Source organism: Zalophus californianus, chromosome 17, assembly GCF_009762305.2.
Source record: "Zalophus californianus isolate mZalCal1 chromosome 17, mZalCal1.pri.v2, whole genome shotgun sequence".
Classification (NCBI taxonomy): Eukaryota; Metazoa; Chordata; class Mammalia; order Carnivora; family Otariidae; genus Zalophus; species Zalophus californianus.
Window position 1 is genome coordinate 57,810,910 of NC_045611.1, and position 66,673 is coordinate 57,877,582.

The following is a 66,673-nucleotide window of genomic DNA, read 5'->3' on the forward strand; positions in this document are numbered from 1 at the left end:
ATGAATCATGGAACACTACATCAAAAACTAATGATGTAATGTATGTTGACTAACATAAATAAATAAATAAAAATTTAAAAATAAAATAAAAATTAGTCAAGCTTAATTACTTTCTTACTTTTTCTATGTATGAAATAAAGATTTTTTTCTTTAAATATAAAAAAAAAACAAAGCAAAAAACCTGATTCATGAGACCCTTCAGATATATATCGGTGGATCATATGTTTGGGGGGGTGATTGCCAACATGTCCCTCGGGAGGTTTAGAGATAAAGGAAATTTCTAAAGGAATTTTTATATGTTAAAGTAGACTTACAGGATCCTGGCTGTTGGGCTAAGGTTGCCTTTTATCCCCAGCAAAGTATTAACATGGAGGCAGCTGAGTCCTAGAGGAATGTCACTCTGCCCATTTCAAGGACTTGTCAGTGAGCTATAGGCAGTAAGGAAATTTATTTTTTTCTTCTCTCTTTGTTTCCCACATCAAATGCAGCTAAGGAGAGGGAGGAGCCTCTGAGGTCCAGGACAAGGGGTGTGGGTTGGAGGAAGCTGCCAAACTCGATGGAGTTCTGGGCAGTTTTTCTATTCCATGGGGAATGATAATGAATCACCAGATCTTGGGCCAGTGGCTTCACTTAATAAAATCTAGCGGCTTTTAGGATGTGTCACCTCCCCTCTCTGAGGTTTGCTTCTCTGTCTGTCAGATGGAGGAAGCAGCTCCTGCTTCCGAGTGTTGGTGTGAACATTAGGCAAGATGATATCTGTGAAGCACCGGACACAGAATAGGTGCACATTAGGTTGTATCTCCCTAGATAATGGCCATCTCAAAACCTTTGCTCATGTGTCCCCTTGATGAGGGAGCAGAAGGCAAGCGGAGGGCCAAGCACAAGCTGAAACCCTGCCCCCCAGCTGGGGTACATGTGACATTCCTCAGGCATTCCTGGTTGCCCTAAAACTAAGGGAAGGGAAAAAAAACCAGTGGTTCACTGATAGAGATCACAGTTCTGCAGGACAGGAGTCTCCATCAGTTTACAAATGTCTTAGTGATTTACAAGGAAGAAGCACTCTTATCACTAGCCTAACTTCCAGAGACCCATGGAGTCCATTTCCTGGAGCCTAACATCATCACCCTTCCCTCCTTAGTGTTGTGGGAAACAAAGGCAGAGGGGAATTTCCTTATAACCTGCAGCCTATTGATAAATACTTGAGATAGGCAGAGTACAACATTCCTCCAGGAAACTCCCAACTGTCTTAATGCCTTAGTAGAGGGAAAACAACCTTAGCTTGATAATAGCCAGGCCGCCAGTATCTGGTGAGTCTTCTTTAGCATATCGAAGTCCCTTTGGACACCCCCCTTTTTCCTTACCTCCTCCAACTCCCAAGTATATAATGAGTCACCCCTCACGCAGCTCTTACTGCCAACCAGTCCCGTCCCCGTGCTTTATTAAAGCCACTGTTTTGTTTGTTTGTTTGTTTGTTTTTTGCACCAAAGACATCTCAAGAATTCTTTCTTGGTGGTCTACTCCGCACCCCAACAACACTCCAAACCACATCACCCTCACAGGGAGGGCAGGCAGAAGGAGTCACTTTGTACAATGTTGGGGACACAATCAGTCTAGCCTCTGGGGAAAGGTCATATCTGTCAGAATTCAAATGCACATTCCCCTTCATGCAGCTCTTGGAAGCCAGGAGAGAAGCAATGGGTTTTGCTGGAGCATTGTTATCATAGCAGAAGACAAGAGACAGTCTTACTGTGTTACTAGGTAATAAAATGTTATATCCACAATGAAATGTTGTGAAAATATTGAAAGGAATGAGATGATGTATATGGGCCTCTCTGGAACAATCCTGGATATACAGGTAGATCGGTAGCTAGCTAGCTAGGTGGTAGTGGGAAGATTGATGACAGACACATACGTACATATATATATATATATAGATACAAGGATAGATACATAGACAGTTGGTAGAAATATAGATATCCAGATTACATAGATACAAGATACATTGTATACACATACATACATACATAGGCAAGTAGCAGAATAATATGCATGATGTGCTCCCATTTGATAAATTATTTGTAAAAACATTTGTATATTTGGGGCACCTGTGTGGCTCAGTCATTAAGTGTCTGCCTTTGGCTCGGGTCATGTTCCCAGGGTCCTGGGATAGAGTCCCAAGTCGGGCTCCTTGCTCGGTGGGAAGCTTGCTTCTCCCTCTCCCACTCCCCCTGCTTGTGTTCCCTCTCTCGCTGTGTATCTCTGTCAAATAAATAAAATCTTTTAAAAAAATAAATAAAAACATTTGTATATTCATTGAGTATCTCAAAGAATAATGTAGGAAGAGGAATGAGGAATCTGGGAATTGGTATAAAAGAGACTTGGTAATTTTCCTCCAAGTATCTATTCTATTTAAGATCTTATTTGTGGGCGCCTGGGTGGCTCAGTCTGTTAAGTGTCTGCCTTCAGCTCAGGTCATGATCTCAGGGTCCTGGGATCGAGCCCCACATTAGGCTCCCTGCTCACAGGGAACCTGCTTCTCCCTCTCCTCCCTGCTTGTGCTCTCTCTCTCTCTCAAATAAATAAATAAAATCTTTTAAAAAAAAGATCTTATTTGTGATCAAACATACCAATTCCTGACCCAAATTCCTTAGGCATAGCCCCCAGAAGCCATAATTACTTTGTCCATCGAAATACTCTTATTGCTTTGCTTGCTGGTGACCACATCAATTTCACAAACATTGCATGAAGTATAGACCACTGTAAGTATGGGTAACTGATTTCACTATTAAATAGCTCTGCTATTTACGAGCTGGGAGAGTCTGGGGGAAATAACCTCCCCTGAGCCTCTCCTTATCTGTAAAATGGGGATGATACCTCCTCATGAGATGGTTGGGAAGCTTCAGAAGATGATGCATGTGGATTAAGCTGGACTCCCAACACCCAAGACCCAGCAATGGGGCTCTGTCCATGGTGCTGAAGGATCTGGCTGAGGCGTGAGAATGGGGAGGGTTTGTGGATAGACTTTTTGTCTATCAGGGCAAAGAGCAGGCAAAATCAATGGGGCCAGAAGCAATCCCCTCCACACCTATAGCTTCTTTGGAAGGTAAGTGGAAAACAGATGAGTGCGTGTATGAAACACAGACATAAATACGCAGACACACAAACACAGAGACACTAGAGACACACACAGATACAGATACACAGACACACATGCATATACAATGACAGATGTGCGGAGATATGAAGACACACAAGGACACACACATGTACATATGCATGCACACCCATACACATACACACAACATGTACCTCTCTAGGGATGGCTTGGAGCCCACAAGCCCCCAAGATGCTCTATCAGTGGAAGGTTTCGTGATCAAACACGTTCAGAAAATGCTGCAAGTTATAACGTACCCTCCACCCCGACCACTGCAATTAAAGGCTCCTTGAAGGGGAACAAACAAAAATTTGTTTTATGATTTATTCAGTGAAAAAAATCTTGATTTCGCACCTACTATGTGCCCAACACTTGGTTTCAGCTCAGTCATGATCTTGGGGTCCTGGGATTGAGCCCCGCGGGCTCTCTGATCTGCAGGGAGTCTGCTTCTCCCTCTCTCTCTGCCCCTCCCCCACCTCTCTCTCTCTCTCTCTCTCTCTCAAATAGACAAATAAATCTTAAAAAAAAAGTTCAAATACAACATTTTCCTGAATTCCATGAACACAGGATCCTGTTTTCTCCAAACACCTTATGCACATTCCCTGGAACCTACCTTCCCCCGGGTACCCACTTTGGGAAAGGTGGTGTCCAGACCTTAGCTAAGCTACTCCAGGAAATGGCTGCCTCAGCATCCCTTCTGTGTGGCCAGGTGGCCTGTGGGAGCCTGAACCTGACACTCAGCCCTCCCTGCAGCACATGCCTTAGAGTCACAAGCAAAGGCAAGTTCCTGGTGACTCCCCCAACCACCCTTGTGAGCAAGTCTCCCCTGCCTCCCAGCACTTATATCCCTCATACACCCCTTGGTTAAGACCCCTGTGGGGCTCACCAAAACTCCACTCTTTTGGTTTGAATTGGCCAGCCCAGTCCTGGCCCGGGAACCCCAGAGCACTCCACCCACAGACCCCAAGAAAGGCAAGTGCTCCCGGTCCTGACTCTGTCTGCACTCTGCCTTGACCTGCCCATGTGGCCCCTTGAGGCATGCTCTGTACTTCCTCCGGGACCCATAAGTAATAAACTTCCCTGTTTCAGTTTCTCTTGTGGTCTATTGTTGAACCACAGCTCACCATCTGTGCTCAACTTAATAAATGTTCATTTAACAGTCCTGGCGTGGGGATACATGGAACACAACATTCCCAGATAATTGCATTCACAGCAGGAAATAAGCTGGATGGAGTCATCCTGTGACTGTCTGACTTCCACTCCTTGCAACCTCACCTCTCCAGACGACCGCCCATTCCCCTTTCCCCACCCCAGGGCTTTCTCCACATCAATCCTCGCCTGCATGTCACTCCCTAACCCCCACCCCTGCACACACACACTAGAGGGTAGCTCCAAGGGGGCAGACTGTGCCTGTTATGTTCAGCGATGCGTCCCCAGTGCTTGGCAGGGTCCCAGACAAGTAGTAAGTGCTCAATAAACACAAATAAGGAAGTAGATGTGGACACAGTAGGAGTGTGAAGTTTGGGGCTTTGGGTTCAGATCTCAGTTCTACCACTTTGCAAACCATGATCTGGTAGCAGTTCCATCACCAACAAGGGAGAACTTAATGCCAACCCCATGGGCCTTTGTGAGCACTGAGCTGTGAGGCACAGGAAGTCAGCCTTGCCCCCAAGTGGGTCCTAAATACATGGTAGCAAGCGTGATTCTTAGTACCACTACCACTCTGGGCTCATGTGATTGGAAAGGTCCCCCAAATTCACATGCCCCCGAATACTTCATCTTTGTCCTGGGTGAAAGGCTGCAGGGTAGGCGTACCACGAGGACTACATGGCAAGATGCATGAGAAGACAGGCCCCAGGCATCTGCCCAGTCAGCAACGGCCCCTCCACATCCGCATGCCCGTCGAAGCTCAAGGACAGCAGACCCCAACACAGAGCACATATTCCTTCCCAGTGGAGAAGGTCTGAGTTTATTCTGGAGCAGGCAGCTTCCCCGCTAGGGCAGCCATCCAAATCACCCGAAATGCTCAGTAAGCAGAGTCCTGGGCATCATGGCCACCACAGCCTTCCCCAGTTGCAGTTCAGAATGTTTATAGCCCAGAGTCAAAATCTCTGACCTCCAGAACTAACTGTACGAGCTCAAGAGGAAACCAAAACATATTGGGTCTGTACTCTGTAAAGACCTCCTTTGGAGTCCTGTGACCAGCATGAGAAAGGTCCCTACCCCTGGGTTTTGGGTGTACAAAGGACTATCACACACACACTAATGCACACACCCAACACCTCCAGCCAACTGTCTCCACGCGGCATGAAGACCCAGTGTTGCAGAACTTCCAAGAAAAGCCAGAAATCCATGCTTTTATGTGATATGTTCCAACTTAAAATTCTGGCTCGAGATCATGAAAAGGAGACAAACGTTACTGATATGGGACTCCAAAACCTTAATTCCCCCTTTAAAAAAATTTTTTTTGCCAGCTTTGAGGTAAAATTGACAAACTGTAAGATATTTGAAGTGTGCATCTTAATTTGATACACGTGTACACTGTCAAAGTTCCCACCCCCTAATTAACACACGCTTCACCTCTCACAGTTACCTTTGCTTTGTTTGGGGGGTTGTTTTGTTTTGTGTTTGGTGAGAACTTAATTCTCTCAAATCGATGCTAAAGAGAGGACAGGAAACTGAAGCCCCTAAACCCAAATCGGCCACTGGTATGTTTGGATTGGTTCACACTGGGCTTTAATTCTTTTTTAATTAGTTGCTAACATTAAAAAAAAAGGGGGGTTTCCCATTTTTAAAAATCCTAATTCTGATCTCTCCTGGAAAATCAGGTGAGGCAGTGCCGCGTCCACACTCTGCAGGGCTCGTGCTGGCTGGGGGATCATCTTCCCAGGGCCCTCACTCATTTCCGTCCCCTGCCTGGACCCCACAAGAACATAAGCTTGCAGCTTGCAGGTGAACTTTTCAGGAGACCAGGCACCACCGAGACCTGAAGCCAAGACATCAAGCACGCGGTAGAAGAGCCAGGAAAGGCAGAGCTGGCTGCAGGAAAGGAAGGGGGAATGCTCACTCCGTGGGAGGAAAAAGCTAAGGGCTGCAGGACTTCGATTTCATTCAGTGGTTCTCAACGAGGGGCGACTTTGCCCCACACCCAGGGGACATCTGGCAATGTCTGGAGACATGCTGGACTGACACAGGTGGAGGGTGCTACTGGCATTGATTGGGTGGGATGCCGCTCAACACCCTACCGGGGACGGCCAGGGACGGCACCCACCACAGAGTGACCCAGCCCCAAGTGTCAATAGTGCTGATGCTGAGAGGGCCTGATCTATTTTGTGCAGCGCATTAGTTCTCCATATGGGCATCCATGGTCTCTTGGGATGAAGAAACACTGAACCGGCGTCTTGGACGGCAGGACTGAGAATGGTGCCCGACGCACAGTAAGTGAACCCAGGGAATGATTATCCTGTGTCATTGTTAACATTGTGGGTAAATGTATTTAGTCTCACTCCAGTGAGTCAGTGACTCGTCTTCTTGGAAAGCATCGGGACAATAATGGTAATATTAATATTAATGGTACACAGTCCTGTTGGCTCACTGAGTTCTGCGTTAAGTGAAGTAAGCTGAGGCTCGGAGAGGCATGGACAGATGCCCCAGGTATCCCTTCAAGTGGGACAGGCAAGCTCTTTGCAGAGGAACCCGAGGGTCAGAGTTCACTTGCCCAGGGTCACAAGGCCTAGGGGTCAGCTCCTCCCGACCTCCTGGGGTAGGGAGCGGAAGAGGCAGGCCTGAGAGCGTCAGGCCCAGCTGCTTCCTTCCACCTGCCACCACTCATGTTCCCACAACTCCTCACCCTCCCGCCCCCACCTCCCAAGGAGTCCAAGGTCAGCGCTCCACAGAGAGGACCCAAGGGCGTGAGGCCATGTTTTCTCAGGGCTCTGCTTATGCGTGCCCTCTCTGGACAAACAAGAGCTTCACCCCCCCACCCCCAGCCCTTTACAGCAATCTGAGGTTTCAAACCAAATTGAACCACATTAACCAATTTCCAAGCAGGAAATGCCACTTGAGGCCATGCTTTTCTGACCTACAATAACAACCAGAGAGAGTCTAAAAGATCCTCCCGGGAGTCAGGCTCCCACTCCCCAGGTGGCCACCTGTTTCTTTGGTTTTGAGCCCCTCATCCTCCGGATGAGGACCTGAGGCCCGCGGGGGGGAGGGGGGAGTGGGGAACATGACCTGCCCAAGGACAGGGAAGCACCAGGTGCCAGATTCCGGGCTCACGCTGGAAATCTCGCTTCCTCCTTCAACTTCCTGACGCCAGCAAACTCCTCTTTCCCCAGAGGTAAAAGGGACATCAAGCTGAAAAAACCCCTTGGTGGGGCCCTTTCTCCCCCAGGACAGCCCACTGCAGCCTCCCACAAATCCAGGGACATGGGCACCCAGACTCTGGCTGTATGTCCCAGGAAACTGGAATCAGCATCGGGGCTGGGGTCGGGGCAGGCCTATTCTGACGAACAACCTACTAGCGGGCCTCTCCTCACAGGACCACTGCAATGACTCTATAGGACCGTGTCTGTCAGGCACAGAGCACAGTGCCTGGGACATAGAAGTGCCCCCAAACTGTCAATAAGCTGTCAATATCCTTGTCTTCATCCCACGAGCTCCTCAGCTGGCTCCTCCACTTGGACCCACCAAAGTCCCTCTTCCTCCTCCATGGTGTAGCTCCCCACTGGAAAATAGTAGCCTGACCAGGGACATTTCCAGCCTCCTCTGCACTGAGATGTGACCCTGTGACTGCACCCCCCCCGCTACACACACACACACACACACACACACACACACACACGAGATGTGAGCAGGGGAAAGACGGGTCACCTCCAGACACACACACACACACACGAGATGTGAGCAGGGGAAAGACGGGTCACCTCCAGACACACACACACACACACACACAACGAGATGTGAGCAGGGGAAAGACGGGACACACACACACACACACACACACACACAACGAGATGTGAGCAGGGGAAAGACGGGTCACCTCCAGACACACACACACACACGAGATGTGAGCAGGGGAAAGACGGGTCACCTCCAGACACACACACACACACACACACAACGAGATGTGAGCAGGGGAAAGACGGGACACACACACACACACACACACACACACGAGATGTGAGCAGGGGAAAGACGGGTCACCTCCAGACACACACACACACACACACACAACGAGATGTGAGCAGGGGAAAGACGGGACACACACACACACACACACACACACACACACACACGAGATGTGAGCAGGGGAAAGACGGGTCACCTCCAGGCCAAGTTTTCCAAGAAGCTAGATGCAGGAAGGGGCTTCAGGTGCTGGGGGAGGAAGCCACAGTCGGGAGCACGGGCACGTCGTGTGCTGTCACTGTCCCACAAGTGAGGAACGGCCTTGTGTTAACCCGCTGAGATGTGGGATTCCTTCTCTAAGCTGCAAGAAGCGCGCCCTGCTCTGAACCAGCCCTAGCTCCTCACAAGCTCAGGAATATTCCGAGTCCGGTGACCTGTCTGGAAAGCCCACGGCCCACTGCAGGCGGCTAGGCCGGGTCCCTCTTCAGGACAGCCCAGTCTACACCCGGGCCCGGGAGGGTACCAACTCAGCAGCAGCTCTCCACGGCCCAGCCCTCGCCCGGTGCCCCCCTGGGATGCGGGCTGGGGAGCCCTCAAGTCACGCTCTTGCCCTTCCCCCTCCCAACTCAAGAACCACGCAGAGCAGGGACAATCAGATAGTGCGATTTATTGCCCCCGCACCCCTCCTGCAGCCGCGTCCAGGCCAGGGAACAGACGGGACCCCATCTCTGCAGGGTCTGCCGGGAACAGGGGCTAGTCCTGCCCCAGCACTGCCCCACGACCCCAAACCCAGGATGGGGGGGACGAGGGCCAAGAACAACAGGACCCGCGGGGAAGTAGAGACAAAATAATGGAAGGGCGGAGTCAGGAGGCGGGTGTGATCCAAAGAAAACTCTAAGGGGAAAAGGACCCTCTCCCTTCGCTCCGTGTGGCCCCTGTGAAGCGGAAGGGCGGGGCCTCCCGGGCGGCGGGGCAAGAGAAAGAGGGACCAGGGACCGCTCTTTGGGCCGTGGGCCCCGTCCTCCCTCGGTCTCCAGTTCCCACGCACGCTCTCTCCCGGGGTCGCCGAGAGCCAGAAGGGCAGGCCAGGCTGCGGCAGGCTGCAGGGCGCAGGGCGCCGGGCGCCGGGCGGGGGCGGGAGGGCCCTAGCGCCCCGGGGCCGGCCGTGCGCACAGCGCGGACCACCGGGCGGGGCGGGGCGGGGCAGGGGAGGGAGACGAGGCCTCCGCCGCCCTTGCCGCCCCTCTGTCCGTCTCTCTCCGGTCTCCGGGTCCTGCGCCATCGTTCCCGCCAAGCCCGAGGGGCCCTGCCCCCCCCGGGCCTCCGCCCCTACCGGCCCTCCCCGCCGCGGCACTCGCTGCAGCGCCCGCCAGCCGCCTGGTCGTCGTCGTCCTCGCCGTCCTCCCCGCCCGCCCGGTAGTAGCTCTGTCCGCAGCGGCTGCAGACCGACGGCGCACCCACGGCGTGCACCTTCTTGTGTCTCCGCAGCGCGGCGCCCTGCACGAAGCCCTCGCCGCACTCCACGCAGATATGCGCCGGCTCCTCGCCCCCCGCCGCCCCGAGCCCGTCCCCGTGCTGGGCACGCTGGTGGGCCAGGAGCCCCGCCCCGTGCCCGAAGCCCTTCCCGCACTCCACGCACACGTACGGCTTGGGGGCCGGGGCGCGCCGCGAGCGGGGCCCCGGCGCCTTGGCCCCCGCGCCCGCCATGGCTGCGGCCGCCGCGGCCCCCTCGCCCGGCGCGCCCACCACGATGATGCCCTCGCCATCGCCCACCGGGATGGCGATCTCGCCGTCCGCCGCCGCCGCCTCCTCGGGCGCCTTGGCCCGGCGCACACTGGCCGCCAGCACCTTGGCCGCCACGCCGGGGCCCGACAGCTCGGGGTGCAGCCGCAGGTGGCGCGCCAGGCTCTTGGGCTGGCTGAAACCGCGGCCGCAGCGCGGGCACACGAAGGGCTTGAGGCCGCTGTGCGAGCGCCGGTGCTTGGCCAGACTCTTGCTCTGCGTGAAGCTGCGGCCGCAGTCGGGGCAGGCGTAGGGCTTCTCGCCCGTGTGGATGCGCTGGTGCTGCATGAGGTTGGAGCTCCAGCTGAAGCGCTTGCCGCACTCGGAGCAGGCGTAGGGCTTCTCGCCCGTGTGGATGCGCCGGTGCTGCACCAGGTGCGAGCTCTGCGAGAAGGTCTTGCCGCAGTCGGCGCAGGCGTTGGGCCGCTCGCCCGTGTGCGTGCGCTGGTGCCGCGTCAGCTTGGACCAGTGGCTGAAGCTCTTGCCGCACTCGTTACAGATGTAGGGCGCCGGTGGCCGCGGCCGGGGCGGGGGGCCGGCCGAGGGCGCTGACTGGGGCGGGGACAGCTTGGTCGGGGGCCAGCTGGGGACGTCGTCGTCATCCATGATGAGGATGTCCACTAGAAGGCAAGAGGGTGGGAGGGGAGGAGAGTCAGAGAAGCCCTGGCTCGACAGAGGGCCGGTCCAGGACGGAGGGCCGGGAGCTTCGACGGGGCTCTGCCACCTGCCACAGGGCACGCGCAAAGCCTCACCTGCGCGCCTTCTCAGGATGCCCTGTGGCCCGGGAGGGCAGCTAGGCCGGGTCGGCGCGAAGCCCTCTGCACGACCCTGGCCCTCCGCAGATGCCCGTCTCTCCACCTCCTTACCCGCCGTATTTTCCCCAGAGCTCACTCCCTGACATTGTACTGAACGTTCATGTGGTCATTCATTACCCACCCTCAAGACTTTTCTTTCCCAGCCGCTTCCCCCACACCTGGGACAATGCCTGGAACGTAGCAGGGACTCCAGAAATGTCTGGGAAATAAACAGCATCCAATAAACGAACATGGATGGAAGTCTAGGAAATGACACTTGAAGCCCAAAGCACCAGGCAGGGGCGGGGAGGGTCCAGGGAGAGGGGCTCACACCCTGGCCCAGGAACAAAGGCAAGCCCGGGAGTAACGGCATCACACCTGGCTTCCAGGAAGACTATCCCGGTGCAGGTGGAGAAGAGGGAGGAGGAACAGGACCGCTTAATGGGATCACGGGCCAGCATGGGACCCCGCCTGCCCCAGTACCTGGGAGTGCGACCCCCGCAAACCGGAGCCTCTGTGACAGACGTCCTTGACCCTATCCCTGCTGCCCCATGCAGACGACAGAGGAGCATGGAGCCCTGGTTTTGCCGGCTGTGAAGTGAGGACTCAAAGCCTGTCCAACGTCTGCACCACACCTGGCCCTGAGCCATCTCCCAGGGAAAGTGAGCTTTGGCCTCCCCCAGGCAACCTGCCCAGCTCAGAGACTGACCTGTGGGCACCTGCAACAAGGGCTCTTGCTCCCCAGTCCAGCGGAGCCTGGGCCTCAGCCGGGACTCCTCCACAGTGCCCACCAGCCAGCATGGCCCTCCACGGTGTGCCTGCAGCTTCCCTTCCAAGCATGCATTGGGAACACTGCTTCCCCACTCCCTCCCTCCCTCCCCAGGGCATAAGCCAGGCCCAAAGCACTCACACACTGACCCAGGGTAGCTCACAAACATGCAAAGAGGCGTTAGGATGCACCCAGGTGGGCGCCACGCACTCAACAAGCCTCAACGCGTCTACGTCCTGTAAGGGAGGCGTTACGGAACTCGGGTCTTTACAGCACAGAACCCCAGCACCAGAAGATGAATCATTGTACTGAACGGTACAACGTTCCAGGTTGCTCTTCCAGTACAACCTGGAAGAGCCTTGCTCCAGTCCCCCTGGCTTCTGCCCGCTTGCTGCATGAGGTTCAGGGGGTGCCTCGGAGAGCAGCCGGGCCTGAAGGCAAGACCCCGCTCTTGCTCCAGAGGCACATGGCGGCCTCGGCGCCTTTCTGTGGCACTCACGACCCCTTCACCGGGGAGCGCGGCCCGGAGCTGCTCCGCGGCACTGGCAGCTTGGAAGGCTTCCCACACACGCTCCCTGTCAACCACGGTCAGCTGCATGTGGCTGTGGCAGGGTCCATGCTCGCTTCGCCAGATTAACTGGTTCTCGATCATCCTCTAGTCTCCCCTTTCTGAACATCGCTACGAACTCCTGGATTTACATGTATTTGGTGGGTCTCCATCCACTGCCACCCCACCTGCCGCCACTCTGAGGAGGCGCCCCGACCCTGGCGGGCCCTGGCAACTTCCCTGCTCCCCAGCCTCATGAGACGCCAGGCACATCTACATGTCCTGCCCAGACGTGCAACTGCTGTTTCTCCAGGAGGCCCTGGTTTTCTTCTGGTGGAAAGTACTTCAAGACCCAAATCTGGAAACGGTCACTGTTTTTTTTTTTCCTTACAGTAAAATTCTGCTGAGTTCACACCGACACTTCTTCCCAGACAAATCTGGACCTACAGGTTTTTCTTGAGTCTTTTCTTTGGGACATCTGCATCTCTTCTTCAAAAGGGAGAAGAGAATTTGAATAGCCCGCCATTATTCGTTTGCTGACCCCATGTTGCGGTGTTGAGATAACCACGCTGATCCACCACTGCCGATTACAACTTCTGAAAGCACAAAGCATGGCCTTGTGCGCGCCACTCCTGTCCTCTACCCAACCTCCCGTGGCCCTGCTCGCTGCCCGTCTCTCTCCAGCCAGCGGCTGTCCAAGGCTCGCCTGCTAACAGATCCCCCGGAAAGGCCCAGAACGCTGTGGACTGAGCTCCTCCTCTGCCCTTCCAATCTGTAGGTCAGTTTTAAGGAGACCCTTGGCTCGCCTTTTCTTTCCCTGGGAACCATAAGTATGGCCCTACTGTCTTCTGGCCTAAAGCACTGCCCCCCTAGGTGCCCCAAAGATTTGCTTCTTCCGGTGACCTCTGAGGAGATATTCTCAGATTTGTGACTTGTTCTTTTAAGACCTAATTTTGACAATTCAGGAAGGTCTTCTTGGCTTGTTTATTCTCTTCCTTTCCTTTGGATTTCTGCAAGGACTTCCCCAGGCATGTGCTGGGATTCTGACTTCATTTTTTTTTTTATACTTCGTTTTAACCTTCATTTCTTTTTAATTTTAAACATCCCTCCTTTTTACCTCCAACTTTTCTCAGGGAATGTTCTTTTTATTCCCGCTTGGGTTTTCTCCTTCCGTTTTCATTTTGAAACAACTTTGCTCATATTTTCTGCTGAGTCCTGCATCCTCACTTCTGAGCTGTTCTGATTTCGTGCTTCTTCCACGGGCTGTCACCTCTCCGACCAGGCGGTGTTATCTCCAACTGGCCTCACGATCCAGGGAGATATTACCTGCCCATTTTCTCTTTTATTCTAACAGTTTTGGGGTGGGGGGGCACTAGTGTTATGCTGTTTGTTCCTGTTGCTTTTGTGCGGAAGGGTTCCCCAACTTTGGGGGCTCAAGGACCCCAATTTCCAGGAGGCAAGGTCCCCCGACTCCCAAGGGGCGAGGTTCTCCGAGCTCCCTCCTCTGATGTTCTCGTACCATAGCTGAGTGTGTGACACTGTCCCAGGCTCCTGGCTCCACAGCCTCCCTGTTTTTATCTGTACCTCCTCCTTCCTTCCTCCCTGTGGTCAAGGACAGGGGTTCCACTCAGCTTTGAGTTCCCTTCTGGAAGGTTTTGTTCTGAGTGGGTCCTGCCGTGGGCAGAACGCTCTCCCTGGTTGGCATCAGAGCCCACGCATGGGCCCCCAGGCCGCTCCAGCCCCAGACCTTCCTGTGGCCCCGAGCTCCCTGCTCCCGGTCTGGACAGAACACATCCAATCTCAGCTGCCGGTCTCAGTGGGACCACCCCCCAAGCTTTCCAGTGAACCCCTGAGGGCTATTTGGGGCTCCTACTTGCTTCCTTCCCTCCAGCACAATGCCAACACCACACAGGCTTGTGACCACTGGTCTGTCCCCATCCAACTGCATTCTGGGGTCACGGGGGCACCTTCACACCTAAGGAGTATTGTCATCAGTGTGGCCCAAGGGATCTGGGTTCTGCCACATGGTTTTTCTGTGGAGGTCTGGGGAGGCGTAAGGGCTGCCATCATTCTGGGCTGGACGCATTTTAGGTGAGCCCTCCGAAACGACTCAGAAGCGCACTTCAACATGAGAGCCAGAGCTCGGCTGAGGGAGGTCAGAACCCCGTCCCCCAGTGGGTGCCTTCCAGGACACCAGCTCACTTCTTTGCTGTTGGGAGAGCTCCCTCCTCAGAATCACAATGTCATCTTTATGTATTCCTTTTTTGGATTACTTTCCATTCTGAATACCCTGTAGCTAAAGCCCCAGGACAGGCCTGGATGGCTCTCCCACCCCACCACCGCCTGACTCCAGGCCTCTGACCAGCTGCAGCCTGGATGGCCAGGCTAAGGCCATCAGGAGCCCCAGGCAGCAGGTCAGAAGAGCTGCCCTCCCCCAAGGACAGCACAGCAGACCCCGGCTGTCCCCCCCACAGGCTGTCCCCCCACAGGCTGTTCCGCCTCCCCCACCCCACCCCCAGCTGCCTCAGCCTGGGTGGGCGGCCTGGCCTCTCTGCTCCAGCACTCTGGCCGGCAACCCAACCTCGCAGGATGACCCAGCGGCTGGAGGGGTCACAGGACTGACAGGAAGTGCTTCTAAAGCACCAGCCACTGTGAACAACGGCACCCACTCAGTCTGCACACCATTCCCAAAAATACCGAAATCCAGGGAGGAAAATGAGAAAATTCCTGAGGTTTCACAATAGCCCTGGGCAGGTCCATGTCATGGAAAGGAAATGCGACCCCTTGGCTCTTTTCAGTCTCGTGTGCACGGAGCTGCCGGAGAAGCACCGCCCAGGTGACTGGCTGTCTGCCCTCCGCCCCGGCGAGCTTCCACCTGGGTCACAGCCCGGCAGCAGGGGTCAGCTCAGCGAGGAGCAGGCCAGAGGTGATCCACACGGATACGGGGGGAGGAGAAGTGAACACAGCACCGGTGCTGCCAACAGGGAGGACTGAGACTTTCGCTTCCGTGGCACGCGGGCACACCTGGGGCTGGGCTGAGGGCGTGTGCAGGACGACTCAGGCCTTGACGATGGTCAGAAGACATGCCATGGGTCCCCCTCTGCCTCCTTGTCATGGAGTGGAGTCACCCGAGGCAGGAAGACACAGGGCGGGGAGGCTCCAACTTGTGGGGACAGAGAGAGCTGGAAAGTCCTTCAGACAGCATCCTGGCTGGAGCCCGCCATGCCCACCTCCTCGTCTGCACCTGAGGCCCCACCACCCAACCCGTGGTCTCCCAGGGGCCCTGAGGCAAAGCCTTCCCTAGGGAAGGAGCCTCGGGCCCACAATCGCCCATGGATCCTGAGGGGCTGGCTGCCTCCAGGCAAAGACAAGGTACCCCGGGTCTCGGGGCTCCTTCCCCCACAGCAGCCCCAGAAAGCTTTCCAAAGCACTCCTGAGCCCCCAAGGAACGCCTTTCTCCCTGGGGTGACATTGCTGGGGCTGCCCACGGTCAGTCTCCTCTTCCTCACCAGAAAAATCCCAAGCACAGGGCTGAGCTGGGATAAGGCAGCCATGGTGACCCTGAAGCCACCTCCTAGGTCACGCGTCCCTGATCAGGATGCACTCGGGGTTGCCACGAAGAGAGGCTCCAGGAGCCAGTTCTGCCTCTGCCCCACCCCCTGCCCTGTCCTGCATCTTCAGCAGGTGCCCCGGAGGACATGAGGGCCAGAGCTGAGGTACCACCTGAGGCGTGTGGCCAGGACAGCACACACAAAGCCGCCCAGAACAGGATGACGGCGGCTCGTGGAGAAATGGCTGAATTGACCCACCCTAGAAGTACCCTGTGTGCAGCCTGGCGTCCCAGATGGCTACACACTGTTCCAGTTAAAGCCACGACCGGGAGGGCTCTAACCAGTCCCACCTCGCTGCCGCATCCCTGCCTCAAGCCGTCTGTGGGGCCTCCAATCCACAGCCAGCCGCGGTCTTCTCCAGCCAGCGGCCCGCACCTCCCGCAGTGGGCAGCCCCTTCCTTGGCGAAGCCTCCCTGCCCCCGACAAGATGGGCCCTCTGGTGAGGTGGTCTCCACGGCAGTCCCCTCTGTAACCACCACCAGTCTGCGGGCCCCGTGGAGACAGGGACCTCGGCCTCAGGCACACTGTCCCCAGCCCCTCACCCGCAGGATGGGCACATGGGCAGAGCTTGCCTCCGTGCCGCGGATGGCGTGCAGACTCCAGGCAAGGTGAGCAGTGCAGGGCACAGGTATCACTGCCGGCAAGCCAGGACGGCACGTCCATCTCAAGAAGCTCATGCTGGGGGCTGTGGACAGGGATGGACGCAGGGACTAGGTGGAGGTCAGTGCAGGGTGGCAATCCAGGTGCCAGGCGGGCTCCGTGGCCACATCCAGAATGTACTTTGTGAGTGGACAGTCAATGGTCCAGAAATCAGATGGGGGGGGACCCCGGGGAGCCCCCAGGGTCAGCTGGGCCATGAGGCTGCGACTCAGGGCTCTAACAGCACTTTCCACCTGCCATCTTCAGACCCTGGGCCAGGGGGATGAGCCCACCCCGCCTGCCTTCTCCCAGCTTCCGCCCCGCTCTCGAGGGGGCCAGCACAGACACCAGCCCCTGTCCTGCAGGCCAGAGCTACCCTGCGCGTCAGGCTGGTGTCTCAGGGCAGGAGTCTGGCACGGTCACCCCACAGGAGGCCCCACACCCAGGAGGGCAGCACCCCCCGGGGCAGGCCCAGAACCATGGGATGCACGGCCACTTAGAAGCATTCAGGCACAAGGCCCGTGAGCTGGGGGGGGGGGGGGGGGGGGAGTCAAAAGGGCATGGCCCCCAGCAGGGGGTGGGGGTGGCTGGAGCAGGGACGTCCAACAGAGTCCAGCAGATCCCCTCGGGGGAGAACAGGCTCAGAACAGCAGGCTGGCCGAGGGGGACGTGAGAACCCACCCGTACACTGTACAGGTTTGATAAGGAGGACAAGTTAACGGAGGACTCGGAGGATTACACCTGACTTACTCCAAGGCAGAGGTACGTTTTGGAGAAAACGGGGGTTGTTAACTCAGACTGGGTGTTTTGTTGGGCGAGGTAAGTGTTTTGTAGCTGTCGTTTCGTTTTTGCTCTTAAAGAGCCCGCATCTGTCGGAGGACCTACGGGTGCAAAGACAGGACATCTGGGATGTTCTTTAAACTCTCCGGGGGGGAGAAAAGGGTGCAAACGGAGAAATAAGACTGGCAAGGGGTCTCTAACCCTGAAGCCGAGTGCAGGCAAAGTCATGACGTGACTGAGCTCGGATGTTCCCATAATACGCAGGCTTTTAAATTAATTCTAAAAGGGCTAGAAGACCAAGGACGTGCATCGGGGGGAGCGGGGGAAGCAGGCCCAGAGGGGCACAGTGGGGAAGGACGGGCATGGTCCTCCCCACGGAGGGCAGCCGGCTCAGAGTGAGCACGGAGCCCCCACGACTCAGTGTCCTCCTTGGTAACCAAGGCCGTCCTGGCCTGCCTGCACGGAGCTTCTCTTCACTCTCCTCTGGGTGATCTTACATTAATGCGTAGGGGGAGGCCAAGAGACTTTAAAAACCCTCCCCCCAACCATGGTGCAGGTCCCCGTGGCCCTCCTCGAGGATGACTGCGGGATGCCGGCCCCCGGGCCGAGACCCAGCGCCCCTTCTGTACGTGAAGTTTTACCGGCATGTGGCCACACCCACTCACTTCCATACTGGCTGGCCGCCTTCCCGCTGCAACGGCACAGGGTCTGCAAAGCCAAAAATATCTCCCCTCTGGCCTCTATAGTAAAAAACACATTTGCTGACTCCACGCCGGCGTAACACCCGGCACGAAAACACACCAACAGCAGCATGAAAGCCAAGTCCATGCTTTATTTCTCGGGTGCCCTACAGGAAAACCCCCGGGAAGGAGTGTCTCGGCAAGCAAACCCCGGGCCCCGTGTGCTCAAAGGTGAGTTTTATTCAACCCAAATAATGCTTTATTAAACACAACAGGGTGCCAATAGTGAAAAAGTGGAAGATTTCCCCTAAGAACCCAGATTCTCAGCTTTTCCCCCCACAACTGACACACATCACACCCTCCTCTGTGGTCCTGCCAGCCCGGCCCCGTGATGCCCACCCCGTCTACAGCTTCTCGCTTGAGGCACCTGCGGACCACCCAGGAACAGGGCAGGGGGCCAGGACGCTGGGGGAGTGAGGGGGCTGGGCTGTGAGGGTGCAGAGGATGGGCAGACGGAGAGAAGTGGCCCCAAAGGGCACCCATGACCCTCTGGAGGAAGGAGGCATCAGTCCTGAGCCACAGGAGCAGGGGAGAAAGAAGCCGGGGTCCAGGAGGGCTACGGGACCAGCTGAGACCTGCCCGAGGCCACCTCACCTGGGTTCTCGTGACTGGCCATCTGCTGGTCCTCGGAATCCAGCGGCCCCGGAGACCAGGCCTCTTCCCGCAGCTCCATGTCTGGGTCCCTGTGAGAAGGGGAGGAGATGGAAGGACAGAGTTTACAGGACGCCAGACTAGACGGAGGGCCCCAGGACGGCGGGCACCACGTCGGCTCCAACCCATGCTTGAGCTCCGAGCGCCCAGCTCGGCCCTGGCAGGCCAAAGGCGCACGCAGCAGGTCCCTGAGGGGCAACGGAGAAACGGCCTGCACCTCCGCCTGCACAGGACACCAGCCCAAGGCCACGCACCACCTGGGGAAGGAAGACTGCACCGGGGCTACAGCCACCCGGCCAGGCTCCTGTCCCAGCTCCACCACTCACCAGCCAGAGCCCAGGGGGACACTCCATCCCCCTGCCTCAGCCTCCCCCGCCGCCGCCGGCGCCCAGATTGCCACCAACACCGCAGACATGTCTGATGTGCCATGAGGTTGAAACAAGACGAAGCACAGAGGCAGCTCTAGCGCCAGAGCCCACCCCCGACGGAACAGTGAAGCCGACTGACACGGGAACACAAGCCCTCTAAGGGGTTCACGCATTCAGGTCTCCGAGCAGGACCCCACATTGGGGTCCGGGGGAAAGGAGCCGACCCTCCGGGGTTATCTGCACCCAGAGAGGCAGCCAGACAACCTCGGCTTCTGGGGAGGGAGGAGCAGGCGGAGCACTTTCTGCGGCCTCTGTCCCTACGGATTGCCCGATCTGGAGGTTTCAGGAAATGGAACGCTATGTCACTGGGTGTTTTGTGTGTCTTCTCTCACTCAGTGTAATGTTTTCAGGGCTCGTCCGCACTGTAACACGTGTCCGAATTTCCTTCCTTTTCACGGCTGTACAACACTTCACTGTATGGATGGACCACATTCTGTGTGTCAGTTCACCCGCCGACGCAGATGGGCGTCTAGGCTGTTTCCACCTTGGGGCTGAGGAGTAAAGCCGCTATGAACATCCTGAGTGCACGTACCGCGTGGACATGTTTTCATCTCTCCACTGCCCATGCCACCCCATGCAATGGGCCGTGCTGGGGAGAAATCTCTCACCTCACTGGCCTCAAGGGACAGGTTCCCACCCACTCACCAGCATCCTGGGAGCAATGCCATTTGGCAGGGCCTGGCTCTTGGGGCAGACAGCCCAGGCCTCCCCGTACTGCCCCTTCGGGCCTCCATGCTACCCTGAGGCGAGGAGCTGGGCAGGGATCTCCCCTGTGTTTGGAGTTGGCAGGCAGCATAGGGAGACCTAGGCAGGCACCCGGCCCCAGGTGGGTTCGTCAGTTCTGCGCTGCACCAGAGCCTGGCACTGGGGGGACCCTTGCTGTGGCGTCACTCCCTGGCAGGAAGCCTGCAGGTGGGCAGGACTCCTGGTAAGCAGCTACGCAGCATCCCACACACAATCGACTGAGACCTGGTCTCTGAAGCTGAGTGCACGCAGATCTGAGCAAACCTCCAGAGTCCTGCATCCCCCCTCCTGAGCACCTGCAGACGAGCACCTGCCAATGGCAAGCATGTGCCCGTGGCACAATATGCCAGCCCACTTCTCTTGAATCCCCCACTGACAGGCAGCTCACCACCACCCAGGCACCGAAGGGAACCCATTCCACTGCTGGAGGAGCGTGAACCTGCCCCTCAGTAACCTCCACTGACCTCTGAGAGGAACTCCGAGAACCTGCCTGTAATAAACACTCACAGACACCGTGAGCCATTCCCTCTGCCAACACATTTCCCAGGTGCAGGCCCTGTTCTACACAGTTAAGACGCCGTTAACGCATTCAGGTGCACCACAGCCCTCTGAGCGGACAACACTGTCACCCATCACACAGATGAAGAAACTGAGCCATTAAGTGGCCGAGATCTGAAGGCAGATGGCACGCAGAGAACTGCGAACACGGGTCATGCAAGCCGGGTCCTTGGGACCAGGAGACGTGGCAGTGACCAGGGCAAATGCTCACTCAAGCAGCAGTGTCCCGCGTGCCTCCCACAAGCCAAACCTGGATGCCGGGGTCCCATTATCCGGCCGCCGGCCCCAGCTCTGCACACCCTGCACTGACGTGCTGTGAACGACCACCATCCCCACGTCACAGCAAAGGACATGGGGTCACAGTGAGGTCAAGGAGCAGGGACAGGATGCCAAGTGTCGCTGCAGAGTCCTCGGTCCCAACTGCTCTGCCATCCTGACACCCAACCAACCGTCAACAAGGACCTAGAAGAGCACGGGGCACAACCAAACAAAGCCAGGCCTGTCTGGGGGACCAGGAGGCCACACTGGCGGACACTGAACAGGGGACGGACGGGAGGTGAGGGCCTGGCAGGAAGACTACAAGTGGCCCCTGGTTGGAGCCTGCAGCCAAGGCCCAGGCCTCCTCACGGCAGTCCCTGCCACTGACCACGACAGGGAGCTACCATGGGGTCGGGCCAGGTCGGCAGGACACACACAGGGGCGCCCTGTGCAGGTTTTCGCTCCCACGCATCATCACGGCCCCCACCGTGACAGAGGAGCACCTGCCCGGCCTGTCACAGGCTCCCCTCCACACAGGGCCCTTATCCGACCGGCTCTTGATGTTGGCCTGATGAAAAGACAAGGCGGGGGTGTCAGCAGCCCCGCAGGTGCTGCCGTATGCAAGACGGCACGATCCTTTCCTCCCCACCGGTCCCCATCACCCCCACCCCACAGGCACGGGGGTCTCCCCAAGGGCCAGGCGTTGCTCGACACTGGGGAATGTGGTGTGGTGAACAGGCCACAGCCCCAGCCGCGTGAGAGAGCCCTGCCAGTGATGAACAAGCATCTGAACGAAAAAGGCCATTTCAGACGATGAAGTTCAAGGAAGATATGCACGGAGGGGAGGGAAGGAGGGGAGGGGTGGGGAGGGCAGCTGCACCAGGAGGTCAGCGGAGGATCTCCCAGAGGGAAGAGCCACAGAAGCAGGTCTGCACGGGAAGCGTGGAGCGGGAGGGATGCAGGGACAGCAGGTGCAAAGGCCCTGCGGGCCCCGCGGAGAGGCTAGAGATGCAGGAGTGGGAGGGTACTCTCGCAGGGCTTCGAAGGCCAGGGGACTGAGGGGTTGTGTGAAATGTGGTGGTCCCTCTGAGGTGGGCGCCACTGCGACGTGTGTTTTACAGACGAGGACACTGGGGCTCACAGACGTAGGTGGGGCCGGTCCTGGAGCTCGCCTGCAGCAACAGCAAGGAGCAACTGGACGGCAGCAGCGATGGTGGGCAGCCAGGACGCGCTGGCACAGTGCCGGACCCGGGGCCACAGGGACTCCCTGGACCCGGGAGGGTGCGGAGCAGTCTTCCTCCTCGTCTACCCGAGGCATCACCCCCTCAGAGGCCTCCCAGCCCCCGATCTGCCCTACCCTGGGCCCCACTGGGTGCCCAGCGCCCACACCGGCGCCAGGCGCCCTCAGGGGCTGAGAACAGGCACATGACGCACCCATGAAGGGGTCGGAACAGAATGGAGGCTCGAGAGACAAATGCAATGCAACTCTGTCCCCCTCGGCCAGCCCACCCTCTGGGACCCCACAGGAAGCCCAGCAAGCCCCCAGCTGAGAGCTGGTGCCACACATAGTTCGGGTGGAGCCTGACAGTCCGGGCTACACCGGCACAATCCGGCCACACAGCTGCGGAGCCACAGACAGGCGCTGGGAGCCCCTGGCCAGGCAACCAACCCCCTTCTCCAGAAGTTAATCTGAGGGGAAACCCAAACCTCAGAAAATACTTCCCGCAGGGGAAAAAAAAGTTCATCACAGCCAGATTTAGAACAGGGAAAAAACTGGAAAGAACCCGTCAGCACCATGTGGGAGAAAGCCCAAGAAAATCCCACAGATGCCACAGCCCCAGAAACAACAGTGTGCCGCCCCCTGCTGATAGCAGGAAGAATGCGTTTAACTTTTTTCATCTTCGTTTTCTCAACTTTTCCATTTTTTAGAATGAGTAATTACTTCTGTAATAAGGGAAAGAGACGAAACGATTCTTTTTTGGACGTCCATAGGACCATGCGTTGCGATGGGAAAATCACTGGGTGCTGAGGGGGCAATGTGGGGACGCACAGCCCTCGGGTCATACCGGGTAACCGTGCGGCCGCAGAAACCCTCACGCACGGCTGCTGGGCGCGCAGAACGGCATGGCCACAGTGGCAAACAGTCGGCAGCTCTTCACATGATAAACAGACTAGCTTGTGACGCGGAGACTCCACTCCTAGGTATGCACCCAAGTGATATAAAACCCGCATCCACACGCAGACTCGCACGCGAATGTTCTGGCAGTGCCAGTCAGAGCGCAAACACCAGGGGGAGAAGCCAGTCACAAAGGGCAGCAGAGAGCGGATTCCATCTCTCGGAAATGTCCAGAAACGTCCAGAACAGAGACGGTTGCCGGGGGCTGGGGGTGGGGATGGAGAGGGACTGCTAATGGGTGCAGGGCTTTTTGGGGAGTGATGAGAATACTGTGGAACCAGATGGTGGTGATGGTTGCACAACGTTGTGAATATATTAAAAATCACTAAATTGTACATGTTCAAAGAACGGATTTCACGACATGCAAATTAGATCTCAACTAAAAAGTAAACACACTTTAAAAAATTGTATGGGGCCCTCTGATTACAAGGCCACAAACACTGAAAATGAGGCAAGAGGAGAGCCTCTCTCCACCCGCTAGATGAAACATTTCCCCATTTGTGGAGCACTTAATAGGGCCAATTACATCTTCCAGGAAAACAAGGGGCGCCTGGGTGGCTCAGTCGGTTAAGCGCCTGCCTTCGGCTCAGGTCGTGATCCCGGGGACCTGGGATGGAGGCCCGCACCAGGCTCCTTGCTCGGCAGGGAGCCCGCTTCTCCCTCTCCCGCTCCCCACCTCATGCACCCCACCCCCAAATAAATAAAACTTTGAAGAAAAGGAAAAGGAAGAAAAACGAGGTAAGAAAAAGGAAAGACACAGTGCTCACAGGGCTGGGGGCGGCGGGGCTGAGGCGGAGCGCCGGGGCAGCCTGGCCCTCTGCCCTCCTGTGTGTGTGTGGAAACTTGTTTGCTAAGTGGGTGTGCTGTGCTTCCCCTGAACATTAACGTGTAAGTCACTGAGCAGGGACTTCCCAGACCAGAGTCTCTACCTCAGGCCCACTTCCTGCAGCAAGAAGCCCTTGGCCTTCCCTCCGTCCCCTCCCTGTCCGCCCCCTCCATGTCACTGTCCTCCCTCCCCGGGAACCCAAGGGCTCTGCCCCCCCCCCCACTCCGGGCCAGGAGGCGGGGCACAGGGGCGCTCCTCCTCCGGCTGCAGGATGGAGGCATCAGCGCCTGCCCTGTGGCCACGAGATTCCCAGGTGCTCAGTGGGCAGCGAGGGGGCCTGTGGGTCCAGAGCAGGGCCGGGTCTCCATCAGGGACATCCACCCAGAACAGGCCGCCTTTCTTCCTAAAAGCAGAAGATGGAAGCCGCATGGCACAGGGCCCTCCCTGGACCAGGAGGAAGGAAGGTTCCTCCCTCCAGACCCCAGAGAAAGAAGCCCGTATACACAGACACACAGACCTCCTCTCTCCTTCAGGGCCCCCAGGGGCCGCGGTCTCTTCTCCACAACCACCGCCCCTCGCTCACCCCGGTGCAGCACATCTGTGAGTCTCCATCTCTCTTGCTCAGGCTCCCACGTTTGTGGAAATATAATCCGTGTGCTTTTCTCCCGTTAATCTGTTTTAGTCAGTCCAGCCGGAAACCCTAAGAAGGCAGAGGAAAGTCTCCCCTCCCCTCTCCAGGACACAGGCTGGAGCCGAGAGGGAGTCAGCCACCCGCCTGTAAGCTGCCCCCTGCTCGGAATCGGTTTTACCTGTGTGTTTAAACGGTCACACTTTAAAAGATGTCTAAGTAGCACACTAGATCTTCCATTTTGCTCCTTGGCCTGTAAGGCCCACAATATTTACCTTCTGGGCCATTACACAAAACATTTGCTGACCCTGACGTAAAGGAGTAAGGGCTGCCGAGATGTGGGGGACACATCCCAGGCCAAACAGACAGGGAAGGCCTGGAGGTGCCGTGCCTCCGATGGGAGGGACAGAGGGGCAGAGGGCAGGCCGGGTGGCTGTGGGGGCCACAGCAGGGATGCTCGTCAGAGGAGGCCCTGAGCTCAGGGGTCAGGGCTCCACAGTCGCCATCCTGAAATCCCAGTAAGGTGACCTTGCATCTGTGTTTTGCACACAAGTGTGATGGAACAAGGAAGCACGCAGCAGGGGCTCGGCCACTGCTCCCCACGAGGCCCAGCAAGTACCCCCAGGGCCAGGTGAGGATGAGGACAGCGCTGGAGCCGGGGACTAACCAGGGGTCCTAGTGAAGAGTTGGAAACGGTGTTCACCAAAGGACACCCAAGTCCCTTCCCCTCCCACTCACTCATTCATCACTTAAGAAGCTGCTGCGGCCTCCGGGCTGACCCTGTGGGCCTGTGGGCCCCAAACCCAGGACCTCAGAGTCGTGAGGGAAGGGCTAAAGCCCCCTCCCCTCCACAGAGGTGCGTGCAGGAACGCTGGGGTGTGGCCTCAGCCCCCGAGGGGCTCCCACCACGACCAGAAGGCCCCCCACTTGCTCCAGACGAAGACTGACTATGCAATTTGACCCCTTCAGAGGCCCTGCCTACCCCCAACTTCCCTCCCAGCTCCCCCAGTTTCTGCCCCCCTCTGTGACTTTGCCCAGCTCTGACCTCCACTCCCCAAGGGGAAGGGTAGGCCTCCCCCAGCCCACCCCAGCCAGGCCCTTGAGCAATCCAATTAGCACAGGGGCTGACAGGGCCCGGCTGCTATTAAGCTTGAGACAAATTATTGTTATTATTGTTGTTATTAGACCCCGCCCACCTCCTCTGGATGCCAGCCCACCAATTAGCCCCTCTCTTTCTTCTGCTGCCAATCTCACCACCTCCCCCCCACCCCCACCCCACCCCCCCCCCCCCCCGCGCCAGCAACCAGATGCTCCAGACGACTCCTGCAGTCAAGGGCCCTCCTGCACCTACGCCCCAGGCCCTGCCCTCCAGGACACCCCCCTGCTTTCCCGGTCTCTCGTCACCATCCGCTCCCCTCCTCCCTCAGAGCCAAGCTCCTGCCCTTACCTCCCCCCCAACCTCAAGGTCACCAAATCCAGTGGCTCTTTAACCCTTGCGCTGTCAGCGAGCAGAGTCCAGCACACACTCCCCTCCCAGCCTCCTCCTTCCTACCCTGTCCACCTTCACCCTGCCTCCCCATGCCCACCCCCACCCAACACCCCTTTAAAGTTTGCTCCCCACATCACAGACCGACTCATCTTTTTAAGTCACTCAATTCCAACAGCCCAACTAGAGATGGGCAAAGGATCAGAACAGATACAGAACAGAAGGAGAATACAAAGAGCTGATAAGCACATAACAAGATTCTCAACCTCACTTGCCATCAGAGAAACATACGTGAAAACCACAATGAGATCCCACGGTGTCAGGATGCACATAACAGAAAACACGAAACACTAAGGGCTGGCGAGGATGTGGAGAAACTGGGAAGCCCCGTGCGCTGCTGGTGGGGATATGAAATGGGGCGGCCACTGTGCAAGACGGACTGGCAGCTCCCCAGAAGGCAGAGCACAGAATGACCGTGGGATCCAGCAATGCCACTCACAGCCATAAACCCAAGACAAATAAAAACACACGCAAAAATTTGTACATGCATGTTCACAGAGGCATAAATCACGATTGCCAAAACTGGAGACAACCCAAATGCCCATCAGCAGATGAATGGATACACAAACTGTGGTCCGATCCTTCCACAGAACGTTATTCCGTCACACAGGGGATGAAGCATTGACGCACCACATCCCGGAGGCGCCCTGAACACATCACACCGCGTGAAGGAGCCACACAGAGACCGCGTCGTGCGTGAAGAACGGCAAACCCACAGAGACAGGATACAGATGAGTGACTCCCAGGGACTGGGGGCAGGGAAAGGGGAATGGGTGCAGTCTCTCTGGGATGACGACAATGTTCTGTGGGGATGGGTGCACCTACCTGTGAGCACATCAACCCCCACTCCACTGTGCACTCCGCAGCGGGGGTCATGTGCTAGGAGACTCACGCCTCCATGAAGCCGCTGGAGTTCGCATCCCTGCCCTGCCTAAACCACCCTGCTGCACGTGCCCACGGCGCGTCACCCCAAATCCAAACCCACCCCTGTAACTCACCCAGCCCCTCAATACCACTGCCCACCTCCCATCGGTGGCCTGTCCTCCACCTGCCTGGCACCTTCTCACCTCTCAAGGGTCCACCCACGACCCGCCCCACATCACATGGCCGGGCTTCCTTCCTCCCCGGCCTGCACCACCACCTGGAATCGTCCGCCCAGCGCACATGGCTCACTGAGAGGAAGCAGCCTGGCACTGGCATCCTTGACTGGATGGGGGCCGCTCAGACCTCAGACCCCTCTCCGGCCTGGGTGGTGATGCCCCACAGCCCCACCGGGGTTGCAGGTAGACCCCTCCGCTCTCCTCACCAGCTCCTACCCACTTCCCTTTTCTGGGGGCGGCTTCACCCCTCGCTCCAGGCCTGAACACCCATCTGTTCCCTGCTCTACCTCCCACCCAGACCACCTCCCACACCCACAGCTGGTCCTGCCAGGCTCTAATCTGTGCTTTCAACACTGAGGACAAGTCAGCAACACCATCAGAACCTTAAGCCCTTTTTGGGGGGAAAAGGGGCCCTCTGATAACTTTTCCCATTTCTTCCACAATGATAATCTGCTTGGATTTTTTCCATCTTATCGGGAGTCAGCTGGGTAGGTCATACTTCCCCAGAACGCAATCTGCGCCGCTTTCGGGTTTTCCAGCACGCTGAAAGAGCTGAGCAAAGCAGTCCCTTATGACCCTGCTCCTCTGCCCCCCCAACCCCACTTTCTTCCTCTTTTCCTTGTCTGGGCTGCCTTCGCGGTCCTCCCATGAAGAGGACAACCCCACTTCATGGCCTTCTTTCTCCCATCCACGTCCCAGCTGGCTACGCAGGCCTCACCCTTGCCGTCAGCCACCGCCCTCGCACCCTCGGGGGCACCAACCGCTCCTGCCTCCATTCCCGTGCAGCCTTCCCAGGGGTGCAGTGCACCCCACCCCGGAGCCCAGGCAGGTGGCCAACTCCAGACACCCTGGTCCCCACTCCCTGCTATCTCCAAAAGAAACCAGTTTCTAGAATCCCTAGAACCTCCCTGTACAGTGATAGCGGCAGGCGCGGCAGGGAGCGTGGAGGCCACCTGCCACCATCCAGGAACACCCAGCATCCCGATCTTCAGACACGTCCGTGAACACTCCTGATTGTTAAGTCTTGGCAAGTAACTGAAAATTGCTTAAACAAACAAACAAAAACATTCTCTAGTCAGGAAAAAAAAAAAAAGGAAGCATGCCTATAGGCCATGTTACATCTGTCACCCATCAATCAGGCCAGACCCCCATACCCTGGTGGATGTGTTTGCATCCTTCCACGTTGCCCATTCTCCCCATGGAGTTGCTGTCAGGGCCCAGTAAAAGTAGCACCTCCCCCAGGAAGTCTTCCCAGACTTCTCCCTTCCCTCAGCTCAACTGTCCTCTTTTCAAATAACAGATCCCATTCATCAGGCACAGACTACATCTCAGATCCTGTGCACAGGGTGCAGTGGGTTCATAATCCCCACAACCACTGTCAGAGAGGTGAGGACAAGCTCTCCGGGCAGGCGGCCAGAGTCCGACTCAGCCCCACCACCCAGCAGGCATGTGACCTTGGACAAGGTGCTCCGGCCTCTGTGCTCCTAACGCTCACAGGCCCAGCGTCAAGATCAAAGGAGACAATGCATGTGAAGTGCTCAGCCAGAAGCCAGGCACCCAGAACGTGCCTGGTGGCCCCTGACCAGAACTGTTAAAGTTGGGGTTCAGACAGTTCAGCGGCTGACTCAACATCACAGAGCCACCAAGTAGAGGAGCAGAGACTCCAGCCAGGTCGGCCAGCCTCCAAGGTCGTCGTTTCTTTCCTCCTCGTCCTCAGGATGCTGGCACTGGCTCAACTGCCATCATCACAGCCCCAGGTGGCCAGGCGGCGCAGCCCAGGGCCCAGGTCCACCCAGCCAAGCTCAGCCCGGCTGGCGGCTCAGTGGTCGGGAGGCCACAGCTGTCTGTGCTTCTACAACAAAGCCACTGAGACTATTAGTGTGAGTCACCCCTGAAATGAGAGGCTGGGACTCGCAGTGCCCTGGACCAGCCAATGACCCTTCGTGACAACACACCCCACCGCAGAGAGAGCAAGTCCCCAACCTGATAACCTTTGTCTCCCCCAGACCACAGCCTTGGCCAAAAGAAAGAAGTCAACAAAGCCTGCGGCTTTATGGGGAAGGGCCAAGCTCTGGAATCCCATGCAGACCAGTGCTCCCTGTGCAGCTCTGGGGCCTGGGGCTCCATCCCATGCCCCTGAACCAAGGGCAACCACTCCCATCCCAGCTCCTCTGAGAGCTCAGGTCAGGACCAGGCACAGGACCAGGCACCTGCCAAGTGCTCAGGAAGCAAGTGCCGTCAAATTTAGTCTGTCACCACCAAGAGGCCAGAGCCACAGCTGACTCCTGGAGGCCCCAGCACATGCAAGGCTTTGGGCAGCACGGAGGACAACAGAGCAAGGTTTGGAAGCTGAGATGTGTCTGAGCATGGCTGCCCGGAGAGCTATGTACCCAGCAGCGACTACCAATGGTCCGACCAGCCAGGCCATTGCTAGAGGCCAAGGGCCAGAATGGCGAGTCCAGAGTTCACCATCATCCTCCCGAGTCCCAGGGTCCTCTTGGCCAATCCCTCCCTGTCCTTCAAGACAAAGGACACACCACCTCCCCCAGGGACATGCTTCCCTCTGGGCACCTGTAATTCTCGGGGGCTGTTCCAGGAAATCGACTCCCTACTTCTGTATGTGTCTCACTGACAGGCCTCCAAGCAGCTGCAGGGCAGGAACTGCCACCCAGGGTCACCCAGCTCTGGGTCTGGCACAGGGAAGCCTCAAGAAACGTGTGCTGAGGGACCCTTCTTTCCCACCCCATGGCAGAGTGCTGTGACCATGGTGCCCATGGGCCCAGCACAGGGCCAGGCTTATCCAGGAAATGCTGGACTGTGCTCTCCGCCTTAGGCGAACAAGGAAAGAGGAAAGTGACAGGTCCATGGTCACCATGCTGGAAGAGACAGGAGCAAGGCCTGACCTAGGAATGCTTGGCTCCAGAGCCCTCCTCACATACCTTACACTCAGCTCCCTTGAGATGGGCTCTGGCTTTAAAAGGAATGCATTAAGAGCTTCCCTACCAAGTCGAAACCATTATCATTCCTTTTTATCCACATAGAAACTGAGATGTTACGCTCGTTTGTGCTGCAGAGTCACAAAGTACCAGGTATGGAGCTGGGATGTGAACTCAGGTCTGTCTGACCCCAGCACTCCTAACGCCGCAGTGCTGCTCATGGGCCAGGCATGGTGACAAGCCCTTGGAGTTCTCCCTACCTCAGCTCGCTGGGGTGGGGGTGCGGCTTAGATCTGGAAGGCTTCCAGGGGAAAAAAGCTAAGACAAGAGATAACAAGTGGGAATCTGATCTGAATGCTCTTGGGACTGAGGCAGAAGGCAGGCAGGTGAATGACAGCTGCGTTTAGCCAAAGAGGCTTACAGTCTTAGAAGATAAGCCCGGATCAACAGCAACTGTGCTTCCCCAGAGCAAGGCCAGCCCTGACTGCCACCTGGATCCTCAACGCTACCCAACGCAGGGCCTGGCACCAGGAAACCACACCAAGTGACCCCCTCCCCGAAACCGCTCTGGACTGGGCTCCCAGGGCCCTCCTGACCTCCCACAAGTCCTCTGGGGAAGGGGAGTACTCCGCGTCCAGGTCCCCGTCTCTGCCCGCCCGCTCCAGGACCTTGTGCATGCCCCTGTCCCTGGTGCCCGGCATGGGGCCGGGCACCAGGGCAGCCTGTGGGTCACTTTTCCGTCGTGCGACGCCGCCATCCTGTGCCTGCCTGACCCCTATCTCCACGAACTGGGGTGTCCCCCCTTGCGGCCGGGGCTGGGCATGGGGAATCAAGCAGCACCGCTGGGCGCCCGGCCACCGTCCTCCCCGGTCCCGCGGGCCACGCGGTGCCTGACCTTGGCCCAGCCACTTCCCCTGCGGCGCACGCGCTTCCTGCCCGCCGCCCGCGCCGGGGCGAATGAATGAGCCTCCCGCCGGGTCACAGCCCGTAATCCCCGGCGGGATCAAAGGCCGCACGAAGCCTGCCCGGGGCGGCAGCGGAACCCGGGCTTCTCTGAAGAGGGGAGGGAGCGGGGAGACGGGGGAAGCAGGCCGGGGACCCAGACGCGCCCCCCAGGCCGCCGTTTCCGGTCAGGCCGGCCCGGCCCGCGCGTCCCCTTCCCCCACCGGGGCCTCAACTTCCCCCGGGAATCGCCACCACTTCCGGCCACGACCTGCCGAAGAGGTTGCGGCTGCCCCACCCCCGAGCCCCCAGCCCGAGCCCCGGCGCTGCGCAGGCGCGCTTCCTCCCCGGCGCGGCCCCGGCGCGGCGCCGCGCACGCGCGCTCCCCGCGGCTCCGCCTGGCGCGCCCTCGCCCGCCCGCGTCACCGGCCGCGCGCCCACTCACGCCCCCCCAGCACGCGCACGCGCACTCGCCCGCCCAGTCGCGCTCGCCCGCCCGCCTCCCCGCCCGCCCCCCGCCCGCAGCCGGGCTCCCCGAGGCGCGCGCCCACCCCGACCCCGGGTTCACGCCCCCCCGCCTCCGCGCCCTCCCCTCACCTCCTCGGTCCCGGGGCCGCCGCGCCGCACTCCTCCTCTCTCCTCCCTCGCGGATGGTGGCAGCGGCGGCAGCGGCGACTCAGACCCTGGGGTCAGGGGGACGGGCGCCCAGGCCGGAAGTGACCTTCCTGGCCGCTTCCGCCCGCGCTGCTCCCCCTCCCCTTCCCACCCCCCCCGCCGGCCTCCACCCCGTCCTCGCCGCTCTAGGAAGGCGAGCCCGGCGACCCCCTAGCCGCCACCCCCCCAGCTCTATGGTGCGGAGCGGGCGCCCCTGGGAGCCACTTCCGGACGCGTCTAGGACACGGGTCCTCCGTCCCTGCTCTATGGCGCCGCGCGCCGAGGGGCTTCGGACCCCGCCCCCTTCCAGGACAGGAGGCGCGGGCCCGGCCCGTTAGGCGGAGACTTCCGGGTGTCTCGGGAGGTGCCCCCCCCTCCCGCCCGGCGCCCCGCGCTCGCGCCTGCGCGGTCAGCGCCCCGCGCTAGCCTGGGGCGGAAAGGTGTGGGGGAGAGTGGCGGCGAGGGCCGCTCGTGCCACCCCAGGTCCTCCGGTCGTCTCTATCATCGTAACCCCTTCCGTGCCGGGGCTCGTGGCTGGTGCGGCGTCCGCTCGCAGAGGCAGCTCCGGGACAGAGCCCTGACGAACCCTGCCCGGTCCCGGGGTGAACTTTTAGGATGAGGATCCTGCTGCCCCCGAGGCAAGCCCCACAAGTGCCCTCGCTTACTGCACCTGCCACTCCGAGCGGCCAGCGCCTTCCTTCCCTGGGTCCCCTTTCCTCTGGGTCGGAGAGGGGAGCTGGTCTCAGGTTTCCTCTGGGAAGCTCCCCGAGGGTTGGAGCCACCCTTGGAGCTGGGAGTGCTCCCTGTCCTCCAGCCTTGCCCGTCTCTTGGCCTCGGTGCCCTCCTTTTTCAGGGGGTAGTAGCACGTTGTGCGCCTGCCAGGGCTTTGCATGCTTTAGGTCCCATTAATAACCTGTTCCCATTTTGCAGATAACAAGGGACACAGAGTTCAAGGCCGAGAGCCACACGCCCAGAACGCAGAGCCTGGGCTCGCAGCATGGCCTCGCTCCCGATTCTAGTATTTGACCATGCTTCCACATACTGCCTCCCGTAGCAGACCATCGATCCTAGCAGCTGGGGCTTCACCTGCTTCCCCCACCTGAGGCAGGCACTTAGGAAGCACTCGCTGAATGTTAGATCTCGTTTCAGTGTCCTCCATAGTGTCCTCATAGGCTAAGTCCCTCTGGTCACTGTCGGCTCTGCTCTTGGCTGGCTCTCACGTAAGTGGCAGATGACTTACTGTGATTATTTATAACCGTTTTATGATCATCCTCATTGAAACAGTCACCAATAACAAATAAATAAATATAAACAACGAATTTTTGAAAAAGAGAAAGAAAAAGAAAAAAAGAAAGAGAAAGAAAGGAGGAGAGTCACCAAGCTTGGGCATCAGGAGGATGGGGATGTACAGTTCACTTTTTGAATGACACCTCTCACAGCCTCAATTTAGTGAGATAATCCGTGCAAATGTGCTTAATTCAGGACCTGAGTCATACTAAAGTCTCAATGAAAATGCTAGTGATCAGTAAGACTTATTAGTATTATTACTTCTGCTCCGGCCACTATATGGGTCACGTCTCAGTCTGCATCAATCATAAGGTGTGCATTGTTGATCTAATAACATCCTTTGGGGGGGAGCATACTGTATGAAATGTACATGTAAATAGTGAGATATACCTGTGTCTCACCTTCAGAAATATCACAAAGGTAAATTTTTTTAAACTAATTATTATGGGCATGAGCTTTACATCGTGAGAGCTGAGTATAAGATACATCTGTGCTCCTCTGACTCAGATCATTCAGTGTGTGTCTACAATGGCCCGGTGAGGGCAAAATGGGGGGCACAGCTTCCTCTCTCTCCCCTCCCCACCCTCCCAGCTGGCCAAGCTGGTGAGATCTGGAGTAGCTATCTTGGATCACCAGACAGAAGCTACGTATTGAGGATGGTGGAGTAACAAGCTAGGAGGGGAAAGACAGACACTTGATGGTTTTGTGAAAAACAGGTTTTGTGTGCCTCCGTGAGGAAAACTACCTTCTCTCTGAAACCATTGATAATTCTGAGTCCCTCTTCAGACAGCCAAACCAATAATGGCATATCTCCAAAACATAGGATGGGGCTGCAGTAGAGATTGGTAAGTGATCGCAGAAATCTGCCCTTCCCTTTCAAAGTATAGAATCATCCCTGAAATGCTTCTTCCCATCCAGGGACTGCAGTTACCAGTCTTGGCATCTGAGTGTGGCCTCGTGTTTGGTACTTATCACTAGGATTCAGGCAGAGGGACACAGACCTTTTCCAAGCCACAGCTCTTAAAAACAAGCATGCTTGCTCCGTGCTCTCTTCCCTCCTGCTGGCTGGGTGCAGAAAATAACCAGGTCCCAGGGCATGGTAGAGCCCGGAGAAAACTGGGTCCCTCCACAGACATTTCAGCCAGTGCCCAATACCCACCCAAGGTTGTTATATCATCAAGAAATAAGTATCTAGGGACGCCTGGGTGAAGCCTCTGCCTTCGACTCAGGTCATGATCCCAGGGTCCTGGGATCAAGCTCCGCATCAGGCTCCCTGCTCCACGGGGAGCCTGCTTCTCCCTCTCCCACTCCCCCTGTTTGTGTTCCCTCTCTCGCTGTCTCTCTCTGTCAAATAAATAAATAAAATCTTTAAAAAATAATAAAATAAAATTTAAAAGATAAATAAGTATCTAATTTGTACACCCATGTTTATAGCAGCATGAGTCACGAAAGATGGAAACAAGTGGCTGTTGAGAAATAAAGAAAATGTGGTTTATACATATATTATTCAGCTTTAAAAAGGAAGGAAATTGCGACACACACTCCAATATAGGTGAGCCTTGAAGATTTTATGTGAAGCAAAATAAGACAGAAAGACAAATGCTGGACAATTCAGCTTCTATGAGGTACCTAGAGGAGTCAAGTTCATGGAGACAGCAAGTAGAGCGGTGATTTCCAGGGGCTAGGAGCAAGGGGGGGAGGGGAGTGAGTGTTTCATGAGTCCGGAGATTGAGTTTGGCAAGATGAAAAGAGTTCTGGAGACGGATTGTGATGGTTGCACAACAATGTGAACTAAAAAGTGGTTCAAACGGTAAATTTTATGGTATGTATATTTTGTAACCCTTAAAAATTTTCTAAGTAAAATAAAAAGAGAAGTGTGTAATATGATGTGCCATTATAATGTATATTGCTGATATATAATGTATATCACTGGTCTGAATGTTTATGTCCCCCAGAATTCATGTTGAGATGTAACCCCCAAAAATGATACCAGGGTATCAATATTAGGCTATTAGGAGATGGGGCCTTTGGGAGGTGATTAGGTCACAAGGGTGGAGCCCTCATGAACAGGATCAATGCCCTTATAAAAGAAACTCCAGAGAGATCTCTAGCCCCTTCCACCATGTGAGGATGCAGTGAGAAGCCAACTATGAACCAGGAAGGGGCCCCTCACCAGAAGGTGACAGTGCTGGCGCCTTGATCTTGGACTTCCCAGCCTCCAGAACTGTGTGCAATACATTTCTGATGTTCATAAGCCTCCCCAGTCACAGTATTTATTACAGACTAAACCATATGTGTTTCTTTCTTCTGGAAGTTTCCTCTAATCTAACTAATGCAAGGTTTCCAGATGTCAGGCAGCAAACACAATGGCCATGCTCCCCTTCAGGGACACCTCAGCATCTAGATGGAATTGAAAGCCATGGGAATGAATAAGATGGTGCGGGAGGGAAGAGAGAGAGGGAGAGAGAATGGAGCGTGCTTGCAGAGAAGGAAGCAGACGGGGGCCATCTGCCCCGAGCCAGGCCAATCCGTGCCCTTCCTTGGGAATCTTGTCTCTGGGAGGGGGAAGGCCAGCCTTCCCCCTCTTGCTTCTTCTCCACGGTGTGGAGGAAGCCAGTCTGCTGGAGGAGAAAATGTCCTACCCTGAGAGATGAGAGGTGGGGATTGAACGACCTGGCTGAGCTCAGGTGCCCCCCCTGAGGTTTGGTTGTTCGGCTCACCCTTCCACTAAGTGAGTCCCTCCAGACTCCTTCCAGGAAATCCCCATTTTGGCCACTTGGGTTCATGTTGCCGCGACCAAAGTACAGTGCACACACAAGCCTCATTCGGGGTTGAAATGAGTGAATGAAGGCGGGCTGGGCGAGGTGATATGTGAGCCTCCAGGGTGGCTGTGCTCGCAGAAACGTGGGGGTGCAGGGGCCCAAGCACCAGCTGCCACCCTAGATAACCCCCTCTCGTGTTTCCCCCAATGAAACCTCCTCAGCCAGAACAGCTGCGGTGTGGAGAGTGGACAGAGAGTTTGCCGCTGTTGTACAATCACTGAGAAGTCCCCTGAGTCACAGAGAAAGACACACGCACACAGTCACACTTCTGCGATGCTCATTATTATGATAATGAGCAACCATCTAGAGTTTTCATCCTGGGCTGGACTCAGTGCTGAGGGCATTGTTCCAATCCACATGCTTCCGTCCCATCTCACCCCCAAGAGGTCGTGTGGACCCTTCCTCAAGGTTGTGGATCTCCAGCATGCTGCACCGCATCACCCAGGACCCTGTGAGAAATGCAGAATCCCAGGCCTTGCTCGGAACTGCCGAGTCAGAATGTGCATTTTAACCTGGTCCACAAGTAAAGTCTCACCCACGAAAAAGTTTTCAAAGACTTAGCGCCAGTAAACTACAGGAGGCCCAGTTAAATTTGAATTCCAGGTAAATTATGAGTTATTTTTTAGTATAAAAATGTGCCGATATTTATCCAAAAAAAATTATTTGTGGTTTGTCTTAAATACAAACGGAACTGTGCATCCTATATTTTTATTTGCTAAATCTGGTGACCCTGTGTAGAGGGCGTTGTGGGTGCTTTTAGGACACCAGACACCCTCCTTGCCACGGGTTTCCCCAGATTTCCACACCACCTCCTTGCACCTCCCATGTGCGGTGGCGGTGCATGGGAAGGAGGGGGACAGTTCCACCCCTGGATTTTAAAAAGTGGGAGTAACACCTGCCTTAGGTCCAAGCTAATCAAAGCGAAATCATGTTCTGTGGCCTCTATATTTGGGTAGGATGTAGCCCCATTCATGCCGGTGTGATAAAGAAGTGTATTCAGTGGCATTCTGACAAATAAGCTTGTCCTGGCTCTCTTCCCGGATGGCGGAATACAGGATGTGATACTTGGAATGGTGGCAAGTCATTTTGCCACCATGAGGGATGATGAGAGATAGAAGCAGAAAAATGTTCACCTTTAGCCCAGAAGGCTGGCCTATAGCCTGCGTAGCCCCGATAAGGATCAAATACGTGCTCGTTGCTACATTCTTAAAGGGTCTCATGACTGTCCGTACAACCCACCCATAGTTAATACCAAACTGAATGATAAGCACCAGAGAAATCTTGTGAAAGTAGTTTTATGAGTAGAAATTTGAAGGAGACATCTATAATCAAATTCTCCCTGCACATCCCCTCCTCCCTGAGCACTAAGCTTATAAACACCAGCTTCATGCAGCTGACACACAGCTCTTTCTGCCCACGGGTCCTGATCCCGCACTGTAACAAAAACACCTTTTGGCGCTGAAAACATCTCAAGAATTCTTTCGTGACCATTCGCTCACGGACCCACATCAAGGGATGCCAGTTTGAAGACAGACCCACACCACAGCCAGCAGAGCAGAGAGTGGGAGAGAAGACAAGCCCCTGGTGACCTTTCTTTTTTTTAAGATGAATGTATTTATTTCAGAGAGAGAGAGAGAGAGAGCATGTGCACAAGTGTGAGCAGAGGGAGGGGCAGAGGGAGAAGCAGACTCCCCGCTGAGCGGGCTCCGTCCCAGGACCCTGGGATCATGGCCTGAGTCACCCAGGCGCCCCTCCTGGTGACATCTTTAAGTGACTGAATCAAAGTGACCCTGGAGCTGGTCCCTTCCTCAGGACTTGCCTGCCGGCTGATAAATCCTCCCTTGAGTTTAAGCAAGTTGGAATCAAGTTTCTAGGACTGGCAGCTGAATGCATCTCGACTACTGTGGACGGAAACCATCCCTGCTTCCATTTCATGCAGGAGAAAACTGGCGACAGAAGAGGGGAGCATTGCACACCCCAAGCCAGCCTGCTGCTTTCCTAACTCTAGGTTTGTCTGACACCCAAGGCCATGTTGGTAGCCATTTCCCTCTTCACCCAATTTGGGGAAGCTCTGCGCTGGTGGAGGCACTCGAGACTTTCACGTGTTCAAAGACGTTCCTCTTCAAAAGCACAATGGTTGTGCTTGAAGGGGGAAGGAGAGAAGCTCGGCCCCAAAGCAGCTGAGACTGGGAGACATCGAAAAGTATGATCAAGACCATGCAGCAAGTGGGAACGGGGATCTGAGAGCAGCTACTGAGACCTTCCCCAGCTCCTGGACCAGGCTCTGTCCCGTCCTCCCAGCCTACCAGCCTCCCCACAGACCCGCTGAGCTTTGTCTCCGAAAACTCTTGATACCCAGAAAGGAAAAAGATGACCAAAAACGAAACAAAACACTCAAAAAAAAAAAAAACAAACCCAAAATAAAAACACGAAGACCTCCACAAAGCCAAAAAGCTTTTAATAAACTTGATTTTAAACACATGCAATGACTTTGTTTAACAAGAAAAATATATTATGAGCCCCTAGGTTTCATCCATTTCAAGTAAAACCTGCTTGAAGAGAAAATTAACAAGAGGCGGTAAGCGGTATGGGTTGGTGTAAACAAACTGTAAAACCTGTTCACTTTCCTCTTCGGGCAGAGAATTGTTCTCAGAGCCATAAAAGTTCATCATAAATTCCAAGTGGGTGTAAGGTTATGAGAAACGCTCCTTGTTGCTGCAGGATTCATGTTTTAAGTAACGGTGTATTTATCTCGGGCAGTTTTTCCTGGTATTATCACAGGACATCAGATGTTTTGATCTGATCTCACGTCTTCCTGGGGCCAGAGGTGGGCAGGGCCCAGTGAACATGAGGGGCACTGCCCCCGACTCAGATGCCCAGGGCCTAATCCTCAGCCCTCCTCCTTGAGGCTGCCGGACGCTGTAGGGAGAGCCTTTGAACCTCAGTAGGTGTCTGTGGAATGGCACAAAACAGCCCATGTTTTGTGCCTCAGTATCCCAGGGCAAGTGGCACTGGGGAAAACCCACATCACACAGTGACCTGCAATTTCGTATTTATACAAGAATGTTGTTTTCTTTTTCTTTATTTATTTTTAATTTCTTTTTTTAAGATTTTATTTATTTATTTGTCAGAGAGAGAGAGTGAACACTCACACAAGCAGGGGGAGCGGCAGGCAAAGGGAGAAGCAGGCTCCTCGCTGAGCAAGGAGCCTGACGCCAGACTCGATCCCAGGACCCCAGGACCACAACCCGACCTGAAGGCAGATGCCCAACTGACCGAGCCACCTAGGCAGCCCAAGAATGTTATTTTCAAGCTTGGTTGGAATTCTCTTTTGAAAAATGAAACTAAAAGTTATTTAAAAAAATTAAAAGCTGATCCTCATTATACATGGATTCCATACCTGAGAATTGGCCTACTGCTAAAAGTTGTTAGCCCCAAATCAGTGCTTGTGAGAAACCAACCCTGCTGATGCCCTGATCTTGGACTTCCAGCCCCCAGAACTGGGTGGGGGGGAATAAATCTCTGCCTTGTAAGCCCCGAGGTCTGCAGTATTTTGTCATGGGAGCTCCAGCAGACTAATACAGCATGACCGCAGAAATCCTGAATGCCCCCGACGCACAAAGGACACCCGTTCTTTATCACTGCTTCCTCAGCCCCTGGCCACCCTGCCCTGCACTAACCTTCCTGGCTTCCTGAGGTTCCCCCGGGACCAGTCCTCCAGAACCTTCAGTCAGCCTGACTTTGATTGCAGGCGGTTCTGGTGGCTTTGATTGGCCTTCCAACTCTTACCCCAGTGCATCTAACTGACTTCACCCCCAGAAGTCTAGCCATAAGGAGGCAGGAGAGGTCATTTTGGCTTCCAACCTCCTGAGACAAGACACGTGGCCATCACCTCTGCCGAGAAGCTGCATTTGCTCTGGCCAGATGTGTGGAAACAGAGCTGGGCAGAACTTTCCAGGGGAATTCCCTGCGCTGGCAGGTAAGGTCGGCTTGGCTCCCTTGGGCCTTTGGCCCTGCTCACCGTCTGCCTGTCCAGGCTCTCCCGGCCAGTTGAAGACCTGCCGCCTGGGCCACACAAGGGCCACAGAACAGAAGACCTGGCTCACCACACCCACTGCTGGTTGTGAAACTTTGGTCTTAGGCCTCTCTCTCATTCTGTCTCTTGGGGAAGCCTCACTTGTCCCAACTGTAAAATGGGCTGATGCTTTGATCTGTTCTGCAGTCCCACAGAGAAAGCGTAGGGTGGAATAACTTAATAGGCAGTGTGTGCCCATCATTAAGCAATTCATTCATAATTTAACTATTCATTCCCAAGTGTTTTCCTGAGGCCTGGTGAAGATGACTCACACTCACAATCCAGCCCCCAGAGGCCCTCGTTGGGGGTGCAGACTGGCTGTCTGGCTCTGTAATCACTCATCCATCACCCGTTTATCCAATAAACATCACCTGAGCCTCCAGGTGCCGGGGGCTGGACACCCGGGCATACACCAAATCCCCTCCCCACCCTGGAGGATCTCCCTGCTTTAAAGCACCATACAAAAGAGAAAACGTTAATTATTATTTTGAGTAATAATTACAGTGGTGCTACAAAGGAGCCCAGAAGCTTTGGTAGGATATGGGCCAAATTTGCTGCCAAAAGAATTTTTGTCCTCAGGCCTGGGAAGTAAGGTAAGAACCACTTTCCTTCAATCCTTATTTACTCACTCAGAGGCAGGCCCCAAACTGGGAACTGGCAACAACTGGGTCTCTGTTATTGAGCTGCTCACCAGAGGATGAGCAGGGCAGATACAAAAAATAGTCCAAGCACGAGATGGAGAGAGAAGGGGCACTGTGGAAGCTCAGATGAGGAGCTTCGTCCAGATTTACTGGGGCAGGAGTGGTGGTCTGGGAAGGCTTCCTGGAGGAGGCAGCATCTGAACGGATTGCTGAGGAATATATGATGTTACCAGGTGAAGAAATGGAAGGACATCCAGGGACTCATTTCTTTTTTCCATTCCTCACCAGTATTATAGTGCACTCGAATGCTGGAGAAACAGAGCTGTGTGTGGACAGGTGATCGAGGTGGTATGACATGAATGGCTACTTAATTTGTGAGGCCCACTGCAGAATGAAAATGCAGAGCCCCATGCTTTAAAAAGGGGGTTGAGGCACCTGGGTGGCTCAGTCCTTTAAGTGGCTGACTCTTGATTTCGGCTCGGGTCATGATCTGAGGGTCCTGAGATAGAGCCCCATGGCAGGCTCCGCGCTCAGTGGGGAGTCTGCTTCAGGATTCTCTGTCTCCCTCTGCCACCCTCCACTTTTCTCTCTATTAAATAAATCTTTTAAAAATAATTTAAAACAATTTAAAAAGGAGTTAAGGTCTCCCACTCCCCCTGCTTGTGTTCCCTCTTTGCTATCTCTGTCTCTGTCAAAAAATAAAAATCTTAAAAAAAAAAAAAGAGTTAAGAATCTCAAGATGGCCCCAGGAGGGCATTCAACGGAGCAGGGGGCCCTTCTTCTTCTGTTGTGGTTTTTTCTTTTTTTTCAATCAGAGCAGAAAGCAGACACTTAACTGAGCCACCCAGGCACCCCTAAATAAAATTAAAAAAAACAAGAATAGGTGCCCTACACATGAATTGCACAAGACATGAGTAGACAACATGCTGTGGTAAAGTAAGCTGTTTTTATTATATGGGGCCGGGGTGGGGGGTGGGGGATTGGTGTTCAACCTTGCATCTGGGTTGGGCTTGCATTTATCAGTTATGTTAACTGTAGGCAAAGTAAAAAAAAAGAAAAAGAAAAAGAAAACAAAAGCTAATGTTCATCAGCTTCTTACTCTCTACCAGGCATGATCTAAGTGTTTTGCATGTACTCACGCAGGGAGCAGCACAAGGACCCTGTGAAGGGGTGACTATTCTAATGTGCTGCTGAATGCCAGACCCAAGAATGCTGGTGCGTGCATCACAATCCCCTGGAAGGCTTGTTAAAACAAAGTGCTGGGCCCAACACCCCCAGAGTTTCTGATTCAGTGGGTCTGAGGTGGGGTCCGAGAATTTGCATTTCTAATGAGCCCCCAGGTGATGCTCTGTGGCTTGTCTGGGATCTGACTCAGAACCTTTGGGCCACTGTGATGGAGCACAGTGATCATGTCTGAAGGTAGGGGTGCTGGGCCAAGGGCTGGGGTGATCCTCACACCCTACCTACAAGTACCTGGCCGCATGGGAGGAGGTGGCTGAATCCTGCCCTCCATCTGCTTGCCGCACCCATCCCCTGGCTTGGGCCCACAGTCCTGAGGGCACCCTTTTCTGATTTGCACCAAGGCACCATAGAAGAGAGGAATTCTGGATCTGAAGGGGTCCGATTATGTGGGATCTTGCAGGCCAGATTCAAGGGTTTGCACCGGAGAGTTTTAAGCAAAAGAGTGACATGTTCCTATTTAAGATTTAAAAACTCTCTGATGAATGGAAAAATCAAAATGTGATATACATATGTAATGAATTATCAATTGTCTTAAAAAGGAAGGGAATTCCGACACATGCCACATCATAGACGAACCCAGAGGACATTGTGCTACATAAGTCAGTCCCAAGAAGACAAACGCTGCCTAATTCCACTTCTATGGGGTACCAGGGGCTGGGGCAGGGGGCAGGAGGGAGAATGGGGAGTTGTTTAATGGACAGACTTCCAGTTTTGCAAGAGGAAAAGAGTTCCGGAGATAGATGGTGGTGATAGTTGCACCACAGTGAATGTTATTAATGCCATTCTACTGCGTACTTAAAAATGGCTAAAATGGTAAATTTTAACATTTTTTTAAAGATTTTATTTGAGAGAGCGAGAATGAGGGAGAGAGAGACTACATGGGGGGGAGGGTCAGAGGGAGAGGCAGACTCCCCGCCGAGCAGGGAGCCCGATGCGGGACTCGATCCCGGGACTCCAGGATCATGACCTGAGCCGAAGGCGGTCGCTGAACCAACTGAGCCACCCAGGCGCCCCCTTTTACATGTATTTTATCACACACAAAAATGATCCCTCTGGCTGCTACGAGAAGGGACTGGGGTGGGAGGAGGCCAGAGTGGCGGCAGGACACTAGGGAGGCTGCTGCAGTCGTTCAAGGGAGAGGTCAAGGGTACTCAGGCCAGGTGACAGCATCAGGAGAAGGGGACAACCTGTGACCACCCTGAAGGCAGCAACCAACAGGGCCTGCTGATGGGCTGGATGTGCGGGTGATGGAGAAGCAGAAGCAAGCGCGACCCTTCCAGGTCTGGCCCGGGCATCTGCACGAATGACAGATTCATCTTCTCAGAGGCGGACAGGCAGGAAGAAGCGTCTCCTTGCTGGCGGTAGGGAGCAAAAGCTCCTGCCCACCTTGTAGGTCTGCGATGTCAAATGGGCGACGGCATGTGAGTAGGAACACCAGCCGTGTTCCTGGAGCAGAACGGAGGCCGGGGTGGCCGGAACTCCCGAAGCAAGAGGGAAGAGGGGGCCGAGAGGTGGGCCCGGCAGGAGGTCCCGATTCAGCCACTAACCGCAGCAAACCTGGGGGAAAGCTCCCGCGCGTTTAATGAACGGGGAGGTGGGGACGACGTCTAGCGTTGCGCCCGGGCGCACGCGGCTCGTGCGGGCCGTCCTCAGACACAGAGCTTCGGCCCATCTCTTAAGATTTCTTCCTGCTCTAAAAACCAACTCTTCCCGTTCCCGAGATGGGGAAACTGAGGCAGCTGCCCTGTCCGATGGGAGCACGCCAATGACGTGTGGCCGGCAGCACCTTCTCCCGATTCACGCAGGACGGAACACTGAGGTCAGACGCTGGGCGCCAGGCTCCCGGCGGAGGAGCCGAACCAGGGCGCCCAGGTCGGCCCCAGATACGCGGGTCCCAACGCGCGCCCACCGTGGACCCTGTCAGCGCCGCCCGGACGGAGTAGGGGACGCGCAAGGAGACACACCCCGCAGGCCTGACTGGCGCAGAGCTCTGGCGCAACCCCTCCTCCTCGCCTGCCCGCCCCGACCGCCCGGGGATTTCATTTCCCGAGCGCCCGCCGGCGTCCAACCTCTACCTGTCTCAACAACGCCGCCATGACCCCTCCTTCTCCCTCCCTCGGCCTCCCCGTCGGCACGTCTGCGCATGCCCGCGTCCGCGTGCGAGCCAATGGGAAGCCCTGTAGGCATTCTGGGAAATGTAGTTTAAAGCCTGGCGCGCCGAGAGGCCTTGTTTGTCTGGGCTAATAGGCCGCTGGCCGTGCTCGATGCACCTTGGAACGTGTAGTTCAGAACTATTTGGAGACGGGCGTGAGAGGTTCGTCACGGCGAGCGGCCAATGGGAAGCGTCCTTTTGCCGCGAAGCTTCCTGGGAAATGTAGTTCTAGGTGAGGCCAGTGGGGCGGGGGGCGGGGGGCGGGGCCGGTGAGGGGCGGAACGGACGCCTCGGTGTCTGAGTGTTAGGGGGCGGGGGACGGATGAGTTTGGCGCAAAGCCTGCCGGGGCATGGAGTCCCGGTGAGCTTTGTGCGCATGTGCGACGAGGTGAGGGGGCTTGGGGGGCCTCGTCTGGGAGAGTGAGGTGAGCGAGAGGGGAAGGGGGGGTTGGGGGGGCGGTTGGATGCGCTTTGGGGAGGGGGGGGCTGGAGGCCGGAGGCCGGAGGGATGGGGAGCGGGGGCAGGGGAGAAGAAGGGGGCCGAGCGAAGCGGGAGGTAGGCGAGGGGGATGGGAGAGGGAACGGGAGGGGGAGGGGCTGGGGAGGGTCGGGAAGTGGGAGGGGGCTGTGGCCCCTGGGGGTGGAGGACGCGGGAGAGAGTGGAAAGCCGGGGGCGGGGTGTGGGGGAGGGCCCCGGAGGGGGAGGGCCCCGGAGGGGGAGGGGCGGGGGTGGGGCCGGGAGCGGGACCGGGGGCCGGGTCCTAGGCGCGGGAGTCCCGCGGGCGCTCGCCCTCGTGCGGAGCTCCGGGCGTCCGAGGCGGCGGCTGAGCGGCGCGCTCCCCTCTCCGGGTGCGGAGCGCCCACGTCGGGGGGTCGGGGGCTTGGTGCACGGGAGGCAGTTGGCCGGCGGGGGCAAAGTGCTCCAGGCTGTGTTCGCCTGCCGAAGCGGTTCCCCGAGCCGGCCTCCAGGCACCCTCTGTGCCCGCTGTTGGAGTCCCGGTCCCCTCGTAGATGGCCGTGCGCCTGTTTGGTGACTAGCGGTGTCGCCCAGCGCCTCCCTGAGTAGCAGTAAGCGCGCTCCCACTCTGAGCACTTGCTGGGCCAGGTGCTGCTTTCAGCATTTTTTTTTTTTAAGCTTTTATTTATTTGACAGAGAGACAGCGAGAGAGGGAGCACAAGCAGGGGGAGGGTCAGAGGGAGAAGCAGGCTTCTCGCGGAGCAGGGAGCCCGATGCGGGGCTCGATCCCAGGACCCTGGGGTCATGACCGGAGCCAAAGGCAGACACTTAGCGCCTGAGCCACCCAGGCGCCCCTGCTCGCAGCATCTTGCTTTGCCTCGCGTCTCACACTCATACGCTGGGACTCTTGCATCCCTCGGGTTTTTCTTCCCATTCTGCAGCCCAGGAAATGGAGAGCCCATGTATAGAAGGTGCTGTTGTACTTTGTCCGAGGACAGATAGCTATAGGAGGCTGAAGAACTGGGATTTGCTCCAGAGCCCTTGTGCTCTGAGTAAATATTTGTCCAGTGGACCAGTGGCTCTCAGCCGGGGGTACGTGACCATATCTGGAAACCTATTTGGGGTCGCAGTTGGGGAGTTGGGGAGACAGCCACTGGCGTCTGAGGCCAGGGATGCTGCTAAACCTTCCACAGGGCATGGGACGGCTGCCACAACACAGAATTATCCAGCCCTATGTATGACGAGCGCTGAGTTTGGAAAGCCTGCAGTAGACACACAAGTCTTCATTGAGCACTTACTGTATGCTGAGCCACTTCTAATTCATATCCTTAGTAGCCCCATGTGGGGAAGGAGCTGTTATCAGTGCTGGTTTACAGGTGGAGAAGTTCAGCCCACAGAGGGGCAGGCAAATCATGGATCCAAGGTCAGGCACTGGATAAATGGCAGAGCTGAAAGTGGAAGCGTGATGGCCAAGGTCCAGAGCCCACCCCTTAAGCATTTTGTTAACTGAGCGTGCCATGCAGAGGTGCTGGGTGCAACCGGATTGTGGACCCTTCAGCTTGATGCCTGGGGCCTGGCTCCCTCAGGTCAGATTCCAGTCCCATCCAAGAGGGATCTTTCTCACAGCAGAGCAGGCTTCTCTGCATCTTTGGAGACTCAGCTCTGGCCCAGGTCTTCTGGGAAGCCCTCCCGGCCATTCCCAGGCTTGTCAGTCCTCAAATGGAGGGATGAGTGGGCAGGAGGTGATGTTGCAGATTGGCTGTGGAACCAGGCAGACCTGGGTGTGAGTTTAGGCTCTGTTACTTATTACCTGGGTGACTTTGGGCAAGATGTCTTCACCTTCTCCATTTGCAAAATGGGGGCAGTAATAATACTAATTTCATAGGACTGATCATCCCATAAATTTTCTTTGAGTGCCAGCCAGCATGCTGGCCTCTGTGTTTGTGGTCTCTTGCTCTCCTGAAGCTTAAATTCTCATGAGGGAAGAGAGCACACAAATATAACACACCGTCTTGTTAAACACTAAGGGGAAATTAATAAAGGTGACAGGATAGTAACTGCAGGGTAGGGTGTGTGGTTGCTATGTTAATTGGATGATTTGAGGAGGCTCTCCAAGTAGGGGAAATTGCATGGAGGCCTCAAAGAAGAGAAGGAGCCAGCTGAGCAAGGAGGAGGGGAGAGGGAAGAGCAGGTACAAAGGCCCTGGGGCAGGACTGGCCTTGAGTCTGAGAATATAATCAAGGGGCCAGTGTGGCTGGAGGAGAGCCAGGGATAGAATGGTAGGAGACAAGAAAGGTAGGCAGATGTGAGACCTTGTGTAGCAAAGAAGCAGAGGGTTTTGAGTGGGGGAAGTGACATAATGTGATTTGTATTGAGGGGAAAAAACCCTTTCTGATTGCTGTGGAATGATCTGTGTCTAGGGCGGCAGGCTTGGGAGCAGGGAGATGATGAGGGGGGCTGTGGTGGCCGGCCCAACAACGAGATGATGTCCATGGTCAGTGGCGTAGTAGTAAAGAGCCAGAGCTTTGGACTTGGGCTGTCCAGGGGACCTTTCAGCCCAGCTACTCAGAGCCTGTGTCCCAGAGCCAAGGATCTTCTCTCTTGACCTCCTTTGCTCTGCTGCAAAATGCGGTTGGCCACAGAAATTTCTTGTATCAAAAGGAGAGTTGTTCAAACACAGACTTTCTCTTAAATCTCATTGGTCAGAGCCCTTGTCTACCTCCTGCCTTGCGGTCGAGAGGACTGTCCTTTACTCGTGATCGAGAGCAAGCTACTGTAGCAAGGAGGCCCCAAAACACAGTGGCTCAAGTCAGATAGAAAAACTTGTTTTCTGACAGTGCAGTGGTGTTCTGGGTTGGGTCAGTGCCGTGACCCACAGGGTCATCCAGGATCCCTTCTGTGTTGGTCCCACCATCCTTTAGGTCAGGGGTTGGCAAACTTTTTCTGGAAAGAGCCAGATAGTAAATATCTGTAACCCTGTGGGCAGTTTTGCAGGTTATTCAGTCTCTGTGATTCTACTCAGCTCTGCCTTCTGAGCTCAAAAGCAGCCATGGACGGTGCATGAGCAAATAGGCATGGCCATGTACCAGCAAAACTTTATGTAAAAAAAGAAGAAGCAGGCACCTGGGTGGCTCAGTTGGTTAAGCATCTCCCTTTGGCTCAGGTCGTGACCCCAGGGTCCCGGGATCGAGCCCCGTGTGGGGCTCCCTGCTCAGCGGGGAGCCTGCTTACGCTTCTCCCCCTTGCTCGGGCTTTCTCTCACTACCTCTCTTTTTCTCCCTCTCAAATCAATAAAAAATCTTTCAAAAATTAAAAAAAAAAAAAGGCAACCAGCTGGCTCACTTGGTAGAACACGCGACTCTTAATCTCAGGGTTGTAGGTTCAAGCCCCACATTGGTTACGGAGAATACCAAAAAATAAAATCTTAAAAAAAAAGAAAAGGCTACAGGCCAGATTTGGCCCACAGGTGGCTGTTTGCTGACCCCAGTCCTAGTGGTTCTCAAGCGTTTTGAACTCTGGACCCCTTTATATTCTTAAAAATTATTGGAGATCCCAAAGCATTTTTATTTATAGCAGTTGTGTTTATGGGTATCCTATTAAAATGTAAGGTCAGAGAAATTTCAAAGTATTTATTAATGCATTTAGAAATAGAAGTAATCAACCTTTCACATGTTGATGTAAATAACATTTTCTAAATGGAAAGTAACTGTGTTTTCCAAAACAAAAAATTGGAAATGTGGCATTATTTTCCTGCGAATCTCTCCAATGCCTGGCTCAAAAGAAGACGGCTGGGTTTCGCATCTGCTTCTGCATTCGGTCTGCGTTCGTGCAGCCTCTGGAAGACCCCAGCGTACACTCAGGAGAGAGGGATAGTAAAAGAGGCAGATAACGTCTTACTGTTGTGATGACACAGTTCTGACCTCTCAGTACCCCAGGGGTCCCTGGACCACACGAGGACGTCTCCTCCAGGCCGGGGTCTCTCAGCCTTGGTGCTGTCGACATTTGGGGCTGGATCATTCTGTGCCGTGGGACTGCCCTGTGGGCTGTAGGACCCCCAGCTGCCTCCCCCCGCCGGATGCCGGCAGCACGGTTCCCCTGCCCCCATCCAGCAGTCAGAAGTTTCCGGACATTTCCGGCTGTCTCCCAAGGTCACATCACCCCTGGTGGAACCACTGCCACGTCCAGGTCCCCTCCTTCAGGAATGGGAAGAGGAAGAGGAAGGCACACAGCTTCCTTGGGGGCGGGGGGATTGGACAGAAGAGGAAGGGGAGAGTGGATGGGGGCCAGTCCTGCAGTCCACCATGGTTCCTGATCCCTGGACGTGACTGGGGGCCCGTCCGTGTATGGGGCAGCTCAGGCAGCCACAGGAATACCACAGACTGGGGCTTCAACAACAGATGCTTATTTCTCAGTTCTCGGGCCAGAGTCCACGGTCAGCTGCAGGCAGATTCGTGTCTGGGCTGCAGTGGGCAGCCTGCTTATCTTCTCATGTGGCAGAGCACATCCGGGAGATTTCTGTTCCTGCAAGGGCTCCGATCCCGTGGATTCCGACCTCATCCTTATGGCTTCTCTCGTCTCTTTTCCCAGTTTTATTGAGGTGTAACCAACATACAGTGTTGTGTTAAGATACACGTGACGCTCTGACGTGGGTACATTGTGACTCGGTTGCCACGGTGAGTTCGGTTCACGTCTTTTGACTCGCATAGTCACCCTTGCTTTTTCTTGTGATGAGAAAGAACCTGTAAGCTCACTCCCCTAGCAGCTTCCAAGCAGACGGCACAGTCTCCTGAGCCCCAGTTGCCACGCTGTATGTTAGACCCCCCCACATGACTTCTCGTCTCCTAACCGGAGCTTGTACCAGCTCAGCCGACACTCGTGTGCTCCCGCTCATCTCCCCAAACCCACCTCCAGATACTGCGGTGCTGGGGTTAGAGCTTCATGTGGACTTGGGGGACCGTGAATAAGGAAGCGGTTGCAGAGGTGTCTTTGGAGTAGGCGTTGTGAGCATCTGTTGCAGGGGATGCTGGGGACTCAGGGAATGCGTGTCATCGGGGTGACCAGTGACGATGATGATAGCACTGACGAGACCTCGGGGCTTTCTGAGCACTTGCTGGTGCCGCGCACTGTTCCAGCTCTCTGTGTGTTTACTCCTCACACGAAGCTGAGGGAGGAGTCGGAGGAACAGCAGGGCCCGCGGTCACCCTCAGGGAAGGGCAGAGCCAGGATCTGAGCCTGGGCCGTCCCAGGACGGGGATCCAACTCTCCCTTCCTTCGGCACCTGTTGTGTGCAGGGCCCTGGGCACAGCAGCCCACAGGCACCTTCCTTCCCAGGCACTCCTCCCTCGGCTGTGCCAGGTAGGGGAGCACTTCGACCTACAGGGGAAACTGAGGCACAGAGGGCACCGCCGCTTACTCCAGGTCACCCAGCCCTGACCTCTGACGTGGGCACGTGTGGGGTGCACCCGGCAGGAGGCGGTGGTTTCTTGAGTCACTGAGCTGGGCTCTGACGGTGCTGAACGCCCCTCCCCACAGGTGCTGCCGTCCCTGCGGGGCTCACAGACCCCCATGGAGGTCCCGTCTCCCCAGCCCGTGAAGCAGGAAGGCCCATCGGCCGAGGGCCTGACCCTGGACTCGCCTTGGCACCGCTTTCGCCACTTCCACCTGGGCGACGCGCCGGGCCCCCGCGAGGCACTGGGCCTGCTGCGTGCCCTGTGCCGCCAGTGGCTACAGCCCGAGCTGCACACCAAGGAGCAGATGCTGGAGCTGCTGGTGCTGGAGCAGTTCCTGAGTGCCCTCCCTGCCGACATCCAGGCCTGGGTGTGCAGCCGGCAGCCCCGGAGCGGGGAGGACGCCGTGGCCCTGCTGGAGGAGCTCTGGGTGAGCACAGGGTTGGTGGGGGGTGAGGGGCCCTGCTCGCACCCACGTCCCTCAGCTGCCACCTCACCTGGTTGGAGACCGGCCTCCCCCCTCCCTGCCTCGCCTCTGCTCTCCGGAGGGCCACTGGTCTCAGGACACGATTGAGCATGGGGAGGCTGTGGGGTGGGTGTGTGCATCAGGCTAGTAGCGCGGTGCAGAGGGCTGGTCCCCGAGACGCCCTCCTGTTGAACGATTCAGGAGGAGGACTCAGAACCATCCGAAAGCTGTCTTGCTCACGGTTGGGGTTTGTCACGGCAGAAGCACGCAGATCCGGTCAGCGGAGGGAGGAGGGGCAGGGCTCTAGCCCAGCCCCGTGCACGAAGCCTCTAGCTTTCCTCCGACGGGGGCACGTGGACGGTCCTGCTGGCCATGGAGCGTGACAGCGTGCATGTGGTATCGCCGGCTGGGGTGGCTCCTTGAGCCTTGGTGCCCGGAGTTTCTGTTGGGCTCCGCTGTGCATGCACGACCCGCCTCGCCCTCCAGCCCCCCTGGAGGCTGAGCGCATCCTGGGGGTCTGAAAGTCTCCGTTATAAACTGTACTGTTGGACTGGCCAGTGTGGCCCCAGGCCCCCACGCACACAGTCGCTCATGTCAGGTAGGCTGCCCCAGGGCCTTAGAGGTCACCTCCCGGGGAGACTAAATGCTTTACTAAAGGCAAGGGGTCGCCCGACAGGAGCCTGTGGGCCCTGCCCCCACCCGGTTTTGTGGAGTGTGACAGAACCTCCCAGGTGCACAGCCGGGCCGGTCCATTCATGTGGTGCTTGTGGCCCTTTTGCCACAAGGACTGAGCAGGGCAGTGCGGACACAGACAGCCGAAAACCTTTACTCTTGGTCCATTGTAGGAAAAGCCCGCTGACCCGCGGTTTAGAGCCGCGCTGTCCAGGGAAAATAGGACGTGAGCCCTGTCTGTAGCACGTTGGAAAGGGCGGAAAGGAACACGCGGCTTCAATTTGTTGAACTCAGCGTATCCGGCCTGTTACCACCTTGGCAGGTGGCACGTGTCCCCTTTCCAGGTGCTCAGCAGCCACATGTGGGCCGCGTGGTGAGCGGTGGCCAGAGCCTGGCGGGCACAGGGGTCAGAGGCTGGCGGACGGCGGGGGTGAGCAGTCAGAAAGATGGGAGAGTGTCCACTGTGAGTGCCTGTGGCACCCCATTGGGTGCTGGGAACGCAGCCGTGGTCTTGTCGGCCCCTTCCGTCTCTGAGGCCCAGTTCCTCTGATAGGCTCTCCCCCGCTTCCTGGGACCAGCCTCACCCCTCCCCTCACAGCCGCTTCTCTGGGTCATGGTTCCCTGTCGCTGCCACCGTCACACATCACTGCAGAGCCCGTGCCTTAAAGACAACCCCGACGAACTCACTTGGAGTGCTGGAGCCCAGGAGTTTGACTCGGGTCTGGCTGAAACCTGGGTGTGGGCAGGGCTGTGTTCCTTCTGGAGGCTCTAGGGAAGAATCCATCCTTGGGCCTCACTTGACCTCTGCTTCCAAGGTCACGTCCTCTCCTGACCCCGACCCTCCTGATGATACTGGGCCCGTCCAGATAATCCTGGGCTGTCCCCTCATGTCAGTTACACCTGCAAAGTCCCAGCCCTTCTGCCACATGAGGGCACAGAGCCACGAGCCCTGGGACCGGGGACTATTGTGCCTGCTACAAAGGCAGGTGCATGTCCGAGGACTCGGAAGTGGTGTGGGAGCACGGCATCAGATTCTCGTGGAGTCATGATTCCCGGTGATTCCCCGACGGCTTCCCTGGGTTCCCGGGAGTCATTCTCTCCCACTCTGGTAGGAGAGCAGCCTCGGGCTGGGAGCCGGCTGGAGCATCCCTGGGGTGATGCTGTTCTGCGGGATTGCACCGAACCATCCACGGCCCCTCTGATGCCGCTTCCCCATTGCTGGTGGGACAGACACCTTTTTATTGCACTCAGACTGTGGCGGAGGGACCTGGAAAGCTAGAGTCTGGGAAACGCCTCTGGGACGAGGGTGTCTCTGAGGTCTGGGTCCTCGCCTGTGTGGGGCAGAGCCTTCCCTGATGCATTGTGCACGCACTGCTGTAAGGCCGTGGCTCCAGACCTCGGCTGCCTAGAACACGTGGGGGCTTTGAAGAACACTGCGGCAGGGTCTCTCACTCGGGAGCTGAGTCTCCTGTTACCAGGTGCGAGGGGCCACGGATTCAGTGTGTTTTTTTTTTTAAGGTTTTATTTATTTACTTACTTGTGAGAGAGAGAGAACACAAGCAGGGGGAGTGGCAGAGGCAGAGGGAGAAGCAGGCTCCCCGCTGAGCAGGGAGCCTGATGCGGGGCTCAGTCCCAGGACCCCAGGATCATGACCTGAGCCGAAGGCAGACGCTTACCTGACTGAGCCACCCAGGCACTTGGCTTCACTGTATTTTTAACTTTTTGTGGGGGTGTACAGTTCTCTGCATTGTCAACACACGGTGGTTAATTGTAGCCATAGTCAGGACACAGACCTGTGTTGTCACCCCAGAACTCCGTGGGCCGCCCTCACAGGCGCCCTCGCCCCAGGGCCCCACGGGCTGCCAGTCTGCGGTCCGTCTTCTGGGGAAGCACAGAAAGGAACTCACAGTGTGTGAGGTTTGGGGGCTGGGTCTTTGGCTCAGCACTATGCCTTTGAGATTGACACATGTGGTCGCGTGTGTCGGTAGTTGGTTCCTTTTTCACGCCAAGTAGAACCCCGTGGTGTGGACACACCAGTTTCTCTGTCCCTCCCCTGTGGAAGGACCCAGAAGTGCTCTCCAGTGTTGGGTGATTTTGAATGCAGCTGCTTTAAAGACCTGGGGGTGTGTTCCTGCGTGAACCTGAGTTTTCATTTAGCTGGAGTGGATCGCAGGGGGTGCGAGGCCTGGGTTTCGTGGCAGGCGTGTTTGATTTTAGGAGAAACCGCCAAACTGCTTCCCGAGGTGGCTGTGGCACTTGGCGTTGCCACCGGCAGCGTGTGAGCCTCCACAGTTCTAAGGGCTCTTCTTGGCTGCTCTGATTCCAGGGGGCCGAGAGAAACCCCTACCCGGCTGAGCCGGCCTTGTGGAAAATCATGTTATGGTTCGTCTAGCAGTGACTAGAACATAGGCCCTCAAGCGCAGGAGCCATGTCTGTCTTGTTCACTGATGTGTCCCTGGTGCTTTGAGTAGTGCCTGGTACATCGTAGGTGCTCAGCAAACGGCTTGCCAGGGAGCAGCGAGTAACCCCCAGGCTGCCTCTGTTGGTTGCGGGCGGGCAAGTGCGAAGTTTCCTGTCAGGTCTGGAGGGAGAGCCTGGTCTGTTCTGCAGGTTAGGGGAGACGGCGGAGGGGGGACCAAATTGGCCACGGTCAGTCACCTGCATCCGGTCCCGGGCACACGATAGCCAGGGGGCCAGGTGTCTGCCAGCCCAGGAAACCCAAAGGAAAGCGGGTGGGCGGTCAGGAGCTGGGAGGCTGGGAGGGCCGGGCCGCAGTCAGCACAACAGGAAATGCCCGCCGGCCTGAGCCTCCGGGTGCTCAGGGAATCCTGGGGCGGCAGAGACAGCCCGCAGCACAGGAAGAGCATGGGCAGCTGGCAGAGGTGAGAGCCGAAGCCGGTGGCACTGGCGGGGCCGGTGTGCAGGAAGGCGAGGGCAGCAGTGAGCCCGGAGAGGTGAAGGCGGGTGGCGTGGTCGTGGCTCAGGGTGGCCCGCAGGGCTTGCTCAGCTGATGAGGTTGAGTGGTCGGCTAGATTCTGGCTAGACTCTGAATCTTCGGGAGAAAGACGTGGTCGGGTCTCCTGCCATCACTCCCTGCCCCCTTGCCTGGTGGAGCTGGAATAAATACATGAATGAGTTCCAGGGTGGGAAGTGCAGACCTGAACCCAAGTGTCCTCGCTGCCCCAGATGGGCAGTGATGGTGGCCAGGCGGCTCCGTGTGCGGTGCCCAGGGGTTCCTCCGAGGACACCTTGCTTTGATACCACCTGCAAGTTTGGGGGTCCCCAGGGCCAGCGTGGGTTCGGTAATCCATGAGAAGGATTCAGGACTTGATGAGAGCTGGGGTGCTCACAGTTCCGATTTGTTTCAGTGAAGGGACGCAGAGCACAGTCAGCGAGGGGAGAGGCACTTGGGGCAGGTCCAGGAGCACGCCTCTCCTGGAGGCGCCGTGGGGACAGCACCAGGTTGTGCTGACCATGCTGACGAGGGAGGCTCTCGAGCCTGGTGTCCAGGCTTCTTATTGGAGGTCAGTTATATAGTCTGACTCTAGTCTCCAGCCCCTCTGGAGGCTAAGAGCCCCCCATAAATCCTGTTGTTAGCCCGGCCTGCCCGTCTCCACCCAGCCCCGAGGGGTCGGTACTGCATACTGTTATCCTCTGTCTCCCGGATGGCAGTGTGCGTCCCAGAGAAGTCAAGAACCTTGCCCAAGGTCACAGGGCTAGTTAGGGGGCAGCGGGAGGAATAGAACCCACAGGCCCTGGCTCTAGCTCCTGCTCCTAAGCCCTGCTGTACGCCAGATACTGAGTCCCCAGTGTCTCACCCAGGGCCCCAGCCTCATCCCCATGGCCACTCTGCCTGAATATCTTCTTGTGGCTGGGGCTTGGTCTCTGCACAGCCTAGCATCCCATGTCTGGGACCCCAAAGCAGAGAGCCCCAGGCCATCCAGAGGATGTGTGTGCCCTAGAATCGCCAGGAGAGCCTGCTGGCGGTGTGGCTTCCTGGGTTCTGCTCGCGGGCGGGCGCCTGGCATGTGTCCTGCCCCTGGCCTGCTGCACTGGGGGCGGATGTCACCTGTGGGTCGCAGGAGCCCCACCGAGGGCCGTGGAGCTGGGGAGTTCCTTCTGCTGTGCCCTCGGCATCTGCCAGTCTGGGTCAGGACTCGGGGTGAGACTGAGTGCCGCCTCAGCCCCTCTGCTCTGACCCCAGGGTGGGAGGTAACTTGCTTGGGGTCCCACAGGCAGGCCTGTGGCTGGGAGGCACCTGGGGACCTGGTCGGCCTCAGGCCAGACCCTGACTCCACACCTCGGTACCCCCTTATCTTGACTCCCTTCTTCACCAGAGCAAAGGCAGACAACTTGACCCTTTTTCCCTTCCATCGTTCGCTCACCTGGCGTCCCTTGAGGACTGTCGGAAGAGGCACCGGGAAGTGGAGCCCTGTCCTCTTCCACGGTGGGGGGAACGTGATGCGGGGCAGTCGCAGTGGGAGACGTCTGGCAGTTCCTGTGAAGGTTAGACACCTGCTACCCTGTGAGCCAGCACTTCACTGCTGGGCGTACGTCCACACAAAACTTGTCGCTGATGTGAGGCGAACGGCAGCAGGCCAGCAGTCTCCGTAATAGGCAGAAGATGGAAACGACCTGTGTGCCCACTGGAATAGATGCACAGAATGTGGTCCAGCCTCACAAGGGAACATTATTCAGCCACGCAAGGGACTGAAGCACTGACGCCTGCCAGAGTGACCATCAAAGACGTGACGTGGAAAGGGGGAAGGAGCCAGTCAGAAGGGACTGTAGATTGCAAGATTCCACTAACGCAACACCCAGAACAGGCACATCCACAGACAGAGAGAAGCCTCGGCTCCAGGAGTTGGGGCAGGGAAGGGGGGTAGCTCTACTGGGTTTGAGATTTAGTTTGCCAGTGACGAAAATATTCTAAAGCTGGGGATGGCTGCACAGCTCTGAATACACTGAAAGCCATGGAATTGTATTTTCAGTGGGTGAATTCTGCAGTAGGTGAATTATGTCTCACGACAGCTGTTATTAGAGGGATTGGCACCAGGGATACCACAGAAGGAAGGCAGGCCAGGCCCTGCCCTCCTGGAGCCCACAGTCTGTAGGAGGAGATGGGCAAGCACAGGCATAAAAATGCAGTGTGACAGTTAAGGTGACTCTGTCAGGGAGGTCTACCGAACGTTTCAGGAACAAGTGATAACTCCACACAAACTTCAAACATTGAAGAAGGTACACTTCCCAACTCCTTCTGTGGGCAAAACCAAAGATGCTACGAGAAAGAAAACTGTAGGACAGTACCCTTAATCTCTAAATAATTATGTTGCATGAGAGAACCGCCCCCCCCCCACAAAAAAGAGTACCTATTTACTCTGTGGTTGTACATACAGTTTCTAGAATATGAAAACAGCTCTGTAGTGACGGGAAATGCATCAGCATTTGCTGATTCGTAATTCGGGGATTCAGAGAGATCACAAACGTGCATAAGGAAACTTTTAGGGGCTGTTAGATATGTTTGCCATCTCGGCGCTCATGGTAGTTTCGAGTGTGTACATGTTGAAACTGACTGGATCGCATGCTTTAAATATATGCATTTATAATGTACATCCATTATAACCTCAATAAAGCTGTTGAGTAGTGGGGCGTGGTAGGTAGCAGGATAGGGGCTGTTCTTAAATCACACAGGGTCATAAACCTGTGTGTGGTGGCAGGGATGGGGGCGCAGTCAAGTCTTGAAGGACATGTCAGAGGTAGACAGGGAAAAGGGGATGGGAGAAGGAGTTCTAGGCAGAGGGAACAGAATGTGCCAAAGAGTGGAGGTTTGAGAGAACCTGGCACGCTCAGGGCATCGTTAACTTTCTACTATGGACTTCCAGGAAAGGACCTGGCCAGAGGTGGGGCTGGAGGAGGAGGTGGGGCCGGGGCCCATGGGCCACAGCAGAAGGAAGCAGCGGGTCGTCACCTGTAGCACCATAACAGCCTGAGCTGCAAGAGTGGTCAGGAATCAGTTTACAGTCTGCTAGAGCAAAAAGGTGACCATGCAAAATATTCCTCCTGCCACCACCAGACAACGTGGGCGTTCACAAATTCCAAACAATGCACGTTTGAGAAAGGCTCTCTGGAAGCTCCCTGCAGAGTCTTCTTGCTAGTTGATAGAATTTTAGGCATCACTGACTTCCATCCTAGCTGTTGCATTTGAAAGAAGTCAAATATGAGAAGGGGGTTGGATGTGTGGAACTCAGGAGTCAGCTCTCCTTCGTTGGCACTAGGATTCTGATCTGTTCCTTGAGGACAAGGGCTTAAGAAACAATGACAATAGCATAAAGACACCTAAAATAGTCTGAAACATTTTCAGTAACCTTCGGTGTTCTGGCTGGCACCATCCTGCTCACAAGTGGTCTACTGTTTGAGCTGGGAAAAGTTCCATTGTTTTATTTTTTTTTCACAAGTTAAAGGTAGCTTATGTGTTTTTCTTGTGTATTTTGTCAAGGAGTTTGCACTTTATCCAGAGGACAGTAATTATGAAGCTAAGGTAGGAATTAAAGCAAGTGTATCAGTTGTCTGTTGCTACCTAACAAATCACCCCAAACTTAGAGGCTTGCAACAACAAACACTTGTTGTCTCACACAGTTCCCGTGGATCAGAAATTTGGGGCAGATCTGACTCAGGGTCTCATGAGGGGGTCACCTGGGGGCTGGAGGGTCTGCTCCCCAGACGGGTCCCTCACATGGTGACCAGAAGGAGGCCTGGTAGCCAGCTTCCCCCGGAGCACGTGATAGGACTTGATGATTGCCTAAACATGGGGTTGCAGGGGAGAAAAATTAGAGGCTATCGCTGTGGTTTCTCATTTCTGAGTGTGGTATCTCTTATTTCAGGGACCAGCAGTGAGGGCACCTCAGGATGTGACAGAAGGCTCTGGGGTGACCATTGGAAAGGATGGTGTTGGGATGATGCCCTTAGGTGAGTAGCTCACCCCCTCACCCACATGATGCTCCTCTCCCACCCTGAGGGGTCCCCCTTCTGCTCATCCCTCATTTGCTCAGTCCACATTCCTGGTGTCCCTGCCATGTGCCAGGCCCTGAGCTAGGCCCCAGGGCTGGAGATGGATCAGACATGCCCCCACGGAGGGCACAGCGAGGTCAGACAGAATAGCCGGCGCCCGGCCATGCATACCAGCTGCTGGTGTGTGCCAGGCACCATTCTGCCAGCTCTCCTGCAGCCTGTGTTGCCACGTGGCAATGTGGCCCCAGTACATCAACAGTTTTTTCTCAAGAAAAGACAAAAGTTTGGATTTTTATGAAACTGCCTGATTTTCAAATGTTCTTTACATTTTTAAAACACGCTGCTGTGCACCAAGCCAACACCACCGTTGGTTGACCCACTGGTACACTCTGCTCTCTGGAAGCCGGTGTCCAACAGAGTAGAAACCCAAGGTCCAGAGAGCTCAAGCTGCTTGCCTAAGGCCACACAGCAAGTCAAGGCCAGAGCCAGGGTGAGGACGGTGGCTTCTGCCCCTGATAGCAGGTGTCTCTGCTCCCAGGAGAGGCCAGGACACCAAGGCTTGGGACTGGCATGGAGGGAATGTGTGGGTGGGGGCAAGGGGTTCACACTTTTTGTGTTGCACTGGGATTGTTTTTGTAAATTGAATTGTGAGCCGGAGCTTATCTCCCTGGAACTCCATAGAGCAGTTTAAAAACCTGGAGAAAGGAAATGTGAGGTTCTTTGTCCACCTGACTTACCCACCCAATCATTTGTCTACCCAGAACCCCCTCAGACGCCACCCACCCCCTTCACCCATCGTGCAGTCAACCCACCTACCGTTCGCCCATCAGCCCGCCTCCCTGCTCTCATACATGTGTCTCCCCACTGTCCCCCTCCTCCGTCCGCCCCCACCCCATCCATCCACCTACTGTCCACCTACCCATCTATCCGTCGTCCATTTTTTTAAACCAGGATTTTTTTTTTAAGATTTTGTTTATTTATTAGAGAGCAGGGGGAGGGGCAGAGGGAGCAGCAGATACCCTAATGAGCAGGTAGCCCGACACAGGGCTCAGTCCTAGGATCTGAGATCATGACCCTAGAGGAGGGCAGATGCTTAACTGCCTGAGCCACCCAGGCGCCCCACCGTCCATCTATTATTAACCACCAATCCACCCATCTGTCGGTCCTCCACGCCTCCGTCTGTACCCGTCTCCTCCATCCGCCTACCTGCTGACCTGCCTTCCTCCATCAGGCTGCTCATGGATACACCACTCATCTTCATCCCGCATTCACCCAACCTCCCTCACACCCACGCATCCATCCGTGCATCCATTTGTTAGGCGCTGCCTGCAGCGTGTACCGAGCACTGTGCCGGGTCCCAGGGTCCAGAAGCCTGCAGTCAGCCCTTCCCCCGCCGCCATGGTTTCCTGGCATTAAGCTTTGCTCCCGCTCGCGGTGCCCTGCACCGCCTCACCACCGTGTGCAGAGCCCCCTGCCCTCACTGTGTGCCTTTGCCCGGCAGGAGATGCGGCCCCCGGGGCTGAGGTGCTGGCGACGGGGGACGCCCAGGCCACGCGCCCCTACAAGCAGGAGCCGGGCAGCCCTCCCCCGGCCCCCGCGGCGCCGCCTGCGCCGGGCCTGCCCGCCTTCCTGGCGGCGGGGGCCCCGGGCACCACCTCCTGCCCCGAGTGCGGCAAGGCCGCCCTGAAGCCCGCGCACCTGCTGCGCCACCGGCAGAGCCACTCGGGCGAGAAGCCACACGCCTGCCCCGAGTGCGGCAAGGCCTTCCGGCGCAAGGAGCACCTGCGGCGCCATCGCGGCACACACCCCGGCAGCCCCGGGCCGGCCCTGCGCCCGCTGCCCGCGCGCGAGAAGCCGCACGCCTGCTGCGAGTGCGGCAAGACCTTCTACTGGCGCGAGCACCTGGTGCGCCACCGAAAGACGCACTCGGGGGCGCGGCCGTTCGCCTGCTGGCAGTGCGGCAAGGGCTTCGGGCGCCGCGAGCACGTGCTGCGCCACCAGCGCATCCACGGCCGGGCTGCGGGCGGCGCGGGCGCGGCGGCGGGGCCCGGAGGCGGGGGCCCTTTCCCGGCCTGGCCGCTGGGGTAGCCGCTGCCGTGCCCGCGCCGCCCGGCCCCCCCAACCCCCGCCCCCGGCCCGCAGCCCTCCTCCTCCAGCGCTGGCTCCTGAGTCGCAACACTACTGTGTCCTCTGCCCTTTCCGTCCTGGCCACACGTCCCTATTCGGTTCTCACGGCTCCCGGGCCTTCCCACTCCTAGCAGGTGCGTCCACGAACCGAGCCCCCCCCCCTTTCCCTGTCCACCTGCCGCAGGCCCCAGGCGCAGCGAGGCCGGCCTGGTGCCCAGGAGAGGAGCGCAGGGCACGGGCGGCAGGCCGGCCATGGATCCAGAGGAGGCTCAAGGAAGGAGACAGGATCTTGTCCCTAGGAAACCTCTCCCCACCAGGGGAGAGGGGGTGGGGGGGTGATGGTTCTCACAGGATGGACCGGGCTCTGCTGCTGTGCTCCTTGGTCTTGCCCCTCTCTGTGGCCGGGAGGGCACATGATGGACAGAGATGCCTGCTCCTGGGAAGCACTGTGGGGACTACAGTTCACCAGCATCTGGAGAGTAATAAAGTTGTTGATGAGAGGTGCCGACTGGAGTCCCAGGTTCTGTGTAGCTGATCCTCCGCGGACTCCCCATGGCATGGGAGTCCCTGGGCACTAGTTCTTGGCCCTTGAGCCTAGAGAGGAGGTGGTGGGAGATGGGTTTCATCCAGCCCACCTGGGGGCCCAGGGGCAGGTGTCTCCACTGCTGTCTTTAGAGGCCAGAACGAGGCTCAAGGGAGGCATTGGCCTAGTGCCAAACCACCTGGCTTCTAATCTCAGCCTGTGGCTTCCTGGCTGCATGAGTCTCGAGTCTTGGTGTCTACATCTGTAAACAGCAGTGGTGCCCACGTACATTGCTAGAGCCTTCATTGGGGGAGGCCCCCAAATACCAGTATCAGTAAGTCTTGAGGAACCCATTTTGCCAAGAGAAGAATCCAATCTCTTGCTGAGGATGGGGTATGAGCTTGGGGGCCATGGGTCTGGGACCCCATCAGAGGGGGAGGGACTGGGGGTGGCTCACTGTGGCGTGCAGACCCTGGCCTGCCTCATCAGCTCCCCTGCCCCCCGCCTTGTCCTCGGTTCAGCACAGTCCTGGGGTTCAAACCCTAGTGTTTTCTCTTGAAGATGCTGTTGCACCTGACCAGTCTAGGCTCTGGTCGCAAGGGAGTCTGGGAGCGTGACTAGCTGGACTGTCAGGCATCTATAGCTAGAGGCTGGCTCCCCCTTCCAACACCTGTGGGGCAGGACGGTTCCCAGACAGCTGAGGGAGGCTTGGGTGCCCGCAGTCTCAAGGAATGCCGTCAGTCTGCCGAGGTGCCCTGGGCCAGCCCCTGGGTCTCAGCATGCACCTTGTGAGACAGGTGGGAAGGGCAGGTCGGAGGTCCAGTGGAGCAGTGAATGCAGACTCCCTGCTTGCCGGCGTGAGCCCCCACACGCGCCCGCGTCGCCGCTGTGTCGCCGTGCCCACTGTCCAGCAGGGGACACCGCTTGGAGAAGCTGCGTCTGCTGCTGCAGGACCTCCGGAGGCGGGGTGGGCCGGTGATAACAGGACAAACTGCTGCTGGCTGTGGGTCAGGCCCTCTGTCGCCGCTGAAATCCACCATCCCATTTATCACCACAGCCCAGTGAGGCTGTCCCCATCACACAGATGGGGAAACAGAGGCCCTGGAAGGGTAAGTGGCTGCGGGTCCACTGGCCCGGCGCGCGCTCATCACTCAGTGATCGTGGGGCCTCTGCCACCCCCGCGAACGCGGCTTTGGCTGGTGAGGCTCCGCCCCTTCTAACAAGCTCTCCCGGACCCTGATTTCCTCGGGGAGCCCCTCGACACACACCGCCTCCGTCAGTGTGGACTGATGATGACGGTGTCCCGCACTCAGGATACAAAGTCGTCCCGGGCCCGGCTCGTGGTTAGTGTTGGCGGTCAGGTGCTTGGGCCTTCGGTGCCCGCCAGGGGGGCGCACCCTTCTGGCCAGCTTCCATGTGCGTCCCACCAAGACTTGGGGGGCAGCCCTCTGACAGGAAGGAGATGCGAGAAGGCTGAGACAGAAGGACCCTCCACAAGGGCAACAGCAGGCTCGGTGCCAGCTGGTGGGGGTGCAGAGTGCTGCACACACGACCCCCCAGCGGCCCTCCGCCCCGCCCCCAGACTCGCCGCGGCCACAGGTGTCCATCTCCATGATGTTGCTGGGGTGGCAGCGAGTGGAAGCGACCCAAAGTCCATCCCTGGGAGAGTGGGGATGAGGGGGTGCACCCACATTGCTCGGGAAAAGCCCAAAACTCAGAAATAAGAACATTCAACGGTGCCTCCTTAGGAGATCATGCAGAGCATTAAAGTCCCGTCTGAGGGTCATCTTGTAAATGAAACCGTGACTAACAATTGTTTGGAGGCCGCCATTTAGCACTCCTGCCAAGTTCGAGGTTAACTTGCACAAAGCTGGTTTGTGTGACTATTTTTGTTCGCTCCGATAGACAAGATACCCCCTGACCCCAGTTAGGGTTCACTGTCCTGCGGGTCATTAACCAGTGTGGACGCAGCAGCCTTGTTCTCCCACCAACCAGATGGTCACGGTTCTCGCGTTCCTCTTCCCAGCGAGGTCTGGCATTCTGCTGGTCGACCGTGAATGAGCTAAACAAAACGGCTTTGCACAGACGGGCAGTGATGGGGAGCCCAGGAAGGAGGGTATGACAGTCGCAGACTCCGCATGTGAAGAGAAGCAAGCAGGTAAAACCAGCAGGGTGCCCCTGCCCATTGCCACTGTGATGAGGCTGGGTGACCTCAGAGCCCCCGTGACGAGCCACCTTCTCTGCAGTGCTATCTCCATCCACCAGCACCACAGACCAGGAAGGCTGGACTGTGGTTCTGGACTTCCCTGCTTCCTTCTTAAGCAACGAGGAGCGAGACCGTTGCCTGTCACGGTCCCTGTGGGACCTTGCAGGTGGCCAAAGGCTCCAGTCGGCCATGTGGGGGTTTCCCTCTTGCTTCATCACCTTGGGGTCCTGACATAGCGGCTCTGTGGGGACCCAGTGGGGGTGAGTTGGTTTCTCCTGGGCTCCCCTCGGCTGCTGCCTCCTCACCCCTCCCTTGTCCCCAGTTAAAGGGAGTCAGCACATCAGGTGTGAACCCCAACTCTGCCCCTTACCTGCTTGTGAGGAGGTGAACCACAGGAGTGCCCTGGTCCCTCCTCATCGTCGTCTGTGCGGCCGGTGCCTGCTTACTGGTCCCCTGAATCCATTCTGATTTCACTTCCAAAATATACCCTGAGGCTGCTTCCTTCATCTTCATCACCCCCTGCTAAAAGCTTCCTTCCCGGCTCCCGGTGACAGCATGAGGGTGTGAGGAAAGAGATGGGGGTTAGCTATCGGCAAGCAAAATCAACCTAAGACGAGGTGCCCATTCCCAGGCGAGCCTGGGCCTTTTGTCACCACAGTGGCAGGGTTTCGAGAGTGAGCAAGCAGAGCAGAAATGAGCAAGACCTCGTGGGGTGTAGGCTTGAAGGCAGCACCACTTACTTCCGCCAGCTCTTAGCCAAAGCAAGCTGCAAGGCCAGCCCGTACCCAAGGGTGAGGAGGGAGCCCCCGCATCCCCCCACGTCCTGATGAGGAAGCCATGGAGTCACATTGTGAACGGTTTGGATATGGGAAGAGGTGGGGCCCCCAGTGCAATCCCTCTGGTAAAAACTCTGTTTGTTCAGAAATCTCTCACGAGCGCCTGCTGTGGCCAGGTCCGGTATCAAGTGGCCCTTGGAAACAGCAGGGAACAAGTCCGTGTCCAGCCGAGTGGACACAAACAGTCCAGGGCATGTTTGGGGGCAGACAGTGGAGACCGGAGAGTCAGGAAGGTCCGAGGAGGGGCTTGGGTGAGGCCTGGGGAAGACAGGACAGACAGTAGAGGGAACAACCAGATCCAGGGCCCTGGGGCAGAGGGCCTGGTGCCGAAGGAGGCCAGTGCGGCTGGAGCGAGGAGGGAGGGGAAGGTGAGTCGTGAAGGTCTGGGCAGACGTGAGAGCTTAATTATATTTTCAGCACGCTGGGAAGCCACTGGAAGGCTTGGGGCAGGCACTGCTGTATCCTGTTTGTATTTTAAATGCGATATTTTCGCTGCCGTGTGGAAAACAAGTGGAGGAGCGGGGAGAGGATGAAAGCGGGAGACTCAGAGGTGTTGCCCAGAGTCGGTAAGATGCAAGTGAGGGTGAATCCCTTCTGGGAAAAGTGCGAAGTGTCTTCCGCGTACTTACTTGTGACCTTGGATCCAACCATGTGCCCTTTTCTTCAGTCATGCAAATGGGGATTAGTAGTACTTTGGGACACGGCTGCGTGATGGTTAAGCAAATAGGCTCCAGAGTCCAAATGCCTGGGTTTGGGTCTGGTTATTTACTAGCTGTGCAATCTTGGGAAAATTACTTAACCTCTCTGAGCCTCTGTGTTTGTAATTGGTTCCGTGAGGGTAATATCTACCGCATAGGGTTATCAGGAGAATTCAGTGAGGTCAGGCGCACAATGTCCTTAGCACATCACGTGGAGTCTAGTTAGTGCCTGTGATTACTATAAGTATGATTATGATATATGATGAAGGCACCTTTCCACAGTGGGTCCCTTCCTAGCCTGCTTCCTTATGATGCAGTGTCTCAATACTTAATTGTTCTCATAACAACTCCGTGAAGATATTATTATTATTATTATTATTATTATTTTAAAAGATTTTATTTATTTACTTGACAGAGAGAGTAGCCGAGGGAGAGGGAGAAGCAAACTCCCCACCGATCAGGGAGCCTGAAGTGGTGGGGCTCAATCCCAGGACCCTGGAATCATGACCTAAGCCCAAAGCAGACACTCAACCAACTGAGCCACCCAGGCGCCCCTATTTTTATTATTTAAAAAAAATTTTTTTTTCTAAAGATGAGGAAATTGACAGTTGGCTACTTAGGAAGTGGCAAAGCTGGGATTCAAACCCAGGCACTTCTGGTTCTGAAGCTCTCTTTCCACGTCCCTCTCTTACTTGGAAGAAACACAGAGCAGCCCCAGGAATGAGAGATGCCAGGACACTAAGGCATCAGAAGTGCTGAATTCCAGGGTGGGGAGCTGGTTAAAAGCCACTGCATATGCCCCCTTCCCATCACAGAGCCAAAGGGAAGTCTCAGATTCATTTTTTAATCTTGAGCATCAGAGGGCTTCTAGGGCAGGGGGTTCCAAATGACAATGACAATGGGGTCCTAAGAGGTTGCAGAAACAGGTGGAGGAGCTAGAGGTACACGATAGAGACTGGTGAGGTCTGTGGTGAGCTGGCAAGAACACACTCTATCAAAAGCTGCTCCTCAGCCCCAGCTGGTGGCTGCCCACTGGAGACTTGGACCCAGTGTTTACAGACCTCCGACACATTGAGAGAAGCCAGAGATCCAGATCTTTATGTGAAATTCCTGAACTCTACACACCTGAACTCTACACAGCCTGCAATTCTTCAAAAACACTGCAGAGGAACCAAAACATAAAAAAAACAAAGCAGACAAGCTGACACACCCAAAGCATGCTCAAGGGTCTTGTTGGGGCTACCCCTTTGCAACATCTGACCTGATTCCTCAGCTTACCAGTGAAGTGATGGGGTGTGACTGTCCCAAAACCACATGGCGGGGCAGTGAAATGTGAGGATGTTGGAGAGAGTCAGGGTGACTGACTGACTCCTTCCTTCCGGGAGTGTGGGGGTGGGATGAAGTTGTGGACACAGGAGTGGAGAACCCAGAGGTGTTGGAGCAACACTGATCTTTGGGTTGTGGGCAGGAAAGGGAATGGGATCTTAATCCTTTTTTTTTTTTTAATTTTTCAAAGATTTTTATTTATTTGACAGAGAGAGAGACAGCGAGAAAGGGAACACAAGCAGGGGGAGTGGGAGAGGGATGCGGGGCTCGATCCCAGGACCCTGGGATCATGACCCGAGCCAAAGGCAGACGCCCAACGACTGAGCCACCCAGGCGCCCCATGGGGTCTTAATCCTAACCCAAGTTCCCAACCCCATGAGGCACCTGGGTGGCTCAGTCGGCTGGGTGTCCGACTCTTGGTTTCGGCTCAGGTCATGATTTTAGGGTTGTGAGACTGAGCCCTGAGTTGTGCCATGTGCTCAGTGGGGAGTCTGCTTCCCCTCTCCCGTTGCCCCTCCCCCCGCTCACGTGTGCTCTCTCTCTCAAATAAATAGAAATAAAATCTTTAAAACAAAGTTCCCAACCCCAAGCGATAGCATGCCTATGTCCTTTAGAGAATTAATTGTAATCCCTTAATTTCAGTCCAAGCTAATGAAGAACTGGTTGAGGGACACTTGGAATATTCAGCACAATGGACAGAGGCGATTGCTCAAGGCTGAGCTCCCGGAAGGAAGGATGCGTAGGACCCGACTCCCCAAACCCATTTTTACCTCCCTTCTCAGATGGGAAGGAGAAAAAAAGCTTTCATGTAAGGCTGTTTTTGAACTGTACAAGGACTTCCAGTTCACTGCCTTATTGTGCATATGTGAAGGGATTTCTTGGTAAGATTGAAAAGATAAACATGGGTCTAAATTTTTAGACCTTAAGAGAGTTTTATGAATGCCAAATTGATGGACTAGGTAGTGAGCAGGGGTTTGTAGAGCCTGCCAAACTCAAAAGGGGTAAAATTTGAAGGGGGTGAGCATGGATTTGTAGAGCCTGCCAAGCTCAAAAGGGGTAAAATTTGAAGGGGGTGAGCATGGGTTTGTAGAGCCTGCCAAGCTCAAAAGGGGTAAAATTTGAAGGCATTCACATGTATATTTAGAAAGAAGTCCCTTTCTCCGTGATACGCCTCAAACCATCATGGTAACCAGAGTTATTAACAAGGAAGACACAGCCCGCCATGGCCATGTCAAGGTCTTGCCCCATCTTCTTTATCATCTTTTAGCTCATTTTATTTTATTCACCCTTCTTTTCAG

At 56.2% G+C, this 66,673-nt stretch overlaps 3 protein-coding genes across 7 annotated transcripts in view; 2 read left to right on the forward strand and 1 right to left on the reverse strand.

The window, feature by feature from the left end:
• Positions 1 to 8,928: 8,928 nt before the first annotated feature.
• Positions 8,929 to 31,674, reverse strand: ZNF787 (zinc finger protein 787). Its single transcript, XM_027617526.1, has 3 exons — positions 31,334 to 31,674; positions 18,538 to 18,626; positions 8,929 to 10,683 (listed from the first exon to the last, which is right to left on the reverse strand). The coding sequence occupies exons 2-3, from the start codon at positions 18,614 to 18,616 to the stop codon at positions 9,611 to 9,613; spliced, it is 1,152 nt and encodes a 383-aa protein (XP_027473327.1). The 5' UTR covers positions 18,617 to 18,626; positions 31,334 to 31,674; the 3' UTR covers positions 8,929 to 9,610.
• Positions 31,675 to 43,886: 12,212 nt separating this feature from the next.
• On the forward strand, positions 43,887 to 59,762 carry ZNF444 (zinc finger protein 444). 5 transcript variants are annotated; one of them, XM_035724937.1, is made up of 5 exons: positions 43,932 to 44,034; positions 48,654 to 48,739; positions 49,599 to 49,943; positions 57,533 to 57,617; positions 59,161 to 59,762. In XM_035724937.1, the coding sequence occupies exons 3-5, from the start codon at positions 49,632 to 49,634 to the stop codon at positions 59,745 to 59,747; spliced, it is 984 nt and encodes a 327-aa protein (XP_035580830.1). In that variant the 5' UTR covers positions 43,932 to 44,034; positions 48,654 to 48,739; positions 49,599 to 49,631; the 3' UTR covers positions 59,748 to 59,762. The 5 variants fall into 5 exon arrangements, with proteins under 5 accessions (XP_035580828.1, XP_035580829.1, XP_035580830.1 ...); XM_035724938.1 differs by having other exon boundaries at positions 43,972 to 43,997; XM_035724939.1 differs by lacking the exon at positions 43,932 to 44,034 and adding an exon at positions 44,145 to 44,165.
• A 1,839-nt stretch (positions 59,763 to 61,601) lies between these two features.
• Positions 61,602 to 66,673, forward strand: part of LOC113936273 (galanin like peptide) — a 17,799-nt gene continuing 12,727 nt past the window's right edge. The window contains exon 1 of the mRNA XM_027619335.2: positions 61,602 to 61,652. Coding sequence (XP_027475136.2) covers positions 61,602 to 61,652 — 51 coding nt within the window. The remainder of the gene's footprint in view (positions 61,653 to 66,673) is intronic.

Excerpts from the sequence above, each read along its gene's own strand:
- ZNF787 (XM_027617526.1), bottom strand. The coding sequence starts at position 18,616 with ATGGAGCTGCGGGAAGAGGCCTGGTCTCCGGGGCCGCTGGATTCCGAG. Across the intron at positions 10,684-18,537 it reads GGCCAGTCACGAGAACCCAG|TGGACATCCTCATCATGGAT; the intron begins GTGAGGTGGCCT and ends CTTGCCTTCTAG.
- ZNF444 (XM_035724935.1), top strand. The coding sequence starts at position 43,932 with ATGAGTTTGGCGCAAAGCCTGCCGGGGCATGGAGTCCCGGTGAGCTTT. Across the intron at positions 43,998-49,598 it reads TTGTGCGCATGTGCGACGAG|GTGCTGCCGTCCCTGCGGGG; the intron begins GTGAGGGGGCTT and ends CCCTCCCCACAG. Across the intron at positions 57,618-59,160 it reads TGTTGGGATGATGCCCTTAG|GAGATGCGGCCCCCGGGGCT; the intron begins GTGAGTAGCTCA and ends TTTGCCCGGCAG.